The 70,630-nt window shown below is 39.4% G+C and overlaps 4 protein-coding genes across 9 annotated transcripts; 1 reads left to right on the forward strand and 3 right to left on the reverse strand.

Annotated features, from left to right (window-relative positions):
• Positions 1-661: 661 nt before the first annotated feature.
• LOC105355066 (polypeptide N-acetylgalactosaminyltransferase 15-like) lies at positions 662-8,762 on the reverse strand. Its single transcript, XM_011480852.3, has 10 exons — positions 8,113-8,762; positions 7,859-8,025; positions 7,508-7,712; positions 5,878-6,045; positions 5,630-5,747; positions 1,675-1,869; positions 1,463-1,594; positions 1,290-1,391; positions 1,067-1,210; positions 662-990 (listed from the first exon to the last, which is right to left on the reverse strand). Exons 1-10 carry the CDS (start codon positions 8,616-8,618, stop codon positions 802-804), a joined length of 1,926 nt encoding a protein of 641 aa, XP_011479154.2. The 5' UTR covers positions 8,619-8,762; the 3' UTR covers positions 662-801.
• A 2,955-nt stretch (positions 8,763-11,717) lies between these two features.
• Positions 11,718-19,909, forward strand: gpnmb (glycoprotein (transmembrane) nmb). Of its 2 annotated transcripts, none has more exons than XM_011480851.4 (12): positions 11,718-11,959; positions 13,023-13,178; positions 13,258-13,398; positions 13,986-14,159; positions 14,245-14,406; positions 14,489-14,794; positions 15,456-15,515; positions 15,586-15,783; positions 16,933-17,038; positions 18,755-18,975; positions 19,052-19,142; positions 19,300-19,909. In XM_011480851.4, exons 1-12 carry the CDS (start codon positions 11,890-11,892, stop codon positions 19,451-19,453), a joined length of 1,839 nt encoding a protein of 612 aa, XP_011479153.1. In that variant the 5' UTR covers positions 11,718-11,889; the 3' UTR covers positions 19,454-19,909. The 2 variants fall into 2 exon arrangements, with proteins under 2 accessions (XP_011479153.1, XP_004073887.1); XM_004073839.5 differs by having other exon boundaries at positions 11,749-11,959; positions 13,258-13,419.
• A 3,046-nt stretch (positions 19,910-22,955) lies between these two features.
• igf2bp3 (insulin-like growth factor 2 mRNA binding protein 3) lies at positions 22,956-42,861 on the reverse strand. 4 transcript variants are annotated; one of them, XM_020707122.3, is made up of 16 exons: positions 41,977-42,861; positions 41,225-41,285; positions 37,048-37,096; positions 34,556-34,607; positions 33,650-33,713; positions 33,074-33,352; positions 32,840-32,974; positions 30,979-31,101; positions 30,704-30,839; positions 30,059-30,190; positions 29,301-29,369; positions 27,729-27,848; positions 27,528-27,602; positions 27,223-27,354; positions 27,022-27,135; positions 22,956-25,770 (listed from the first exon to the last, which is right to left on the reverse strand). In XM_020707122.3, the coding sequence occupies exons 1-16, from the start codon at positions 42,149-42,151 to the stop codon at positions 25,660-25,662; spliced, it is 1,827 nt and encodes a 608-aa protein (XP_020562781.1). In that variant the 5' UTR covers positions 42,152-42,861; the 3' UTR covers positions 22,956-25,659. The 4 variants fall into 4 exon arrangements, with proteins under 4 accessions (XP_020562781.1, XP_020562780.1, XP_004073885.1 ...); XM_020707121.3 differs by having other exon boundaries at positions 27,729-27,851; XM_004073837.5 differs by lacking the exon at positions 29,301-29,369.
• A 5,377-nt stretch (positions 42,862-48,238) lies between these two features.
• Positions 48,239-67,189, reverse strand: tra2a (transformer 2 alpha homolog). 2 transcript variants are annotated; one of them, XM_078955376.1, is made up of 9 exons: positions 66,876-67,189; positions 64,018-64,514; positions 54,106-54,215; positions 53,859-54,018; positions 50,722-50,910; positions 50,310-50,425; positions 49,011-49,130; positions 48,872-48,936; positions 48,239-48,740 (listed from the first exon to the last, which is right to left on the reverse strand). In XM_078955376.1, exons 2-9 carry the CDS (start codon positions 64,087-64,089, stop codon positions 48,730-48,732), a joined length of 843 nt encoding a protein of 280 aa, XP_078811502.1. In that variant the 5' UTR covers positions 64,090-64,514; positions 66,876-67,189; the 3' UTR covers positions 48,239-48,729. The 2 variants fall into 2 exon arrangements, with proteins under 2 accessions (XP_078811502.1, XP_004073891.1); XM_004073843.4 differs by lacking the exons at positions 64,018-64,514; positions 66,876-67,189 and adding an exon at positions 56,618-57,000.
• Positions 67,190-70,630: the final 3,441 nt, after the last annotated feature.

A 70,630-nucleotide genomic window follows, 5' to 3' on the forward strand; every position in this document is an offset into this window, starting at 1 on the left:
CCAACAAGTGATAAGCATCTCTGAGAAATCCTTCAAGTCTGTTGGAGACCATTTCAGGTGACTACCTCTTGAAGCTCATCAAGAGAATGCAAAGAGTGTGCCACTCGAAGTGAGTTAAAAAGTGTCATAGTCATAAAAATAAAGAAAACTCTTTGAATGAGAAGGTGTGTCCAAATTTTTGGTCAGTACATTATATATTTAACTGAGTAGTAAAGTATAAGGTGAATCTGGCAGCATTTCACTCCACCCATTTCTAAAATTTTTCAAAAACTGGAACAGGGTGGGTCAAAGTAAAGTTTAAAACTCTGTCACCAATAGGCTTCTTTACCTGCCAATCAAAAAGACAATCTCCAAAATCATGCACTCGAAGGAAATAATAATGATTTGGTTGTTTATTGTTTATCCACTCACTCTGCAGTTGACATGAATAGAAACAAAGCTATATTGATTGTAATGGGTACTTATGATCGAACTGTAAATACCTTAATTTTCAGCATGAAATGTGACTTTTTAACATGGAGGATCACTCCGTTTTTCGAAAACCCTCCAGTGGTTTTAGTGGTACTACAACACTGAATACATAATGGTTTGTGTCAAATTTGGAAACACAGGGTGAAGACTTGAGTTTTACCCAAAAACACAAAATCAGATCTTTAACCATTTTTATTGTAAATATAGAGGATCATGGCAAAAATATTTAGTTCAACAAACAGAACAAATCTCAAGTTTTTCCTTTCACGTGATTGACAATGGTTTTTTCTGGTTTATAAAACTGGTTGATAACTTTATTAGTAAACTCTATCAGTTACCTTTGGGGGCAACTAACTGCTCAAAGTGCCACTGTTGTCTGGGGTGACGTGTACACGGTTTCAAGTAGAGTCCACCTGCAGTGGGTTTATGTACTTCTCCTGTTTTGCTCTGCAGCAGGCCTGCTTGTTGAACAGCCTCCACACACATCTGAGACTGCTGGTGAACGAGCTGTCCGCTCAGCTGATGGTGTAAAACATAAATAGTGAGTCATTGAAGCCATAAAATCTTTGCAGCTATAAAGCTTTTCCTGCCTTGCCTTTATGAATTTCCACTTGAGTCCCCTGTTGGTTGGTTGGTGGGCAGAGCATGGAGAGAGGACCACTTTGTTTCCTTTAACATGCATGCACAAGGACCCCATGCTCCCCCATCTAACTTCCCCCTCAGAGTTAAACTCACAGTGCTGCAACACAAGCACACATTACCTTTATATGTGTCAGCGTTGCTTCCTGCATCACAGATAAACGTGTTGTCCTGATTACCTGGCTGCCCGTCCCGCTGCACGGTGCTATGTTCATGCCGGCCCCCTGCTGTTGTTCCTCCCTGGCGTAGTCTGCACAGTTGCCAGTGCCCACATTGTACAACTGTAACAGAAGCACAGAAGAGTAGAACTGCACAAGCTGAAACAAACATGACAAATGTGTGTGTGTCGTACCTCGCCGGACAAAGCCAGTTTGTCCTGGGGAACATAGAGCTGTGGGTAAACTGTTGACAGGAACCAGTGAAAATTCCTACAACCCAGACTTCTCTTTAGCCGCAGCCGTTCTGCAATGTTTGGGCTCTCCGACTGCAAATCCAGTTAAGACCTTTACCTTTTTGTCATTTTCACCACTAATTAAATCAATTCCCACCTTCTGGCCCACACACCTGTTTGATTAAATGAGCAAGTGTGTCCCTCCTGTAGTAGATCTTCTTGTAGGCATCCATCCAAATGTCAGCAACCCGAATTTTGTTTCTCCTGAGCATCTCCTGATCTGGGAAGATGTAGGGTAAGTGATGTCGACTGAGATGGGCCACACGGGAACAGGGCACCACTTCCATGGATCCTCCACAGGACCACACCTGACAATAAAATTCAAGAAGTTGTTCCAAATTCACAGTAAAGACTTGAATAATTACTAAAAAGTGATGAATAAAATACAAATGTGTCTCGTTTACAGGGTTTCTCATTTTCTACAGGTTGATCCTTGCTTTTAAATTGCTGTAATTTGAAAGCATAATAGTTTTTTTTTTTCCCACTGAATACAGCCACAGTTGTCGTGGTAAAAGGACTCCTCTACACCTCTTTTGAATTTGTCAGCACAAGTTCGGATAGGATTGAGGTTTATGGTTTTTTTTGTTGTACTGTTGCGTGTTGCCAGGTTGTCAGTGTTTACGGATCCACTCCGTTGATAACTGTGTTCTTAACATTTTATTCCGGTGTGGGTACCGGATGTTCTCGGGTTGCCGGATGTTCTCGGGGTCCTTCGGGGTCCTTCGACCAATGATGACGTCACACTATTTGATTGGCTGTAAGTTGCCACGACCAATGAGTTAACGTCGCTAAGTTTTTTAAAAAACTTTATTGACAATTGCGGTATCATACATTAACAATGACATTAACGTTAACAACGAACAATAACGATGTAATCAATATTGCCTCGAAGATCAGTCACCATTGCCAAATATAAAATATTGACATAGAAAATAAAGAATAGAGGGGAAAAAAGAAACAATGAACATAACACACAAATAAATAAAAACATAAGTAAAATAAAATAAAGGAACATAGAAAAAATCTAAGTAGTCTAATACTAGTTAAGTTAGGGGTACTCGTGAAGTTTGTATTTCTAAACAAAACTAAGCAATTTCAAGCCATTCTTCTTTTTCATATAATGAAGTGATTGAAAGCAAAAACAGAGCTCTTTATTAAATGTTATAAAAGTGATTTGGTCTTCAAAACTTGACCTCACCAAGATGGCGGTGCTCTCCTCCCATGAGGAACCACGTGATGTCTCCTCTAGTGATACAACTCATTTGAAGGACCCTGAAGGACCCCGAGAACATCCGGCAACCCGAGAACATCCGGTACCTACACCGGCATTTTTCTGATGTTGGAGGACATCAGATGTTGAAGGGGCGGCAGTTTAGCTCAGGCAGTAGAGCAGGTCGTCCAACAACCAAAAGGTTGGCAGATCAATCCCCCCTGAGCGCAGCTAACCGGCAGCTCAGCGCTCCCCCCAGGGGATGGGCCAATGCAGTGAAGAATTTCCCCATTGTGGGATAAATAAAGTATCAATTATTATTTTTTATTATTGTACATAAGGTAAAAGAATCTCAAAACTGCATTTTCTTTGTATTTTGTATTTCGTTAATCAAATCGTTGTGTCAGGAGCAGACAAAAAAAACTGCTTGAAAAACAGCTAATTTGTGATGTAGATATCTGACTTAACCCTTGTGCTATCTTAGATGACCCCACCCTTAGATGACCCCACCCTTACATTGACGTGTTCTCCCTACCATGACAAAGGTGGATAAAGGTGGAAAGATTTCATGTAATCCATGGACACCAGTGAAGATCACAAATCATTGAAGAAAAAAGGTTCAGCGCACTTTCTAGTGGGTCTAGATCAGTGTTTTTCAACCTTTTTTGAGCCACGGCACACTTCAACCTTGACAAAAATCCCGCGGCACACCAGCATTGAAAAAAAAAAAAAAAAAGGAGAAACTCCGTCTGTATTGATCCACAGTCCCTCCATGATCTCACATGCATTTTTGTGATAATTGTGGCAGAAAAAGCTGGAAGCTGCAGCTGTTTTTTTTTAGATGTGATCAAAGTTAAGTTAAAAGAATTAAAAACTGTTTGATTTGTGGTCGTTGTGGTTTCACTACGTTAAGAGGAGAGAGTCGTGCGCCCAGACGCTCACACACGCTTTAACCAAATGCATCATGGGAGATGTAGTTTAATAATCCGCCGAACTCAGAGAGACTAGCGTCTCTGAGCTTCATTGTTTTGTTCACTTGATCCACGGTCTGACACCGGATTCTGTGGAAAGCTACACCGCTACAGACGAGCTTTAGCTGGTATTTTTGTTAGAACTGAGAGACTTTTCCAGTAGAATTCAGAACAAGGAAGTGAAGACTTTAACCATTTCTGATTGGTCAGACCGATGACATGTGATTAAAATCCCAAGACTGATTGGTGGAGACAGTTAAAGGGGCGGAAATTTTCCTAACACAGCGGAAGCTGCGGCTAAATCGCGGTACTGTCATCCTTATAAAATATATTTTATAGAATCAAATAAACACAAAGAAAAAAAGTATTTTACGATCTTTCATCTTTCATTCCCAATTTCTTAGTGTTTTATCAGGGCCTGTAGGGATGAACAGAGAACTGAAATCCTGGAGATGGAAAATGTTGTTAAATCAGTTAATGAGGGCAATTTCCCACGGCACACTTGACCATCTCCCACGGCACACTAGTGTGCCGCGGCACACTGGTTGAAAAACACTGGTCTAGATGACCCAACTCCCAATGTTAAAGTGCCTAGGATAGCACAAGGGTTATAACTATATATAGCTTGATAGCTCCAATATTGCTCACTATTATCGTTGTACCGCTTATGTAAGGATGGGCTTAGAGCCAGAGGGAGAGCATGTGAACAGAGAGCTCAGTTGTGGGTGATGGAAATTGGGGGTCAAGGTTGCTCCATCCCAATGGTCCCGCCTACAACTCAAAAGGTGACTTTCTAATGAACTACTACCGCTCTGCAGAAACTATAACAGCCCTTTTTTATATTTTGACTAAAAAAACAGCGTAATCATAATTAAAAGACCCCTGGGAACGTTTTTATGATAGTTTAAAACATGATTCAAGAGAGACTTTAATCCCATTCTAACACTAACTCAATGACATTCATATAAAGGTCACTGAAAAAAAACCATTGATATTTGGGTTTATTATACCCTCATATTTCTTTCCTGCAGTGCCCATTTAAAATTTAAACATAAAATTAGCATTTTTAGCATTTTGTTATAAAACTAAATCCAAAATAAAGTGTTTCTATGATAAGAATAGTTGCCAGTACAAATAAATTTAAAATAATCTCATATTTGATAGTGATTCCTCTGGTGTGTCAGCATAAGGGAGTAAATACTCCATAATGCAGCAAATTATTTATTTCATGTTCAAAGTTTTTTGATGAAATCTCTGTTCAGAAAAACAGAAGAAATTCTCTTCATAAACTTAAGGTGATACCTTCAGTTTCTTCCGAGGTAAAAAGTCTCAAATTAGCTTTTATTTTTTTACTATTTTAGCAGGGTCAATGGCTTATTTTTAAGTTGTAATGTTGATATACTCGCTGGATTGATTGCTTCATGAAAATCTCACAGAAATTAAAATACTGCAGGTGCATAAAGATTAACCTCAAATCCAAAGAAAAAAATGATTGTAAACAGTATAAAGTCTTTACAAATTTCCTCTTTGTGTGTTTTAACCTTTTGTTTTAAAATATGTTGTTTTGTATGAAATTTGACAGATTTTGTGAACTGCTGTGCAGTTTTACGTGTTTTTTTTTCTAAAAGTCTGTTTTTCTGTCTTTCCAGAAAAAGAACTGAACATTGTTTCATGACAAACATCTCAGTTTGGACCCTATATGGTAATCGTGTTTTGTATAACATTTTATTTTCAGTTTGCATTCATCGCTGAGCCAAAACCACACACAAGGACCACGGCATTTTTGAGGCCATGCAAAAATGCCTCACACTGTCTGCGGATTCCGTTTGTGCATCTCTGTGAGCTGCAGGAGCCCCCGGTGCTGTCATCAGATCAGCTGGTAATTACCCTGATTGACAGCTCGATTTGTTCCGCCCCCCACAGCAGCATCCCAGGGTCATAGGCTCCCACGCTTTGAAAGAAATTTCTGTCAATGGCCAAAACTCCGCCTCCCAAAGCTGGGCTCCTGGACAAAAATCAAACCTTATCAAATCTACAACATGATCTATTGAAAACTTCATCAAGATTTGTTCCTGATAACTTGACTCAGGAAGCTGCTCTGTTATAACCGCAGGATAAGGCAGCTGTAAACTCACTGTAACGGTAAAACAGCCTCTTCTGGAGGAATTTCTTGCAGCGGAGGATTTAATTCCCAGTAGAAGTCAAGTCTCCAGTCAAAAACTCCCCTCACAGGCCACTGGGTAGCATTATACTGAAACGTCTTCCAGTCTATTACGTCCATAACTGGAGACACCACTCTGCTCCTATAAAGACAACACTTTCAGATCGTCGGCATGAAAAACTTTTTAACATCTGTGTGCAGCATGGACTAAAAACTGATCTTTTTTATGTATTAGCAACAGTCTGAGTGTGTGTAAAGGCTTTGAACTCAAACTGTGGTCCACACGTGCCTTTTTGAAGTTTTTCCTCCAACTAATATGGGTTATGATGGGATGCTAACAGAAAACAGGATGAAGAGATTAGAAAAGGAAACAGCGGAGTCTCAGACAGAAGGGAGCTGCAACAGATTCCAAGCCTCAGAGTTCAGCCTAATTACCTGCTCTAATTAGAACCACGCTGCAGGCAGCCCAAGATCCAGGCCACAGACAAATCATGAAAGTAAAGGATTGAAGGCTTCACGTCTCAACTCTCCTGATTTGCTACTCGACAACAGAGGGAGACCTACTGAGATCACCTCACTTCTCGCAGAAGTGGTTGTCTACAGCTTCATTCACACTGCCCTTTGCAATTTGCGAATTCAAGCAATCACTTCCAATAAAAAGTCTATGTAAACGTGTGTATATGTGCTTTTTGGGCTTCCGAGTTCAACACTAAGCATGTTTTACAACCATTTTCAGGCTCCACGTGCAAAATGTGCAGCCATTGCAGTTAAACAAGGATAATTGAGGTTTATGTTTTTTTTGTTGTGCTGTTGCGTGTTGTCAGGTTGTCAGTGTTTAAGGATCCACTCATTTGATAACTGTGTTCTTAACATTTTCTTCCGGCATTTTCAACACTGAGCATGTTTTACAACCATTTTCAGGCTCCACATGCAAAATGTGCAGCCATTGCAGTTAAACAAGTTCAACTTTGACCAAACTGGGACTCCGATTTGGAATGGATGACATCCCCTTTATTTCATGGAAGTGCCAACTATTTGGAAATTGATCATGGAGGAGAAATTGATCATTGTGGTTTGTGCCCAATCAAAATAATAGTAATAATAATGGATTGGATTTATCTGCGCCTTTCCAGACGCTCAAAGCGCTTACAATGTGTCCATTGTTCATTCACTCCTCATTCATACTTGGTGATGGAAACTACTGATGTAGCCAAGCCAAGTCTTTCATATGTCGGAACACATGTTTATGAGATTTGTACTGCTTTGACATTTGCACCAAGTCTCTTGTAACTGTAGGGGGAAGATATGGGCTAGTAAACAGTAGCAAAAGAAAAGAAGAAGAAGCCCCTCCCTGCTCGTCCACTATGGGCTAAACACTCATTCAAGAACCAGCTTTTAGCACATTCTTGAACGTATATAAGATATACTTGATGGACAGTATCTGCAGGTCTGTCTGACCCAATTATCTTGATTTGAAGTATTTTACGTCACATAGCTCTAGATTTCTTATTGTATTTAAATGATCGATTAGTGTAAATAGCTCAAAAATGTTGCATTGGGATAACAAGGATCCTTTACAAGCTGTGTATTAATGAAAAACTCACCTGTCCTGTGAAACTCTTTCCAGCAAAGGCTCCAGCCAACCCTCATGGCACTCACAGTGGGAATCCATGAACACCAGAACCTGCCCTTTGGCCTTTGCGGCCGCCATCGTACGGCAACCGCCTACACCCAGGCGCCTGGTGCTATGAATCAAACGAACCCCATCAAGTCCAGACACATAGCTGCCTAGTCTGGCCTTCAGGTGACCTATGAGGAGGCAGAAAAACGTTTAGTGATGGATGGATGGATGGATGGATGGATGGATGGATGGATGGATGGATGGATGGATGGATGGATGGATGGATGGATGGATGGATGGATGGATGGATGGATGGATGGATGGATGGACATACGATTCTGGCTTAGGTCGTCCACCAGCAGGACTTCCTGCAGATACTGTCTGGGAGAGGTGTCCAGCACGCTGTGGACAGTGCGCATGAGCGTGGACCAGGGCTCCTCGTGGAAACAGATGACAACGCTGGCAGAAGGCAATATTTCGCTGTATTTCTCCCCAAAACATCTGTGCAATTGTAAACCAGTCTAAGTTAAATGCATATATTTGTATGGGAAAAAAACTTTTTGCAGACATGCGCTCTCACGCGCTCACTCAGGATGGCGAGCCTCTGGGGGCCTCCGATGCAGTGAGATTGTCTCGCTGAGCGCTTCGTTGAAGCCGTGCCTCTGAACCGAAGCCTGTTCCATCTCCATCTGTATACTCCCCGTGCGCCCCCGGACTGACCCCAGCGGTCCTGCCGCGGTTGCGTCCTTGAAAGTTCCGCGCTTGAACATCTTGTAACTCCGCTTCCTCTCCTGCTGCGTCCAGGTGCCCTGCGCGGAGGGGAACACGAACAACAGCTGGTCCTCTTGAAGGGATTTTAGCGGAGCCGTGTCGACGCCAAGCTCCATAGCAGGGTCCAGAGAGTCCACGATGACTTCCAGCTCTGGTGGACTGGGGAGCCACTGGAGGGGACGGCGGGAAGGGTCGGCTGCGTGAAGATCCTTGTGATTTAAAAAATCGGACATCCCCAGCATTGCCAGAGAAAGCCCCAGGAGCAAAAGCCAGAGGCAGAGCATCCTCCTGCGGACAGCTGCAACCTTTCTGCGGAGCTTCATGCTGAAAGGTCGCCGTGTTCAATATTTCACTTGAAATTTTTGTTTTGGCCTAATGTGGGAGTCGATTGCATTTCACCAAAGTGAAGACACCCAGCAAGGATGATCCAATACAGAGGAAAAACAAACCCTAGTAGTTGCTGTTACGCATGCGTCCTCTGGACTCCATCATCATCATGGCTCAAAATAACAACTTAGGCGCGCAAAGCAGGTTTTTGAGTATTTGTGGTGCTTGAGGTTTTCCTGACACATAGATCCACCCGCGGTCCTAAAGCCTGCGCTAATTTTCACTTTGGCTGAGAGGAGCTTCTGGTCCATCCACCTAACCTGCCATTCCGTGTGCGGAAGCATCACCAGCACCACAGCATAAACTCTGTTTTATTCCAACTCTTGTTGATGTTTGTGCTGCTTGGATGTGCATGAAAAGACTTTAGACTCCACAAATTGCATGCTTTTAACAAAAGAAATGTCCCAGCGGCAAAAACATGTTTTACATAAGTCAGACGCCAGATTTTTCTTTACAGATTTCCTGCGGTTCGTGTTGACGCAGGCGGGTCAAATACGAAGGCGCTCCTCTTTTTGGCCAGCTGGCGGCGATCCTCGTCTTTTCTTTCTGACACCTTGGTTCCATTCCACTCTGTACAACTCTGTGAAACAGCTTCTGAGTCGTCAAATTCCAGTTTCCAAACTGGTCAGGGACAGACTTTGCTGTTCTAAGCGGTTGTTATGCCCCCCATTGAGCGTTTAGAAGCTCTCCTCCCTTCTCTGGATAACAGGGAGGACCGGTCTTTGATCATTGTGATTATGCTCTGCAGAGTAAAGGGGATCGGGAGGCCTGAAGAGACAATGAGAAGTTAAAGGAGAGGTGGAGGAAAGGTGGAAATGAAAGAGGGGCGCAAGAGATGAGAGAGAAGTTCATGTGTTGCAGTGAAGATTTTTGGGAGATTGTTGCTGCGTGCGCGCTCCTCGCGTGTTTCAGTGCGCAGCCAAAACACAGACATAGCTGTTTCCAGCGCACGTTTGAAAAAAATCATGGACTCACGCGTCCGTGCCAGCGCGCGCACACAAATATTCCGGGAAATCTTTTTTTGCAGAGGTGCAACAAGTTACTCCAAGCCAGAACTTTGAACTAGAAGGCAGGACAGCGCAGCAGACAGCTCAACCGAGGGAAGAATGTGGCTGCGCAAAGATCTTCTCTTCTCCATTCATTTCTTCTGTTTTCCACGATGTCCGGAAACCGCTACATTTCTAAAATAAAATTGAATTAAATTAAATTCATGAACGCCTCATGAGAGGATGTCCAAAGAAGTTGTGGCATTTTTCAATTCCAAGAAAATAACAGAGAACAAAACGGAAACAGAAACTTCGCCAAACATAATTTTAAATGTTTTTCAAAAAGTGTTTGTTTTGGCCTCTGCGTCTTTGGGTGTCTGCTTCTCTGTTGTGATGTTTCTCCATTTGGTAAGTTGTGTTGCTGGCGCCTCTGTTTACACTCCACACTTACACCAACTTGAGAAATCCTTTCATGTGGTTAAATATATCAGCAAACATAATACAAATAGCTTGAGATTATTGAGATGTTTGAAACTGCAAACTTTGGAATTCTTTATGGTGCTGTGTGTGGTTCTATCAAAGCTGCACCCAGCGGAGGAGTGCTTCCCTCTAGTGGATTCATGGGAAATTGCAGCTCCCCGATATGGTCACGCACAACGTGTAGTGTGTTCAATAAACTTCTTCAGTAGACATAAACAGTGTTTGACACAGATGGAACCCCATAGACCTACACAAGGCCTACAGACTGTGAGAGTAGTAAGACACTATGAGATCTTCAAAATAGGATGGGTTCATACCATTCAAGGCGTTGTTGGTTAGCAGGAGGATTTTGAACTTGATTCTAGAATCAACTGGGAGCCAGGGAAGTGAAACTAACAGTGATGTGATCTCTTCTGCTAGTTCCTGCTAACAATCTTTATGCCGGATTCTGGACAAGCTGGAGACTTCTTAAGGAATTTGTTGTTGAAGGGCTCTACCTGACCTCAAACCCAAAAAATTAGAAAGAACAAACAGCTAAAGAATTTACTAATCAAACTTTGACTTAAAATCAAATATGTCTGCTTTACTTACAAAAACTCATAATGTCATATTTTTTAAACTCAGGGTGATTCTTATTCCTAAACAGGTCTATCGACTTTTGTTTCTGTTTATTCTGCAGATATTTACTCTTGGATCTAAACAATATTAACTGCACTGCATTCAATTGCATTGTGTGTGTGTTTATGACTGATTGACAGAAATAAAATCTATCTATCTATCTATCTATCTATCTATCTATCTATCGATCGATCGATCGATCGATCGATCGATCGATCGATTGATCGATCCATCCATCCATCCATCCATCCATCCATCCATCCATCCATCCATCCATCCATCCATCCATCCATCTATCTATCTATCTATCTATCTATCTATCTATCTATCTATCTATCTATCTATCTATCTATCTATCTATCTATCTATCTATCTATCTATCTATCTATCTATCTAAGATGCCGTCCATCACTTTAATGAAATTCTTCCTATTTTTATGTATTTATTTACTTGTAATTTTTTGTCTCTCTCTCAGATGTTTGGGTTCAGTTTGTTTCCAAACGCCCTTGTGACACTAAGAGCCAGCAATCACATGCTGGATGGTGTTGAAAACGATCTGACCCTCGTTGCACACCCTATGCCTTCCTTCTGCTTCTGGCCTGCGCACATTGCGCAACCGGCACCTCTGAGTCCGTGCGCAGATGGTCGTGACCGCTGGTCCACGCGGGGGCAAAAACGCCTAATCATTCAGACGTGTCATCTGCTGTCTGTCACGCTTCGACATCTGAAATGTGGGCATAACAATCGCGAAAAATGTTGCAAAGGTCAAATAATCACAGTTATTGTAATCCTTTTCAAACTTAGGTCATATCTTTTATATGTTAGGGGTTGCCAAAAAAAGAATATTCAGCAACTAGTTATTAAAAATGTTAGAGACTCAATAGTTAATTTGACAGGGACAGAGAGAAAATAGTCAAATGAGCATGCGCGTCAGCTTTGTATCCAGGAGTCTAATAGGTGACCAGACGCTTCTCGTTTGGAGGCATCACATGTTTGTGCGCACAGCGGAGTCTCGATACATTTAAGGCAGAGGGTTGGGGATAGGACAAGCTGTTGAGAGAAGAAGAGGTTCGAGCTCAGTTAGTCTATTTTCCTCAACAATTTTCCTCTTGGAGCTGCGAACATGCGCGTCATTTTAACTGTTTTTGTTCTGGTCTGCGCCTGCATCACTCATCCAACCGATGGACGCAAAAGTAAGTGATGCTTCCACACACTAGAAACTCCATAGTTCAAAATAGGGCATGTGGGATTTTTTAATCCAACTCCGAGATTAAAGGGGACTACCTTTGTTGCTGGATTATTTTAACTCAGGAAATAAAAAAAATAAATAAAATAAAAAGGCTAAAAAAAACATAAATTGTGTTCAAATGAAATCACTATAACCACAAAAAATGAGTATTACTCCAAAAGTAACCAAAAAAGATATCCCAATATGAATGACGCAAAAATTGTGTTGAATCCAAGTGTTTTACTTGAGCAGTAACTTTAGGCGTGTGATATTAACAGTCTATTAATTACTGCAATCTCTCCAGGACAAAAATGTTTTGACGGTTATTGCATTGATAGTTTGCAATAGAAAGTCATAAGCTGCCTCTAGTCAGAGTCCCATGAACCTAATTAAAGGGGTGAGGTGAAGCTGCCATCCACCCTCCAAACAGGACATTCTCCTATTTGGATTGACAGAAAATCATTTTTAATGAAGTTCTAAAAACAGGGAAAATTTTGATTTATTTGTATAAATAAAATAATGTCCGAAATCAGGTTAAACGTGAATTAAGCAAAACAGAATACATTACATTACTATATGCCTTATATACATGAGCTAAACTATTTTTAGATTTCACTTTAATCAAATTAGTTTTTTGGAATTTGTTGTTTTCTTCCTCTGGATTCCACTAAAAGAATGATACAAAGTCATGTGGTTAGACAATAAGATAAGAGTGAACATTTTAAATGTAAGGTTTATGTATTTTTATGCCAGAAAGTATTCCCACTAACAACTCTCAGCTATTTTGTTACAAATGTTAATGCTTTAATTTATGAAACACTTCTTGTTTTTTATATTTATCCAGAGTAGGGTTCAAACAGGATACCTGTTTTTAGCCAAACAGAATAGGAATAGAACAGAATAGAACTTTATTGATCCCACAAAGGGGAAAAAAGGGGAAAATACCAAATTTAATAACAATAATAAAATTGAGGAATTTTTATGATGCATACCTTTTTTAAATAGCTGCCTGTTTTCTCTTCTTACAGCATATGGAGATATGTTTTCCCATAAGCATTCTTTAACAAGGAAGCTTCCGTTTCCAATTCCTCCAATTCCCGGATGGGACCCAGACAGCAACCCATGGGACGATTACCTCTATCCACCACTGGACTCAAAGCTGAGAGAGCTCACACATCACAGAGGTAACCGAGTCCGTTCAAGTCCTTGCTGCACCTGCTGGCCTGTTTTCACTCATTAGTAGTTTGTGCCTCTTTGATGAAGGTAAACCCAAAGTCCGCCTGACCAGTGACAGTCCGGCTCTCAATGGCTCATGCATCACCTTCACAGCCAAGCTGGAGTATCCTCCCTGCCAGAAGGAGGATGATAATGGAGACCTCGTGTGGGATGAGCACTGTGAGGATGGTACGGAGCTGGAGGCTTCAGGTGCTGCCAGGAAGTTAGGCTAGAAAACCCCCCCTGTCATTCTAAATAATAAATACACGCTGGCTCCAAGACACCAAAATCCCATTGACTTCTATTGAGAAATAAACAGCTGTTACTCAGTCATTATATTTGTTAGAACAACCGTTTTTGCTCTGCCACGTTTTTAACATGTTCTTGATAATTCTATTTTTTTTCGTGATATTTTTTCCTTTGTGAAAATTATTTATGTTATAAACAAACCAATCAGATGCCTCGATAAAAGTAGGTGGTGTCACCTCGAAGTATTTGGTCTGGTGTTGAACATTCACAATTCTTGATTGACAGATTTTGTGTAACACGCTTTCAAGTGGAATGGGTATAGCCTTCCAACAAGCTCACTCCTGATTAGGGTGAGAGGTTGCTATAGAAACAATGACTCAGACTGACGCAGACCAATCACTGTTTACTGACGTCGTCTGGCTCCAACATGGCATCCATATCAATCCATATCACATGAATTTACTTCATTTCAAGAATCACCATATCGGCTTTGTTCTTTAGTAACAACACTTTTTTCTTTGGTACAGCTAATGGACAAGTTCGCTCTGGTTACGTCTACAACTGGACATCCTGGTTGGACGACTATGGCTTTGGGAAGTGCATTGACAAAACTAAATGTAATGTATTCCCTGATGGCAAGCCCTTCCCCCAGAGCAACGACTGGAGGCACAAGAGTTACGTCTACGTCTGGCACACAATGGGTTAGTAAAGAGGTGCACAGGCAGGCAAACATAAAGGAAAAGTAAAGCCTACAGATTCATCTGTTTGTCTTCTTTTTGGCTCCAGGACAGTACTATGAAACGTGTGATGGCTCCTCATCCAGTGTGACCATAAACACCACCAACATCCCTCTGGGAGCTGAAGTCATGGAGGTCTTGGTCTACAGGCAGCGGGAGCGCAGGAAATACAGCCCCCTCACTACCGACAACAGTGTCTACTTCGTAACAGGTAACGGCAAACATGTTCACCACCTACGCTTAAAGACAAGAAAGAGAATTGTTAATTTATTCCTTCTCAAACACTGATTCAGATAAGATCCCAGTAGTAGTCGACATCTTCCAGAAGTCTGCGGTTAACCAGTCTGCAAATGTGTTCATCCGTGGCGAGGACGTGGTCTTCACGGTTCACCTTCATGACCCTAGCAACTACCTGAAAACTGCAGCAGCCATTGACTACATCTGGGACTTCAGAGACGGCAACCAGCTGGTAACGCACAGAGACCTGACCACACACACCTACACATCGCTGGGGAAGATGAGTGTAAAGTTGGTGGTGGAGGCAGCGTTCCCTGTTGAGTGTCCCCCAGCGTCTGCCACCTCATCTCCACCTCACACAGGTACTGAGCTTAAAGTTCCACAAAGACAGACACATACAATTCATTCAAAGCTGTTCTGTTTGGAGGTTGTTAGAATCAGACAAAAAAGGAACTTTTTTTCTCAAGTCTTTGCAAAAACAGTCACATGTCAGCGGGACAGATAATACTTCTTCTTCTCTTGCTATCTGTCTTACATTGACACCTAGTGGTCAGAATAAGTGAGTGAAAGAAGTGCAAGTGTATATTCAGAAGGAATAACAATGAAAGAAAAAGATGATTATCTTTTATAGCTCAGGAAACGTCAGACAAAACCTTTTCTCCTTCCAAAAAAAATCTCATTTTGCACAACTTCAACTTAATCTTGTAAGATTCTAATGAACTACTGCCTTTCAGCAGAAACTATGTCTTAGAAAACAACAGTTTTTATTTTGTCTTATTTTTTTAATTTTGGTTAAAAATAGCCACTGGGAACGCTTTTACAAAAGATCTAAAGACGATTTAACTTAACTGTTCTGAATTACATTGTCACCACCAGCACTTTTCTGTCTCTGGTTTTCTGAAACTGTGACTGTGCAAATCCTGAGAAAATCCAACCACTTCTGAACCAAATTTATCGGTTTTACAAAGATTGACTTAAAACTATACTGTCTGAACTGATCTGAAAACTGTCTATTTATTCTAGACACTCCAACCCCGGCTCCTGCCAGTCACGTTGTAACAACTAAGATAAGGACCACAACAGGTGAGCTTTTTAACCGTAATGTAGGCAGTTTGTTAAAATCAAGTTTAAACATAGAGCTTATCCCTTTCAGCTCCACTAAGCACCAGCCAGCCCTTTCTGTCATCCTCCACCACCTCCATGACCACTGGGTTGCCGAGCACAGAGCCCCTACCCCCCACTGAGTCCATCTCCACCACCACCATGCCATGGCTGCGCACCAAGCGACTCAACTCCAATCAGTGTTTACGGTACGCCTATGGGACCTTCACAGGAAACATTACCATTGTTGGTAAGTGGATGTTTCTATTCTATGTCCTGCTGTTTGAAAATAGCATTTGGTTTCAAATCATGCCTCCTGGTGCATGTTGGGCACTTTTAGGTTGGAGAAATTTTTATGGCAGCAAACTTAGTCGGTGTGTGGGGGAGAGCAGTATCTACAAAAGTTTGTGATTTGACATCTTAACCAGTTTCTCATTCTGTTTCTGGTCATTTAGACATTTTAGTAGTTTCATTATTATGAGGAACCTTGTAAGATCTTGATCACAGTTCTGCAGGAAAAACATTAAAAAGTGATGATTACGTTGGAATGCCACAATGACTTATTGCGGCAAATTCTTTTATTTTATAAATATATTCTGTAAATATATCCATATCACTCTATAATCAGAAATCACACTCTTTAAAACAAATATTTCAAACATAAGCTGCAGTTTACTAATGGATTTTGACATTTGACATGGTGTGCCAGGAGGGGTCCTGCTATCACACTATCTTATATTAGAAAAGATCCTCCTTTTTAACATGATAATCAAACAAATAATTTATTTCATTTATTTTATATTTATGTTTTATTTTATTTGTATTTATTTTTGCTTTTATATATTTAAATATATTTTATATTTTGAAATTTCTTTTTATTGGGATTGATTCACTCAGTGCTTCCAAATGGGAATTCTTTGTAACAGGGCTTGCCTGTTTTGTCTAGGGCTGTCGCCGTGGTGCTCACCCTTGCTGGGGCGGCTGGGGTCCAGCATTACAGCCTCTTGGCTGTGGAGTGGACCCTGTTGCTCACTGCTGTGGGTGGGCACTGTGGCCAATGTTCTGAGGCTGTGCTGGCTCCTGGTATAAATGGATTCCCATATACTGTCTCCTCACAGCAAAACCAAGCCATATGTCTCTTTTTGAATTAAAGTCATGTTTAAGCCTGTATGCATTGTGTATGCGGTCACAGGGTGTATGTGGGAATGGACAGGAGGGCGAAGGGATGGGTTGGTTTTCATTTACACTTTTTCTTTTTTTCTTTTGTTGTCTGTTTTTTTATGCTGCATGAAAAGTGCTTTTTTTAATATATATTATGCTTGACTGATTGATAAAGGGACTCAGATAAATTTGGCTTTAGGGCCTTGAGTTGAAAAAAAGACCAATCTGTGGTTCACAGAGCCAAAGCACCCACTGAAGAGCTGGCCAAACAGTCGCATTGTGGACGTGTCTGCTGCAAGAGTGACCAACACTGAGGTCAACTTTGTGGTAAAATGTTTGGGCAGGTGGGTATTATTTTATAAAATTGACATATTTCTCCAGATTTTTGTGCAAAAAAAAAAAAGAATCAGTTAGTTCAAAAGGGGCCCAAGTGCAAGAGGTTTGTTTTTCCAGGAAATGATTTTAATTGCATAGCTTAAAAGGAGGGTACACCAAATGATTAATACTTTACTCAGATTTAGCACCAGTTCATAGCTTACAAATGCTATAATATGAAGCACCTCACTTTGATCATTTCAGAGGACTAGCAAACTAAAGTCTCTGGACTTAGGCCCTTCTTGAAATAAACAGGGGCGCTGCCATATAGGATAACTAGTGCTGCCATCTATGGGATAAAGCAAAACCCATGCAAGAGAGGCCCAAATCCAGGAATTTTGCACTTACGTAATGCATTTTAAAAGTCAAGCATAGTCAATACATTACAACGGACTTGAGACTTTTTTGCACATAATCAGATAGCTTTTCCCTTGAAGACCATAGAACATATAATATCTCTATTTTGAAAAAATGTGGACTTGGGCCCCTTTTGAACTAACCGATTCAATTGTTTTGAGAGTTAATGTCCAGATGCATTGTGTGTAAGAAGAAGAGTAAAAATTTTGTTGTATTTGTGCTCTATTCAGTATTTTATATTTGTACTGAATCTGAATCTTTTTTTACATTCTTGTTTCATAAAACTGAGGCTGGTTGTTGTGTTTTTAAAGATTCACTCTGATGACAATCATGTTTTTGGTGTCAAAGCAATTTTTCTGTTTATCGAGGATATATAAATAGATAGAGAGAGAGAGAGAGAGAGAGAGAGAGAGAGATAGAGATAGATAGATATATTTATATAGAAAAATAAGCTTAAAGTTTCATTTTCTCAATATTTATCTTTTCAAATCATTGTAAATCAGGAGCAGACTAAAAGTGCAGTATGGAAAGCTTGTAGATGTGACATAGGACCTACAAAATAAGTCACAAACTCCCTGTTCCGCTTCATGCTGATGCATCAACTTGTAGACGTAGAGTTTTTCTTTAAGCCACAGTTATACGTTTCTGTTCAGGGCTATGTTGGGGGAACTGGGTGGGTGGAGGGAGGAATATGGTGAGCGAGGGGTGTCAATTTTTGATTCTCTTCAATTATCTTCATATTTTATGACTATTTTGTTTTCTTTTATGTACAGAGTTTTGTGTTGTGTACTGATGTGAAAGGCACCACACAATTAAACAAAGTTTGAGTTTGAGTTTAGACAACTAGATCCATGTACGTCATTGTTTTCCTCCTCTGACCTGGTAGCTTGTTAAAACTGTACGGCTGGATAGCTCCAGTACTGCTCACCATTTTTGTTGCACCGGTAATATTAGGTTGGGAGTGTTTTAGGCTGTAAGCCAGCTAGAAAGAAGGGATGATGGGAAGTGGGGCCATGCTTCCTCCATAGCAATGGTCCCTACAACTCAGAGGCAAACTTCTAATGAACTACTGCAGAAACTATGGTCCAGGAAACCACAATGCTATTATTATGCCATTTATTTTGGCTAAAAATGGCATAATCATAATTAAAAGACCACTGGGATCACTTTGAAAATAGATCCAAAGATGATTGGAGTGGGACTTTTGAAAAGAAAATGAAGGCAAAAATCTTAATTTCTCCTAAGCTTTCATCTAGCAACGCCACTAAAGGGTAGTGAACATTTTGACTTTGTCAGGCAGCCTTCATCTCTCCATTCCTCATCCTCAGCATCCCCACCTCAGCCTGCACCATCGTCTCCGACCCCAGCTGCACCCAGGTGCGTAACATCATGTGTGATGATGTGCCGCCTTCGTCAGATTGCCAGGTGAATTTGAGGCGGCGGTTTCTGGAACCTGGCACCTACTGTGTTAACATCACCCTGGAGAACTCCAGCAGCATGGCGCTCGCTAGCACCATCGTCACCATCAGCAAGGCCCAGGACCCGCCCGGTTAGTGACACAAACCTACCTGCTGAGTGTCTGGCCAGTGGTCTGTTTTCTCACTTTTGACCCGTGCACCTTAAAGCTCACAAGCCTGCGAGTTCTGCTGGGGCGGTTCTTTCATCAGCCGCTGTGTTATTGGCCATCTTTGGATTTGTTGCATATCTAATCTACAAGTGAGTGGTTCTTACGTCTTAAAGCTACAAACAGAAATATCATATCAAGCTTATTAGATCAGAACAGACCAGGCTCATTAAATCAGCCTATTAGATCAGAATGTTGTTGTTTTTAATTTCCTTCTTTCAAACGTTTTTTTCCCCCTTTTCCTGTAAGGCGTCACAAAGTCTACCGGCCCATCCGAAGGACACAGGTGGAGGAGAACTGTGGCCACGCCGGAGCAGCAGGTCACATGGTCCGGCTGAGAGAAGCTCTCTTCCCCTCCAGTGAAGAGAGCCGTCACCTGCTGACAGAGAGACACCCTGCGTAACACTGTTAACAAGGTTGTCTATAAAAAGACAACATTGCAATGCTGAACGTGGCATAGTAAAGGCAACTCCTAAATCAATAGGAATAATTTTTCAGAAATTATACTAATATCCCAATTGTATCTGGAGTTGCGGGTTCAAGTGAAAGTCTTTAACGCTACAGTCATGTGATTTTTCGGATGATTTGTTCGAGACTCTTAAATTTGTGACCATTCTAACTGATTTTATGTAGAGATCTAACATACTTGTCTAATTATAACTTTTTCTTCCCTTTTTTTGTGTTAAGAGTATTTTGCAGTAGGTTGTTCTCCTTGTCTTGCCTTTATAGCAGTAGGACCAATTATGAGTCCACATTAATTATGATATCTGCAATATTTTTTAGATCAGTATCTCAAGACTAATTATAAACAAGCATTTCATAGTTTGATGAGCTGTCTTTAATAAAGATTGAACTAACAGACTTTGTCGTGGTTTGTTTAATGACCCGCTCCAATGAAAGTTGGGTTTTTGGTGTTTTTAACATCCTCTTGTGGCATTTTTCTGATGATGGAAGACACAAAAAAATATGCCTTAAAATTTAATTTTAGAGTATTTTTAGCAGAAGAAAAATTGCAGATGGAAAGCGTCTGTAGCAGCAATCTAGGTGTTACAGTCGGCAGGTCACAAGCTCCCTGCTCCACTCCATTCTGATGCATCTTGTAGATTAAGAGATCCGTGTACGGCTTTGTTTTCCTCGTCTGAGCTGCATCTGGCTCAGAACTGTACGGCTGGACACAGTAGCTCCAATGTTGTATGGTTGGGGTTGTAAAAGAGGTTTAAGCTAGCAGAAGACAGTGTAAACAAAGTGATGATGGGAAATGAGGGACTCTCCCATAGTTTCGCCCAGAACTCAGGTGAATTTCTAATGAACTACTGTTGCTCCCCTCAAACTATGTCCTAGAAAAAAAAAACTTTTTGTGATTTTGGCATGAAATGGTACAATCATAATTAAAACAACCACTGGGAATGCTTTTAAAATAGATGAAACAATGATTGGAGCGGGGCTTTCAGGTTTAAAATTCCTCTGGGAATTCTTCTGAAGCCAAAAATTTTGGGTATTTAAAATATGCTATGTATAATTGTTCTTATGAAAAGGCCTATTGACACTTAAAGTTCAATTCTCTAATAAGACGTGATGTTTTCATCAAAAAGTCTTGTTGCATGAGAAAGCAAAGCCACTGGACAACTATGTTTCTCAGCAGGAGCTTAATTTCCCTGCCCTCATTAGAAAATCTGATCAGGAAGAGCTGAAAGCATTTTTTTCCTTTTTCCTTATTTTGATGGTTTAAAGATAACTTTGCTAATCCAATGGGGTCAGTGGTTGTGTGTTCTTAGAGTTTTTACATGGAAACCTTCATAGTGTGAATACCAGAGTATTTTTGATAACCTGCCTTCCCAGGAATCTAGTGGCAGACATTAACAGCTTCCCCCTCACTGTTGTTTTGACTTTACACTTGAAAACTGTGCTTCCAGCCGTAGCTTCAAATACCTTTTAATGCCTCTGCCGTCTCTTTGTATCGTCTTCCTTCTTCCATCTGGGGAGTAATCTCACAAACACGAGCACTTTCCTAGCCTCATGCAGTGACAGTTCATTTCACTTCCACTTCCAAATGCTTTTCTTAGTCAACTAATTACCTTCATTTGAACGGGTTTATAGTTTTACTTCCTTTGGTTTCTCCCCCCCCTGTTACCTCCACGTCATCCAAAGGTGCAGCTTGAACAAACTGTCCTATAATCATTTTAACACAATCTCATCTAGAAATAAAATCCATTTGACAAATACATTAAATATTATAAACAGTTACTACTCATTACTACTAAACACTACTAAACTCATTGAAAGTTAACCCTCTGCTTTGGCAAAAAAAAATTTTTTATTTATATATATATACACACATACATACATACATACACACACACACACACACACACACACACGCACGCTAGTTATTTAAATTTAGTCATTTAAGTTAATTTATGGCTGGGGTGCTTCTAAAGCAGTAAAATTGCTTTTTTCACCACTGTTGACATTACACTAAACCAAGAACCTTAAATATATTTCAAAAACTCAGCAAAACTTTGGTAAATGGATGAACTTCCATAATCTTTGCTTGTAACTGAAAAATTGAGACCACACATTTTATTCTGCTGGATGTTTTTGAATAGATGCATTTGTACATACCTAATAAATGTTTCTATTGGATCATAAACCAATTAAGCCTTCTTCATATTCAGGTTAACAGCACTATTTAAACAGGAAAACTGACAGCACCCAAAGGTAGACTTAAGGTATAACCAGGAAAGAAAGAAGCTGTTTAACTTTTGTTTTAGAAGTTGTTATTGGATTACATGTCCTGTAGCCGGATGGTCTTTTGCTGATTTAAAAAAGAATTTATGTCCATTTGTCAAGAGTAAAAGGCAATTTTATATTTAGAAAAACATATTTCCTCCACACTTCAGTTTTTATTAGTGACAAAAATGAACAGTTCATAAATATGTGGCATAAAAGTAGCAGCAATGTAGGGAAAAATTAAATTTATGGATTAGTAAGACTTTGTGGTTCCTATAGAGTTTCGGTCGGAGAGAAATTGGCCCAAATGGCATTGTTGATGTTGACGGTTGCAGACCCTAATCTAGATCAGAGATTTTTTTCAAAAATTGAAATTTGAGATCATTAATAGTGTTTATGCAACTTTTTCCTCTGTATTGCATTGCCATTGTGACGAGTCCTTTACAGATTAGTTTCGTCAGTCTCACCAATTAACTGTTGAGTTAAGAGAGGTAATCTTTTATTGATTGATTATTTTTTAATTTGGTTAAAAAAAAATATGGTACATGTGTGCAAGCACACACATTTGAACTACCCTGACATAGAAAAAGCAGTTACCGTTATGTGACTTTTGTGGGGAGAAAGTGGTGAGGGTATAACCATTCCGCAGATTCCAATTTTAATTTTTGTATATGCTTCAAGGACCATCTTGCGCAAAGTGGCAACTTATTAAATAAAAAAAATAAAAACTTGTACTGGGCACATAAGTGTACAGGATTTTAGATTTAACCCCCAGCAATGGATCAGGCAAAGTATACTGCAGGATTAAAAATAACTAGCCAAGAAACTATTTTCCTGTCAACTAGAATGTTCCAACCAAGCAAACACCACATAGTTTAAAAATGAACAATACACATCTGACTTAATTTTAGGAGCTGCCTGAAGGTGGCATCCTCACTATAGACAACATGACTTCAGTTTGCAAAGTATAAAAGAAAACATCTTACTTTTCTTTTCAAATATGATTTAGAAATGAAAGACAATCCAATAAACTAAAACTAAACATTGAAGCATGGGGGTGGAAGGACAATGATTTGGTTTAATTGAAATGATTGTTTAAAAGGGGGGGGTCCTCTTGCTTTGGATGTTCTGTTTACCTTGTAGAATGTGGAGAAAATAAAACCTTCAAAAAAAACTTTAATTTCTCTTTTTATTCAGAGGCATTTGACAAGTGGAGCTGTGTGTGATGGGGGTGGGGCACAAGCATGGTCGGAGGGGGAAATATCATGCTAAACTTTGTTTTTCCTTAAAAAAAAAAAAAAAAAAAAAAAAGATATTCAGTCCCTTAAATCTGACCCAAAAACAAGGATTTTCCACTTTACAAAGCCAAGAAATGCTAAAAGATGAAAAGAAAAAAAGAGCAATCAAATTGACATGTAAAGTAGTATCTGAGGGAAAAAAAACGGAAAAAAAACAAAGACATCTGCAATCATTCTGGGGGTAAAAACAAGAATCAGAAACAAAAAGGCAGGCCGTTTAAATCAAATGTATTTTCTTATGTTTACTATTTGGGGAAAAAAAAAAAAACATCCATGACCATTTACCATAAAAATGAAGCAAAAGCTCTACTACACGGAAGCCACACCAAAAGTAGAAAGCAGAAAGAAGGAACCAATGCTGAGGATACCAAAGCCAAAAAGGAATATATATATTTTTACATAAACATTGAAAAAAATTTTTTTGATCACTTTTCTCTCAATTCTAAACAGTTCATGATTTTTAGTTAATCAGAAACACAGGATACATCATTGTGGGAGGAGGGACTAACCAATAGAAGAATGCCTCCATTTCAAATTCAAAATGTCTAAAGAGGTAGATCAAAACAAACTGGAGGGGGGGGGGGGGGGGGGGGGGTCATGTTAAGTATCACTTGAGCCCCCTCAGTTAAGCGTGGTGTTAGGAAGGCGCGCCCAGGTAGGAAGAGGTGTTCGGGGGAGAAGGGAGGGGGCTGAGGTATTGGTGCGCGCTGGCGCTCAGTGGGGGTGGGGTGGCGTGCCTGGTGCTGCAATAACCCCCTCCACCCCCTAAGCTGAGGTAGACTTACTACTGTGGAAGCATGGATAGAGACATATACCACAACATATTTACATTCGGCATAGAAAACGGAAAAAAAAAAAAGACTTTTACTTTTTTTAATGTTTGATTTTCTTCTCACTCCCCCAAAGTCAAGATTCTTCATCGTTTTGTGCCTTTTGTTGTCTGTTATCCCTATATGAGCAACATTATGAAACATCTGCTTACATTTGAGGGTAACAGAATGCCAAATCACTTTCCTAATGCACAAAAATAAAAAAAATTTAAACTATGCATCACTGTGACTTCCCCCTTCCACACCATGCATGCAGTGACTGACACCATGTGGACTTTATGGACAGACTACAGGAGGCCACCCTGCAACAACAAAGCCTATTTTATGAAAATGAAATGAGAAACCAGCGATGTGATGAGGGTGGCGAGTGACCTGGAGACAGATGAAGGTGGGGCATAAAGAAGGAAAAACAAAAAGCTCTGCTCACAGCTACGGTGAGGACTTATCACAGTCTGTGCTGCAACACAAGACTGCAGCCCTCGCAGGAAGGCGGAAAAGACATTGACGTGTTAAAGTAGCATTATCAATAATCCCAAAACTAAATGGCATTGCTGCAAATATGTACGGTTGGCATTATTTGCATGTCTTAGGTTGTATTCTATTTTTTCCTTCAAGAAGATGGACCCTCAGGGGAAAAAACTGAGGCGATTTTCTCTATATTGTCGTCAGCCGCCAGCTGAGGAGGCGCCAACTCTTGCTCTGGGGCTGCTAATGTACAAATAGACTTTATGTACAAGGTCATCTCGGGTCACACACACATGTACAATGCCGCCTGAAGCACCAGAGTTGAAGGCAAGGTCAGATGGCAGCTGACCCAGTTTTAAATTTTCATAAAAAAATAAAAAATGTTCAAAGACCATCAGCTTTATAAAGTATACAAAATACCACCAAAAAAAAAAAAAAAAAAACTTTAATATATATATATACGCTTTCTCTTTTGAGGTACTAGATCCTGAGGTAGTTAAGTAAAATGCATAATATATTGATTTTTCTGGGCACCTCATAATTCAGCACCCTACTTTTAAGTGTCAGCCGTAGTGCTGCCCTCTCTTAATAGATCTATTTATATAGGTCTATCTATAAAATGCATCCAATTTTTTCTTTAAAATGCCACTATCTTTATACAGGCAGAACGCCTCATACAACCCACCCTTTCAGGGTTCCTTTTGCCTAAACATGGCCCTCCCAACTGGGGCCGACCCTCCCTCCCCCCCACAAAAAAACCTCTGATGGTCGACTAGGACCAAGCAATGCCTTTTCCCTTCCACAGGAAACTCATGAGAAAGCTTTACCACCAATAAACACCAGGACAACTACATCTGAAGTCAACCAAAACATCTTGTCACGTTTAAAGTACCACACCGAGGAGGTGATAGTAAAAGGGGAGGGGAGGGGCACTTCTTCTAGTGTAAAATGAAAATAAAAACAAACGCACCCGTGGGGGGAGGAGAGCGGTCCAAGGATTGTACATGTGAGGGCCGGTGACAGTGGGAGCCCTCAGACATACATTCTCACAGGAGATGCTGAGGTTGAGTGGGTGGAGCTTCCAAAGGCAAAAGGGTCTTATTTGCCACACTCAACAGTTCAAGTCAGCGAGGGGTGCAAGTCCGATTCGGATCAGATAGCCTCCGACCCCTGAGATGAGCGTTAGGACCGTCTGTCGTCATCTTCCTCCCCTTACACTCTTCTGCATCCGGCCGTCTTTTGAGTCTTCTGACAGACCGAGTCGCCATTTCTCTGAAACCAGCAGATCATTTCCTACGAGGCATGGGAGGCTGGCCTCCAGGCTGGGGTTTTAACTGCTGCTGCTGCTGCTGCCTCCTCACCTGGGCCAGGATTTCCTGAATCTTCCTCTGGGCAAGCTGAACCACAAAAAAAAAAAAAAGGTTAGGCACAGTTTTAATCAAACACCTAAAAGCATGTCTTTTTTTAAAGACTGCTCATCGGAATTCGCTTTTGGGTTGTGGGCGGGTCTGTTGGTGAAGAAACTCTGCAGTGATATATCCCAGAATGCTTTTGTTTACACTTAGCTCATCACCACACCAAGGTAACATTAGCATAACAAAAAAGGGTGAAAATTTCAGAGCCATCCAGCCGTACAGTTTTGAGCCAGATAGTAGAAAATGAAGACTTGCATGAATATAATCGTCTTCAAGTGGAAAACTAAAAAAAACATGGCTTTTCATTTGCACCCGCCTGATCATTACGATTTGAATTAAGAAAATCAGAAAGTTTTTTTTTTTAAATATCCTCCGTGAGAAAAATGCAATAGGAAAATATCAACAGAAAAACGCCATTTCCATTTGAGTGGGTCTTGAAATGGATTTTTCCTTTTTCATTTGTTTTTTGGTTTCAATTCAAGCGAAAACATTAAGGATGTTTTAACACTGAGCACTCATTCCACACCAGAATGTGTTAACCCAAATATCTAATTTGTTTTAAATCTCTGCTGACATTACACTGTAGTACTACTTAAGATGAACCTATAGGGGCGTCTTATTTTGAAAGGAAGTAATGTGAACCTCTGTCAAGTTATTGATAAACCACTTCAAATAATAATAAATAAATAAAAAACGACAATTTTCTCCATTTTTAGTGTCTTATTTGTCTATAGGGTGAAGTCAGACTTTGTGGCTCCTACTGGGTTGTGGTCAGTGAGAACTTAACCAGAATGGCTCCTTAAGTATTGAAGGTTGCAGACCCCTGCTGTAAAGCAAAGTGACATTTAAGCTGTTGATTACAGGTGCAGAAATAGAGGCCAACAAATCTGAGGAACCATGAACCACAAAGTTTGGAAAATAGCTGGGTGGTGAGCATGATGTGACGAGTTGCAGGCGATTATCAGTAAATGGCAGCTTAAACTGTTCAGTTTTTTGGAAAGGGCTCAATTTAAGGAATACCAACCGCAAACTAGTAGTCGTTATAACGTTGAGGATTTCAGGGAGTTTAGTTCATTCAAATAAGAGACGATCAATTTCATTTTTTGTGCACATTTAAACAGTCAACTACCTAAATGCGAAAGCATGATGTCTGACAAAATGTGTCCCACTTATTAAACATTTTTTATTCAAAATAAGATGAACCCGTTTGTAAGCTTTGATTTAATGACACACCTGACATGCAAAGAAGTGCCCACTGATCTTTACGATGACCTGGTCGTTCTCGTCAGGCGTCTGGTCCCTGGGCACCACCACTTCTGCACATGTCAAGTTCTGCAGCTCATTGACCTGTAACAAAGAGCAATTTATCCTCTGAAAAAGTCTCAGGATTTGTAGATTTACCAGGGGGGTTTGCAGAATCAGTCCTTTCATTACCGTCTTTCCACCTTTTCCAATGACTCTTCCGGCAGCAAAAGAAGGAACCTTGATGTGGGCCTCCAGCTTTACCTCTTCTTTGGGTCCAAAGAAATTCTCTTCCTTCAATTTTCCAAAGATGCGACACTGGGCCTATAAAGATTTGACCATTGTTGCCTTTTAGACATAGAACACTTCAGTTTTGTGACCATCCCCGTTTCAGGAGAATCCCAATTTTTTTCTTTGCCATTTAAAAAAGAAAGAAAAAAAAAGCTCTAATATGATCAAATTTTTATTTTAAAAAGGTGAACATGAAGCTTCAGAACCTTAAATTGAGCTTCTGGTGGTCCAACGATAATGACCATCCTCTGCTTGGCATCCATTCCTTCTGCAGGAGCAATCTGAAAGCAGGAAAAGCACATCAGTAAAGAGCTGCTCCAACCAAACCTTTTAAGTCCTCCCCCCTAACCAGACAAGAGGCAGGTGGAGTAATCCCATCCCTCCTTCACCATCTGTCAGGTACTCACCTTGATGGAGGCTCCTGCAAAGTGAGACAGCTGTTTAATGTGTTGACCCTGTTTGCCAATGATGGCTCCCACTGCAAGCGCAGGAATGAACAGGTGAACCGTCTCCGACTCCGGCTGTCCCTGCTGGGTACAAAACACTGCATTACTGCCCCAACCAGATGACAGCTGCACAGTGGTAGCAGACCATCTACTCCGCTCCAGCACTGGTGTGTCAACAAAACAGCAAATTGAGTAAAAGCTGCTCGCTTCCTAAAACTTCATTGATTAATTACCCCCTCATGTGAGTATGAAGGAAGTGATCATTTCATTTCTGAAGCAAAGGTTTGTGTTAATGCATTCTAAAAAGAGATGCATTGATTATGTTGCATGCAATTTATAATGGAATTTCAATGACTCAATAAAGACAAAATACAATTGTGCGTCATTACAAAACTGAAGCTTGCCGTTGCAAAGACCCACTCCGGTGCATTTCTGAGTATTAAAATTCTTCTGAATCAAGAGTAGACAAAGAATTAAAAAAAAAAGCCATTTGAAAGTTTGTAGGCGTGACGTAGAACCCCACCCCCCCCCCAAGCTCCCTGCTGTGCTCCATTCTGATGTATCAGCTTGCAGACAAATAGATCCATGGACACCTTTGTTTTCCTTGTCTGAGCTGGAATCTGGATCAAAACTGTACAGCTGGATAGCTGCAATATTGATTACCATTTTTGTTACACTGGTAGTGTTAACAAGGCTGTGAGGGGCTGTAAGCTAGCCGGAGAGAGTGTAGACAAAGGAATGATGAAAAAGGGGGAAAGCTTACTCAGCGGCAACAGTCCCGCCCACAAGTCAGAGGCTAATTTGTAGTGAAATACCACTGCTCTCAGACAACAGGGTTTCAGATTTTTGCTTAAAACCATATAATCATAATTTAAAGACCACTGGTAGCACTTTAAAATAGATTTTTTGAAATGACAGGAGTGGGACTTTACAGGGTTAAAATCTCTAATAAAATGAGCAAATGAAATAAATGCATAAAAATACAACACCCGATAAAAAAAAAATAAGAGCTGCAGAAGCACAGACATCCAGAAATTTACAATTTATCCACTTTTCAGCAAAACAGCCTTGAAGAATAAAATAAAATTAAAAAAGTCCTCAACTCCAAAGATTTTTAACCTAAAATTGTTCAATTTTGCTTTTTTTCCTGGTAAAACATCTGTCTGGCTTTCGTAAAAACTCAGTAAACAACTAAAGAGATTTTCCCCATTTAACTTTGCGTGGTCACCACCAACACCCATGGGTCAAGCAGATCAAATACAGAAAAGCTTTATGAATTATTCCATACTGCAGAAGTAAGGCATGCTGTTAGGCAAAAGGTAATATCAGGGTTTTTCCAATGCCACCAATTACTGCTCTGCAAGAAGCTGTGGGACAAAATAATGTTAGAGTGACCAATTAAAAGACTAAGAGCTCTAAAAAAGCTTTAGGAGCAAAAAAAATAAAGAAAATCCAGAAAAAGGAGGGCTTTTGCAGCAGATCCTGCAGCAGCAGACTTGAGCCGTGCAAAGCACTTTGGGACAGGTGACTTACAGCGAGGGGCTGGCTGCTCGCCGAAAGCATAGAAGCCCAAAATGGCCCCTCAGTCGCATAAAGACTGCACTAGAAGGAAAAGGAAACATGAAACGGAGTCTACTTCACTTTCCATTTCCAAAAGTTTAATTCACATCTTTTTCCTTCAACCGGACGACAACTAACCCACTATCACGGGTTAATGCAAACAAAACGGAACAAAAGCAACACACAAAGATGTGCAGCCTTCGCTTCATCTGTACTTGGAATTACTCTTTCCAAAAATAAAAAACACACAAAAAAGCTTTGAGTTGATCAAATTTTTGCTGTGGGTCTTAGGTGTACAAGTAAATACAAAGTACAAAAAAAAAAAAAAACTTTTTTTTATTAGCTCCAAAGTTTTCTGGGGCACAATAACTTCACTTTGGTCAAAACCTTGCATAGATGTTAATTAATTTCATTTATAGTCGGGCTGAGGTCGAAAAATAATGGATTGACAGTGGAAAAATTAGGTTTTTGGGGATTTGATTATCACATTCTGCCTATCTTGCCAGTTTATTGCTTCACCTCTGCAGGGGAAAGAGAACTAGAAGAAAAAACCCAAAGCAGCTCTTCCAAGAGCTCCCATGCAGAAACAACATTCAAGTTTCACTGGTCCAAATAACCTAATTTCTAAAAAAAAAAAAAACACACACACACACACACAAACTAATAGTTTCTGCTTTAATAGCACCATAAAAGTTTAAAAGTATAAAATTAATACGAAAAACATCACTTACTCCGAATGACGAGCATCCACCGTGGGCTCCTGAAGGCGGGAAATTGGACATGGAGGGGCCCATTCCTGGAGTTCCACTGGGAAACAATCCCAAAGCATTCAGATTTAAGCCAGGAATCAGGTTAGACTGGAGCTGGAGAGACATTGAAAGACTTGATGAAATATGAATACCAACCTCATGACCTTACACAGTATAAAAATGTTTTTATTTTTATTGTTTTTAAAAGCCCACACTTTGAGGATTTTCCAGCCTGACTCAGGGAAAATACAGCCATAAAGTATTTTATTGTGCAAAATGCTTTTCATTTGCAAACTACTAAACCCCGTGTATGTTTAGTGCATTTCCCTGCACCACCGTTCGAATTCATCTACATGTTTAAACCTTACAATGAGTTTTTTTATTCATGAAAACATTCCTGTGTGATAGTTTTCCAAATGTGGTTTCTGTCCATTTTAAAATGAGCTTAACCACACCCCCCACCCCAAAAAATAAGAAAAAAAAACAGTCACCCCTGATAATTAAGGAACTGTAGACAGAAGTTGTCAATTTTTTACATTTTATAATAGTGATTATTCTGCATTGGAAACAAAAAAATAGATTAATACACATTTCCCCTTTTGCCAATTAAGTGATGCATATACTCACATTCATAGCAGCCATGTCACTTTCATACGCCTCCCTGACCTTCTTCATCACCTCCTCCTCCGCCCTAGAGCACGCTTCAATGGAGCCTTTCACTGTGATGGTTCGCTCTGGGTTGTACAGCGTGAGGTCCTGAAGACTGCACAGAACAAGTCAGAGCCATCAGGATGGCCTTCTCCTCTTGGAGTGTCATAATAGGACACAACAGCAAAACATTCAGAATTAAAAATGAACACAGGAACAACCAACGTGGACACGGTGCAAGAAAATCCTCTTACGGTGAGATTGTGATCTTGGTCCCCGTATCCTGCTCAATTTTCTTTAGGTTGCGGCCTTCTTTCCCTATTAATCTTCCTACAAAGTTGTTATGTGCAAGGATTTTCAGTGGGATTTCCTCAGTGCTGCAGAAGAGAGATAAAATGTTAAACCTTTTGCATCAAGTAGAAACATTCTGATTATACCTTTTATGAATAGACAAATGCATAATAAATTTGGGGAAAGTGTTAACTCTTCAAAATAAAGAATAAAAATGCTCCGAGGCCTGAAAGTCTAATAAATATGCAAAGCCAGCAGAAAGAAATCAATTATTCAATCCGAGCCTCACTTGCTCCAACTTTTATTTCCAAAACCTGCACAGGGGGTTTAAGAAACTTCACTTCATACATTTGTGAGTCCTCACTGAACGGGCGATTGTATATATATTTACCAATCAGAAGAGGCAGAGTATTCTGAGCTTTGCTTTGAAACAAACCAGTTTTCAGCAACGGGAAGAAAAAAAAATTACACCAAAGAAAAAGCTTTTGATTACTATCAAACAATCAAGGACTAAAGCCTTCAGCTGTTGAGTTCATCTGAACAAAACTCTCATTTCAACATATAGCTAGTAAGAAAGTAAAACAAGCTTTGCAGCATCAAGGCCACCTCCCAACCTTTAGATGTCAGAAAAAACTAGTCAAAAGTCAATGTCAGCTGTATTGTCAAATATGCTGCATACACAAGACTTACAGAACAGATGAAATTACTTTCCTCTCGCCCGACAGTGTAAGCAACTCAACTAACTAAATTGGTTGACTTTACAGGACTGTGAGATGAAACCACAGTTACTTTTATATTTCAAAATAAATATACATCGTCAGTTTCCCCATCTTTAATTAAGTTGTACTAAATGTAGGAATCTAATTTTCCACGGTTACAGTCAAACGACAGGTCAGTGCAGAAAAAGCTTTTTGGCCTCCTATTGCCTTTGGTAACCTTCATGGTTTTAAAGCCTGAAGAATCTTTTCAGAACGCAGCAGGATTCAGTCATTAAAGACCCATTGTGGTGAAAATTGAGTTTTTGATGGTTTTTTTACATTTTCTTGTAGCATTTTTCTGACAATTGAAGACATGTATAAAGAAAATCAAGTTAAAAATTGCATTTCTGAGTATCTCTTTATTCAATTTGTGAATCTGATGAATAAATGCTGTTTGAAAAGAGCTTATCTTTGGTGTAGAAAATACATTGGGAGGGCCACAACCTCCCTGATCCGCTTCATCCTGAAGCATCCACATGTAGACAAATAGATCCACGTAGGTCTTTGTTTTCCTCATCTGAGCTGGCATGATTTAAAAACTGTACAGCTGGATAGCTCCAAAATTGCTTGCCATCTCTGTGGCATCAGTAATGTTAGGTTGGGGTTGTGAGGGACTGTAAGTTAGTGGGTGGGCATATAAACAAATGATGGGAAATAAGCGTAGCCAACAGTTCAGCCCACAACCTGGAGGGGAATTTCTAATGAACTGCTGGTTGCCCTGTAGAAACTATGTCCAAGGAAATGACAGTTTTATTGTTTTGACTAAAAACGGCTATTGAAAGACCACTCGGAACACTTTTACAACAGATCAAAATATGAATGGGGTGGATCTTTAAAAATGGTTGCTGTCAAAATTATTTTGTGTTGCAGCAGGTTTTTTTATTTTTATTTTTTCAAAAGACTTCTGATTCAAACACTGCGGCTCATTATCAGGTCTGTGGAGAGTTCGGGAGCTCAATTAAGTGTGTTGGATCAAGAAAGCAAAATAAATAAAATTAAGGTCCAAGTAAGTAGAAAGACCGAAAATGATTAAGTTCTGCTTCATGTCTTTTGGTTTTGAACTCACAACTTCGTGTCGAGGGCTTCCTTCTGCATGATCTCCATAATGGTTGTACAAGCTTTGGAGCAGCCTTCAGGAGTTGAGTGAATGGTGATGGGTTTCTCTGCTGCACCGGCATTTTCTTTTCTATGAATATCAATTCTGCAGTTGGAGAGAAAATAAAAAGCCAAATCAGTCCAATGCAACACTGACTTACACACCAAAGACCAAATATATTTAGTTCTCATCTTAAAAACTTACTTTGAATGAGTTTGTTTGGTTATGTTGCGAATAGTGGCGCCCTCCTTCCCGATTATTGCACCAACAAACTGCGTTGGAACAAGCACGCGCAGCGGGATGTCTGACTGCACCTTGGGCCGTGCACCCATACCCGGGGAGCCGGAGCGAGGGGGACCGCGAGCATTAAAGCCTCTCCTGCCTCCAACTCCAGGACCTTCTGGAGCCGCCGTCTCGTCTGGTATATAAGACACCTTTAAGGCATAGTTCTCCATCATATATCCATTCAGCTTCTCCATCACCCTGCAGAGACCACAAATCAGTTTGTGTAGAAAACGAAACAAAAAAATCTTTTTCAAATCATGCATTAAGTCCTCATGTTGGTTTCAAACCTTTATTTAGACAAATCAATAATACTCGTTCTATTTGAGGGCAACATTGTGGTATGATCACCATACACTAGGGGGCACCAGATAGATAATTTAACCCCTTTAAACATAGAGCTTCACATTTCAAAGTTCTAGATATGAAATCAGACCAAATGAAAAAAGAAAAAAAACAAAGTTAAAGACATTATTCTAGAGGCAGGTGTGTACTCACAGTCTGGCCTGGTCTTTGGCTGCATATCGAACATTTACTACTGCAGTCTCTGTGTCAGTGTTTACTGTGGGGAAAAAGAAAACAGTTTCTATACATTTGACCGTCTCAATATGAAATTTTGCTTATTGGAACGTGTTTAATTGATAAAGTAAAAATGACATATGGTTATTGTTACAGATTAAGCAAATGACTAAAAGTAAATTTTGTTGGGATAGACATTGAACACCTTTATGAAACAAAGCTCTTTGGATGAGTCATTATTGACCAACAGTTTAGTTGGAAACTACATGATATATATAATAAAAACCAAATATCTGAAGCGATTAGTATAATCCACAAAACCAAAAGAACAGAGTTAAAAAAAAAACACCTTGCAAATCCAAAATTCAACATTAATTCTTCTATACTTTCAATATTGTAGTAGAATTTTGGGTAATAAATATAATTACAAATCCAAAATATGAATACATTAAAATTTCTGAATATTGTGCATGTAAGAATGTTTTGAACAAGGTTGAACAAATGTAAAATGTTGATGTTCTAATTTTAGGACAAACTTGGGAATTTTCTACGATACGAATCTTTTTATTAGTAACAATGTATTCATCTATACGTCATTATGAATATGCATTTAAGTATTTTGATTTTATGTTTTGTGCCACATTTGATGTCAACTTTTGTTTACATTCTTTTTCTTGTTTTTTCTTTTGGATGGGCTTTGATACCCATGATAATCTTTTGTCCCTTTATATTAATGTTGATTATTGTTTAAAAAGATGCAAGAATGTTACCTTTGAGGAACCAAATCAACTTCAGAACTTGTGAAAAAAATACAAAAAGAAAAAAAACGGCACATTTCTGCAGATGGTACCAGGTAAAGAACGTCAAAACTTTGCATCTTTTTACCTTGTTCACAGCTCTCTACGGTCCCATATTGAGCCAGCATACTGTCCAAAACCTGAAGGGCAAAAACCAACAGTGTAATGATGGACCAGAACCTGTTGATCAACAGAAGGCTCTCTACTTTCTACCGAGATGAAATTAAATTCTGAAATTTTTACTGTAATGTGGAGCTTAAAATGCAGTTTTATTGTTAAAATCTCTAATAAAAAGAAAATTCAAATGTGCACTTTGCCTGATTGCTTCTAAGAAAACCCAAGCAAAATATTGTCTTTTTGAGAAACAAATGATGTCAGGCGTTTACCCAACACCATACAGGCTTTGAAACCAGGTTCAGGGGGGCGAGCGGGCTTCTTAGGTGGACCTCTGACCATCCTCAGCTGAACCTGAAGCCACACCCCCAAGAGCTCAACCCCACTTTCCAGCCAACAAGACAACCTGCACCCACCCCCACTCCACTAAACCACCAACCAAGCAACCTCCCGCCTTCCTGCTCTCCTCGCTCTCCATCATTGGCTGCTCCAAGCCTCCCTGCCCGCTGGTTGGCTTTTCTACCTCGTTAGCTACCACTTCTAACCAATGGGAATCCAGGCCATTCAGGAAAGGGTGGGGTACATTCCAGCAGGAAGCAGCAGCTGGGGGGGAGGGGTACGAGTTCATGCTACACATTCTGTGAATCGGTGCACATGGAGGGGAAGAGAAGGAGTCCAGGCCCACCCACCCACCCACAACTGCCTCTGAACACGCCACCACTCTAGTTCCATTCTTAAGCCTATGAGGCTAACAGCATGGCCAGTCAACTTGTCCGTTACATGAGAGGCCTTTGCACCTAAAGAGCCCATTTTATTTTGTCAATTTTTCTGACCCCACCATCTGAGGAGGAGAAAGCTACAAGTCATCTGTAGCCAAAAATAATGAAAAAATACACACAAACATGGAGAATCTGGCTCATCACATGCTTGGAACATGGCTGGATCTGGAGCTGCAGTTAACGGACATGCACACGCAAAGCAAGCACACCATTACAAAATTCTGAGCTACTCTAGAGCCATGTGACTTGTTTTTGCAATCAATTTCAAATATGATAAATTCACCTGAAGTGTAGAGATAAAAACACTTGGATAATCCACATTCTTGATTTGGAAAAAGCAAAAATGTTGCTCTGCAAGCACGCGTTATGGCAGCTAATGCTCTGAAGGAGGAGGGGTGTTGGAGTCAAAGCTGCATGAAAGTACACTTACAAGCCAACAACAGGGCTGACTTAAAAAAAAAAAAAAAAAAAACTATTTCTCAGTTTTGAATAGACATGTTTCCAGATTTGTTTTCTTTTTTGTTTAAATAAAACATTTTTAAAAAAATCTGCAAGACTTTAAATTTGAAATTTCTGCACCACATTTACTCTTTTTTTACATGTCAACCCTTCAAAGACAAAAGCAGATTGCAGTTTTTACAAACATTTACTTTTGCTTATTTTAAATTCTAGATCCCAGAAGAATGCTTAACAATAAAATATTAAGTATGTTCTGAATGAATGTTTCAAGATCAAGTTAAAAACATTTATGAAGGTTTTTCTTTTTAATTTAAAGATTTGCTTCCACGTCTAATGAAAAACACCAAAACTCACATGGAGCTGAAGTCATTTCAAAATTAGTTCCCTGAAAGCAAAACTATTTAATAACACAAGCAAAACTCCAAATGTTACAGCATTACAAACCCATAACCACTAAAACAGGCTTCACAATCTTTTTGTATTTAGATCTATATTTATACATAAAAGCATTAAAAATATAGAGTCCTACTATATAAAACTGTATCTTCAAGTGTCACTGCTTCAGTCCTTCGGAAAAAAGACGCAGATTTTTTTTTAAATGAATCTGTAAACCATTTTTTCGCTTCAAAAAAAAAAATTGTAATAAAATAAAAACTTTAAAAATGTATTTGACATGGAACAAAAAATATATATCTACTCGCAGAAAAAACAAAAGTAGTCAAATCTAGGATTGTCATTCTTGAACCACTGGGGTCAAACATTCCTCCCCAGATCTAACCAACCCATGTCACATGAATGTTTCACGAGCCTTTACATTTATAAGAAAGAAAAGAAAAGAAAAAAAAAGGGTATTTTTGCAGTAGCATCAAGGAGATAAATTTGAAGCATTTGCAGCAGGCTGAAGAAAAAAAAAAAGAAGCAATGGAAACAGTGGTTGAAAAACTCTTAATTGAATCTTCTGACACTGATGTTACCTATGTACTCCCCATACTCTTACATTAAACCACTTTTCCACAGCAAAACACTGTTGAGATCCGCTAAACAATGGTTCAGACATGTTCCACTTCAGACATAAGCTACAAGGGCCTCAGTCTTCTGAATCAAACGTATGCTCAGATGAAATCTGAACAGACGAAGGGTAACTCCACATGTCACTGAAAAGAGCCTACGGTCAAGTTGCTCCATGACTCCTTGCCCTGGAAGCAGTTAGCAGCCCGTTAACACTCACCTCCCACTGCATGTGAGGCGGGATGTTCCTGATCTGCAGCTTACAGCTCCTGGACGAAGAGGAGAGGACAGACAATTAAACCTTTACAACGAGAGGACAATGACAAAAGAAAATAATGTCCTCATTGCCGTCTACTCAATGAAGCTATATAAAAAAAAAGGGATTTAAAAACCTAGAAAATACAATTGGTTGACTAAACTGTTCAGAATTTGGATCAACTACCACACCCTTCTCCCACATTACCCAGAGCACAAACAATGACATTAGTAGGAAAACAAGAACATGGAAATGAGAGAAACCAGTAGCAAGAATCAAAAAAAGCAAAAATCCCACTTATTAACCACCGTTACACACTTTTGAGTGAAGCCTGTGCCCTGCAGTGCTAAAGTGTGAACTTTAAAACACTGCAAAGCTTGCTTTTTCCAGACTAGACACTTCTGCAGGAACATCCAGCTGTTGTACCAAAATCGGGGGGGGGGGGGGGGGGGGGGGGGGGGCACAGAAAACAACAGGAAGCTCTGCTGGCCGAGGCACGGAGATCCAGCCGAAGTGGAGACTGGCAGCTACAATGGCACTGCTGTGCTCCGTCACCACAAACGGGGACAGCTATCCCCAACTCATTCATTCATTTACCATCAGGGTTCCCCATTGGTTTTGTGTTGTGTTGCAGACAATGGAACCTGTGAATCAATGAGTCAGAGTTTCACAAGTGTTCGTCTGCATGTGGTGGTTGAATAACCATGTGGGAAAAGTGCAGGCCACTCATCAACACCTGGCTAAAAAGAAAAAAGTCCATAAAATCTTCAGACGTAAAACAACTTACAGATATTTTTGCTACCTTATTTACAAATAATGAAAATAAAAAAGGGATCAAAAATATTCCGCAGTGGGACATCCGAAAGGGGCTTATCTGCCAACTTCCGCTGTGTCAGGGAAACCTTGGAACACGCGGCATTTATGAAATTCCCACAAGACAAGGACAAAAGCAGCCAGGCAATAAAAAAAATATTAAAATTCCACACAAAAAGTGCATTTAACTCCATCGCTACACAGGTGACGGGATCTTCTCACCTGAACTACCACAAACCCATTCATTCGTCACTGGTGTATCAGTTGACGAATAGGAAAAAAGACAAGTAAAAATAGTAAAATATATTTAAAATCCAGAGCAACTTTGTGCTAGACAAAACCGTCTCCATGTTCAGCACTGTAGCAGCAACACCCTTAGTCAAATGTGCAAACGCACAAAGTACTTCCAGTTGGATTAACCTATAGCTCGACAGTTACACAGAGAAGAAGCCAGCCAGGGTGTAGAGCGGGGGGGGTTGTGGGTGGTATACATTCCTGGCCCCGGCCTTTGATTTGAAGAGGTGCGTGTGTGTGTACATGTGGGGTGTGAAATGGAGGGTTGGGGTAGCCTTGTTTCAGGCAAGGGTAACAAGGTTCCTCTCTGCCCCTGTGGGGGTGGAGCCCTGTTGCCATGGACACAGACAAGACCACTGACAGGAACATGTAGAGTAGGGTCAAAAGTGGGAGGGAAAAGGATAGAAGGGGAGGCCCAGGAGTGACTGAAGCTGGCCTGTCATTTGACGGCCAGGACAGGAGACGGGTCCCATTATTTACCTTCAAAAACAGTCCAACGTTTCAACACATTTACGACTCCTCTGGCCGCCATGATGGGACCAGCTGAGCGCAGACGGTGCGTGTACAGAGGTAATAGTGTGAGCTAACTGACGAAGATCACAAGAAGATTTAAAAAGCAACAAGAATCACGCAAACCTGTGAATATCCAAACATCTTAAAAAAGGCTGAAATACATAATAATCCTAAATCTTGGTTAGGCTTAATGCCTATCTACAACCACTGACAGTGTAGTGAATATTTTCTGAATGCAACTGTTCCCTCATGTGATCCCTGAGCACCAGGTTTTTATTTTTAGTTGTTGGGTTACAGTTTTACAGCAACAAAAACCCAAAATGATACATGGGGGGTTAATACAACCACTGACACATGCATGGAACAAATTTTTTATTTATGGTACTACTAATCCCAAAACCAACATATTTATATTCTCATTAAGACCAGATAATGTCAAATTCATGCAACACCTGAGGATTTTCATGCAAAACTAATTTTCATAGTTTATACTAAACTAATTAAAAAACGAATTTGTCACTATGGCACAAAAAAAAAGAAAAGAAAAGTCTTACAGTTCTGAACAAAGTTTGAATGGCTTCCTTCTCGCTCACACATGGGGCCACCCCTCTGAACATGACCCCCCCACACACACACACAGTTTACGTCTCATATACATGTGAGAAAAAGTAAGCTAACAATTTTCACTGTTCTGACTTTATTCAAGCTATAATATTCTAAATTGGAAGCCAACTTGAACAAGTGCTGAAGCTTACTAGGTAGCTACTAGACACTATGGTTCCACCACACACACACACTCACACACACACACACACACACACAAATAAAATAAAACTTCCATTGTACCAGCTGGACATTAATAAAAAGGCTTAAATTAATTAAAGAAAAACTTGCTGAGAAAAATATATGCTTTCTTCCACACAGTGCACACAGATTGTTTTTCACAACTTATTTGGGTTTCTATACATAACAGCCTCAAGCATAATTTTCTAAACTTATTTAAAAAAAACACTCAACGTTTATTTCCATTTACACTAATTTTATCTGAATTTCATTAAAAAAAATGAAAAAATTTGAAAACAATAAATTGCCTAATTGTATACAGTGCATTCTGGGGGGTATTATCTGGAGGGGCTGGTTTATCACATTTACACAACTGAAGAGAATCAACCACTATTAGGAGCCAGTGAAACATCGCCATGCTGCTCATTCCTCCAAGTTTTTTTTATTTTCTTTTTTTTTTTTTTCTAAATGTCCCCACCCTATTTTGATTCCTGACTGCTGCAGCACTTCCTCTTCCTGTGGAGTTCAAAGGTTAAGCAATGCTGATTGGCCAACCCTCCTGTTGAAATATACAGGCTGTAATGCAAAAAGAGTGCCCCCCAAGCTTACAAGGGTGTGGGTTCCCTCTTTTTTCATTGAGTATGATTATGTTCCATGTTCTACAGAGAGAGGGGGAGCTCAATTTACTCCAGCCCCAGTGTGGCTGAAACCCCCCCCCCACTATAAAACAACCTGAATATACAAAACATTAAATTCAAGAATCAAATCCTTCCCCTCTCTATTTTCTTATTAAAAGCTGTGTCAAACAATGTGTGTGGTTTTGTCTTTGTGATCTTTTTAAAAGCTATTCCATAAAAACCTCTTGGTATACAATTTAACCAATAGTTTGTCTTTATTTAACCTTTAAAGGGAAATTCTATAAAAACAGACTCATTGATATTTTTTTAGTTTAAAAAAAGGGATATATTTTAGGTGTAAACACGCAAACATGCTTCGTGATTCAACTTAGTACAAATAAAATATGTTAAATTTGGATCTAATAGTTTTAACCCCAATTCGACATCAATGCAAGCAGAATTACGCCAACACCAGGAATACGCACCACACGTCCAGATTTGGTGGAGCACTAAAGATTTTTTGTTTGTTTGTTTTTTGAAAGCCTGAAAACGCTCCACCTCTCACACAGACATTTCGCGAGTTGGGCCCTAAGCCTCCCATTCCACCCGCGATTTGAGGAGTCCATCTCATGCAAACAGCAGCACAACATGCTGAAGAGGGCGAAAGCGCAGGGCAGACAGGGAGAATGACGGGCAGATCCTTCTCAAATGGACGACTCCACAAGGCCTGCACGCCACAAATCCAGCCTGCGTTCACGTTTGCTCCTTTCGCCGTGCGCTCTGAGAGGGTTACAAGCCGCCATGAGCTTGGAGCTCATATATTGGGCACTACATGCGAAAACAAGGGTGGATGTGTAAACAGGAGAGCCAAAAGAGAGCATGTGAAAGCCAAAAGCACAACGGTTTAGGAGCAAAGCGGAGAGAAGGGAGTACAGTAATCCTCCACACGCCCCTTGTGTTTGACCCCTGAGCTTTCAGGGAGAGGAAATACTATTTTACGCAAAATAAAAAATTGAACAATGCACTGAATTTACTATGCTGGGAACCAAATAAAAACTGAAACTGCCATTTTGGATTTTTTTTATTTAAAAAAAAAAAGGCAAAATATGATTTAAACCTACCTTTGACGCTTAGGGACAGAATGCTCCACTTCCAGAAGTTTCCCGTGGAGTTCAACTTTACCTAAAACACAAAAAAGCAACTTCAGAAACATCCTGACCTTCCGGTAGAAAATTCACTCTTTATGGGAAGTTTCTCTCTCAAAAAAAAACATGAGCGTATTTTCTCCATTAAGCTAAACGCATAAAGACGACAGCAATTCCCATCTACAATCTATTTGAGGTCACCTGAACCTGTGCGTTAAAGGCATATTTTACGAGAAAACAAGTGAAAGAAGAACCAAACGTGTTTGTTGGCTTCATTCAGTTGGCCTACATTTGACCAACACAATTAAACCACCTGGTGTGTCAGCAACATGGCTTCACCACGCAGACGGAGGGCCCGTGTTTTGAAACCCGGGGAAACTGAAACTTCGTGGGTGGAAAGGTAGAAACACACCGCTGTCAGTGAACCTCCAACAAGGTCCACTTCTCAAGGCGTCTGCGCCCCAGCTGCCCTGAACGCCACACGAAGCCATTGTATTCATGTCGTTTTGTTTACTTCTGCTTTTTAAAATCAAGGAAAGCCAAAAGACTTTCCACCTAAACCCATATGTTTAAACCCCTGGAGTCTAAAGGCCACGTAAAGGTTGTGTGATAGAAGAAAAAAGGCACCCCCGCCCTTCGTGCATGCATGCATGCATTTCTGGGGGCAATGAACGAAGTAAGACGATCCTAAATGGAGGCTCTTTGTGAATTTGTTGAAAATGTCTCACCTGAAAGAACATCGATGGCCTTCATCGCTGCCTTCTCGTCCGGGCAATCCACAAACGCATAGCCACTTTTGACCAGAAACGGACCACTGTGCGGAATCTTCCACTGCTCAAAGATACTTTCGAAGTCCTCCTCGCTCGCCTCTGCGCTCACGTTGCCAATGTAAAGCTTATTCATGTTCCACGCCGAGAGGGGACAATCTTTACGCGGAGGGAGAGTCAGTTACCTACTCCCGTGGATGTGCAAGTGCGGTGTGCGTGGAGTAGCCCGCGTCGCCGTTACTACTACGGACTGAGCGGCTGTGGCGTGCTTCCCGGTCGTTCAAGCCTCAGAATTTAAACTGGCAGCCTAGGTGTGCGTTCGCTCTCTGTCGCGCAATAAATAAACGCTCAATTATTAATCTCCAAACGTTGGCGGGCCGGGAGAAAAGGAGGAGAAACTACTTTGTGTCTTCTTCCAAACCCCTTGGCAAAGAGACAGAGAATGTCACACACGGTGAGGCTGGCGCCCGCCTCTAAGTCTACAGCCCAGAATAAGAAGAAAGGAGGAGGAAAAAAAAAAACTCTGCTATTCCGGCTTTTTTGAATGAGCCACGTGTTCAAACTACAAATCAGCCCACACGTGAGGATTCCCAATTGCTCAATTAAGTATTTGGGGGAAATTGCACGGGAATCTGGGGTGGGGACAGCAATGGGGAGTGAAGAAAAAAGGAGGGGAAGAGTGGATTGGTGTTGGGAAAATCTTGTGCGTAAAGGGATTCCATGAGAAAGTAGTGCATCTTAACTGGATTCACAATCGTTGCCTTTCTCTGCAAAACTTTGATTGTCATTGGTCAACAGGGGAACATTAAATCGACTGCGCGTTCACGCGCACTCCATAGCAGGGAGACAGAAAATTGCTGGTGCTCGTCCGCGCGGGTGCGCCGTGCCCTAAACTGATGACACAGTTGAGGGAGAAGGGGGTGTGGCCATTCATAAATAATGTTACACTGTATTGTTAAATTGCATATCGGATGTATTTAATTGCAGGTATGTGTGGAGCGTTGGCAGAACCCCGCGCGCACTCTTCGGACCCTCGCACTCAAGTGGAAATGACAACCTGATGACGGCGTCCATCTTCTCTAGCAGGCGTAGAGCCATGCTTCTCTGAGTCTGATCCACGGCTCAAAGTCCAACAGGGGGCCATTTTTTTCTCGTGTTTACATAAATTGAACATTTAAGATCGTATACTTTAATGTGAAATCTGATTTTTCTGCTTTTTACTTTCATATGTTTAGGCATCTGTGCACAACCCCCAGCCATGTGGCGCAAACGCACATGGCGAATCTTGTCTGGCATGGATTTACTAAAGAGGGAGGGGTCTCCTCTACTACTGGTAGTATGTCCCGAGCGACCTATGTAACGCATAGCCCAGCTCAATCACGTGTGCAATACATGACTGCAACATTACACAACTGTCAATAGGATCTTAAGTAAATTATAAGCAGGGGTTAAACTTTTACGTCCACGTCAGACAGAATCCAAACCTGTTGGTAGTGAAAAAAGTCATCTTTTAATCTAGTTCCAACCAAATTTTCTACTTGTTATAAACAAAACAAAAAAAGTTATTGGAAACCTCTTAACATAAAGTAGCTCAGTTGAAGTTTATTTCATTGTGTGCTTGAGCATAAGTATAGGCTACTATACTTGCTACCATCATGTAGTGTAGCGTAGAGTATACTAACTGCATACTTATTCAGACTAAATTGGAACATTTTAAGTGTACGATCTATTCAAGTATGCTACAACAGCTAAAGAAATTAGTTTTTGCAATAGTGGCCAACTAAAAGGTACAAATAAACTAATTAAGTCGATTCCTGAGGTACATTTAAAATTGTTTTTGATTGCTGGAGGTATGAGGAGTTTTGTTTTACCATAAACTTCTGTAAAACCTAAAGAACTTGCTCCAAACACACAACAATTAAGAAGTTTGCATACTTTGTGTCAGCTACTTTACTTTTGTTTTGTTCTTTTTAAAGCAACATTTGATACGCACAACATTATTTGGCTACAAAGAACTTCAACAATGTGCTTTGTTAAAGAGTTTAAATGCTTCATACTATTTAAAAAAAATGTAAATGATAAATAAAACGTGTTTAAAAACAAATTTGACCTTTAACATAGTTTGTGTTTTTTAGTAATTAATTAGCTCAATTGAAAAGTGTGGCTGTGTGTAAAGCAGGTTCCAGAGGCACCGTTGGCTCAGTGGGCCCTTCATTCACCGCTCCAGACTGGGGCCATGGTTGTCTGTCTGTGTGGGTTTACTCCTCTGCTGTTGAGCAAACACACCGAGCTGTCTGATTGGTCAGATCTCTGGGCCAATCAGAGAGGCGCACACCCTCTCTGAACTACAGGCTTTGGCTCGGCCTCAGCGCGCTCATTCATTGGCTCCCCGGCTTGACAAATTCCATATGAATCAGCGCGCCAATTACGCAGTTCTGCCCTACCATTTCTGTTTCCTCTGCTGGGCTTTGTCATAAAGCATAAAGATGTAACCAAACACCCGTCGATTGGCAAATCCGACACACTTGTTCTAACGGTTCTCAGCTTTTTCAGGAAGTTTGCGCTCGACGTAAACGTATGTGCCACCCGAGAGAGTAGATCAAATGAAAAGAGAAGAAACTATAGAGCTTAGAACAACTTTTAGAATAAATGCAAACTCAATTTCGATTGTCTTAAAAATGTCCCCGAAATCCTGAAAAGTTTAAAGGAACTTTTATTTTTTAATATCAATGGCAAATTCAAAATAATCCATTCAGGGTGGATATAGCGCGTGGGCGAGTTCTTTTGGCCAATTGAGATCATACAATTATTATTTTTCTTACAGCACATTGCTTTAAGACTTCTATGATTTCCACAAGAAGTTCTGAACGAAACGCGCACATGTGCAGGTTGTAAATATCCCGCTGCGTGTTTGAACGCGAGCGTCAAAAGTTTGGATGTGGACATATAGAGGCAGCAACCATGTGTGTCCTTATGCTGCTCTGTCGGTTTAAATGAACTGATGCATGGCTGCAGCCTTGCCGTGTGTGAGACTCCTTTGAATGTGTGTGTGTGTGTGTGTGTGTGTGTGTGTGTTTGTGCGCGCGCAGGCTCTGCGGGAGGAGAAGTGAATGTATCGCTGAGGAATGTACAGAAAGTCTCCCCGCCCCCAGCTGCGGGACTTCTTGTTATGGACAAATTCCATAGGGGGGCAAACTGACATAAAGTTTCAGTCTAGACTTCATCCTATGTGGGAAGATATACGCGCGTAATTAATGTAATTAGAAGGGGGGAATTGATCAAATTGATCAGGTTACATTTACTTTGGAAGTTCCTAACATTGTTTAAGTTAAACGCAGCTTATAGCCCAACTTTGCTGGCCTCACTCCAAGAGACAATCTACAGCGCCTCTTTCACAAACCCTGTTAGGAAAATACTGAACCCAGGGACTCAGATTTCTGGTGAGATCGCTTTTTTTTTCATTTGTCGTTCTGTGATTCCGAAACACATTCCGATTTTTGCTTAGAAACTACAGTTTTAGTCATTATATCCAGTGACTGACCGCTCCGGACAGACAGGAGGAACACTGTGAACGCCATGTTGAGGAGAGCCTCACACCAACAATATCCACGTTTCTGGCTCTGTTATTGTTCCAAACACCTGTTTTTCTGTTTGAAACACTTTTTTTTAAATAAAAAATTCAAGAAAAAAACATCCTGGTTATAGATGAGGAAGAGGAGGAGGTAATCGTCTCAGAATGTGGTGTGGGGTGACACTTCATCTCATCAGAAAATGGCGGTTTTTGTCTTCAAAACACATCCAAGAGATTTCTTTTCTTTATTGTGGCCTTACAAATAAATATCAATTTGTTGTTGTTGCTTGGAAAAAATAATCTAAATAAGGGCATTCCAGATTAAATTTTTGGAAAGCAAGTTGATTGAATAAATGTGTACATTTTCTTCCCTTTTCCTGTTTTTCTGTTTCTTCTTCAACTCATTTTTCCTCCAAAAACATTGCAAAAATAGTTGAAATTATTGTAAAAGTTAAAATACAGAAACAGATTCTAACTTGAAATTCTACAGGTATGTTAAATTTAGTCAAAATTTCACATTTCTTTTATTTTTTTAACTTAAATGGCCACAAGATCAACAAATGTTTTTCTTTTTCCGTTTGAGTATTTTTTAATAGTTTGGAATTCAATGATATCCTAATTATATTCTTTTTCTTATAAGGTGTGCCTTTAATATGTTTAAAAATGCTTTGATATATTTTTATTAACATGAAACTACTTGTCCATCTTTGTGTATTTATTTTATTTTTTAGCTTTTTCACTTTTGTTACTATGTGTTCGTGTTGCACAGAAGTTTCATAAAACTAGGTTTTCACACTCATTGTCATTTGTTGCAGCTCAACTGTTGGGCCATGAACTACCCTGCAGCTTTGTTCTTCTGCTGCTGGAAACTTCTGCTTGAAAGCCTGTTGTTTACTGTAATCTTCTCTCATCTGTTAGGAACATTTCTTCCTCATTCATTTATAGGTAAATCAGATAGTAGTTAGTTATGTTTTTAAACCTAATATAAAAATAAAGTATCCTTTGTTGGATTTGAAATAGGCCACAATCTATATTCTCTTTTCAAAGTAGACATTTTCAGTAAAGGCCAATACTTTTTTGTAGTACAAGTTTTTCCAATTGATTAATTTACCTATGGTTCTATTCAATAAAAAAAGTAGATATTTATTTATTAGTTTCCAATTAACTGAGTTACTGCTTTTAACTAAAAATATCAGATTATTTACATATTTCCAAAACAAATAAAAGTTCTAAAAAGCTCTTAAATGTGTAACAAGTAATTTAGTTTAGCACAGTTTACATTTTAGTTTAAAATGTTATTAGAGCTTAAACCCAAATAAAGATTTTGTGTGTGTAAAGCACAAAGAAAAGTTTAAAAAAAAAAACATCTTGATAAAAAACTGGTTTTGTGCTTCTTGATAAGCAACATTTTACACTCAAGTGCTTAGAAAAAGCAGACAGAGGCTCAGTTTTGCCATTTGGTTAAGAGGAAAAGTATTCAAGGCTCTCTCCTCCAACCCCCTTTGGTGTGTCCAAACCACAATTTATGAACATGTAGCTCCAGGTCAACCTGTCGGTTCCACATTCTCCCTTCCAGTTGGACTTCTTAGGACTTGTAGATAAGAAAGCTCCATGTTTACCTCATGAGCATGGGCGAGGGGGTCAAACTATTCGTGGGAGATTGTTCAAATATGATGATTTACAGATTTGATTCATTTTAAAAATTAAGCTTGAACCTGAAATCAGTGCAATGTTTCTTTTCTTTGTGAATGTTTGGAACAAAAGCAGAGACTTAGAAACTAGTCTGTCTGCATGCTTGGAGACTTTTGTGAATCATTTCAGTTCCCATGTAAAGATAATGTCTGTTGTTTTTTTAATAACCCTTTTTGAAACAATAAACAACACTGTTTAACTAGATTTCCCATTGGTTCAGGTACAGCAAAGACTTGTTTCATGAAATGTCAGCAGTATAACCGAAAAAAGCATGTATGAACAAGTATGTAGTAAAGTGAAAAGACATAAAGACGAGCTAACAGCGCTAAATCTTTAAGTGGACCTTTGTGTCTTTCCAGCTAGTCTTTACCATGTAACCTTTGGAATCACCTCGGGATGAAGAAACACATAACCCGGAGAGGCCCCATGACATGTCAGCAGTGATTATTGAGCTCGTTTGAATGCAGAACCTTATTATCTGGACCAAGGTTTACAGATAAAGAGCCCTTCATTCGTTCAGGCTCGCTTTGTGATTAGCTGTTCATTTTCAGAGATAGTGCTCCTTTTCTAGTCAATAGATCCAAAACTTTGGTGATGTACTCAAGATTCTTTTTTTTTTAAGATTAAGCCTTAGTTCTTTCACAGTTTTGGAACATTAGTTATTCTACTAGTAAGAAACTATTGTTAACCAGTCATTTTGTTTGTACACTTTATGTTTGATAGAGAAAATAATAAAGAAAAAGAAAACAATTTTTTTGTTGGCTTATTGAGAGGAAAGTAAAGAAAAGTAACTGTGGCTTCACACCTTTAAACATTTATCATGCAGAATATGGGTTTTATTGGTTTGTTAAACTTCATTTTTTTTCCATTTTAAACAACCTTTTGGTCATTTTACAATCTACTAATACCAATGAACACCAATTTGAATATGCATGGATGAAAAGTCAGAACAGCCAAGAGTTTTGATAGAACTGTATTATACAAACACAAAGAAAAGTCACATATTACCTGGGAGATGAAACTACAACTTCCTCAACAAAGAAAAAAAAATGTAATGTGAGCAAGAACGTAGATCAGTTCAATTGACAAAGATACATTTGTGGGGTTTTTCTAGGCAAAGGTTGAAAACCAAGGATCACAATCTTATGCATTACCAGCAACCACGATACCAATTTTGATTAATAATAACAGATCAGGCAATCTATGTTGCACGAAAAACAAAAAGAGAAGGAAGGCTGCAGACGGAAGAATGAAGAGACGAGATCTTAGCTACTCCCTCTTGTCATGCTTGCATCAAAATGTCAAAAATAGAAGATATCTAGTACTTGTACACGAGAACCACCTCAAAATGATGAGTTTGCTAGTAAAGGTCTGCCAATTTAAAATGTTCCTCGATGAAGAATCACACACCAGCTACGCCTGAAGGGAAGTTGATGTTAAAAGGAGGCAATTTAGAATCTCCCTGCAAAAAAGAAAACATTTGCATTTAGTAGGAAAACACAAACAGCGGGAAATTTACCAGAAGGAACACAAAGTTAATCATGTCAGAGAAAACCGTTTTTTAATTTATTGCATTGTTCTTGTCTCACTTACTCGGGCTGTAGGAACGAGAACGGGACCTGTATCGACTGTAGTAGGGCGACGGCGAGCGCCTGCGACTGAAATAGAGCCAAGAATGTGACAAACTCTCTCTGGTACAACAGTCAAACTTTGAAGTTCAGTCTGTACTCACCTATACCTGTAGTCATACTCATCACATCTTTCATATCTGTCGTATCTGTCATAACTGCGATCATAGTAGGAGTCCCTTCGCTTTCTGGTACCGCCGCCCCCGCCGCCGCCGCCTCCATTGCTGCAAAATGACAAAGAACTCTCAACACCCAGCGACAAGTCATAGATCAGGACTCTACAACCTGAGGCTTTGAAGTCCCGTGCAGGTCTTTTGTCCTTCCATTGAGGATCTCTGGCTTTGAAGAAGAATGTTAACATTTTGAATAAATAATAGGTTTGGTAGTTACCTTGTGTTATATATTTTTACATCTTTAAACTGAGGTGATCTTTTTAAACCACTGCTGACATTACACTAAATCAACTATGTAATCTGATCCGCCAAACGGAAATAAATGATATTGATAATCCTTATTGTTTCATTTTTCCTGTAATTCTGCTGTGTCTCCCCATAGATGGTGCACCAAAAAATAAATGGACCTTTGTTTAGGTGCAGAACGTTCTTATACATTCATGTGGCGTTGGAAGATTTCTTGTTTTTTTTAAACGTTCATGTGTTTTCCCAGTCGGACGGCCATTTTTCCAATCATTTCAACACAACATGAACGCAGCATTTCCATTTAGTGCAACTGGCACTAAACTGACAACTAAAGTCACAGTTTTGAAATGCAAACTTCAAAATGCTCTGTTTTACATATATTTATTAATTTTGAATGAAAATGAAAGCATTTTTTTGTCCAGATTTCTCTTATGAGGTGGATTACTAAATCATTCCATGTGTCGGCTCCTGGTCCAGCCCAAATGTTAGAACACTAGTGGTCAAAAACCCTGATCTACTGTCAGAATGGTTTATTCTTATTATTAGAACAAGCTTAAACTCTTATTTTTTATCTAATGTCTAGTTGCTGCTCAGAAGCAAAGTTCTTAAAATAGAATTGCAAGTAAATGTATTGCAGCAGGATCTAACTTGACACATTTTACTTTTGAAAGGAACTCGTCTGTACTGCTGTCAAAAGTACCGGTAATATAATTGAAACATAACACTGTTATAATTCAATTACTGGAAATATTATAAGCTTCATTTTATATAACAATGGCTTAATGGCCACACAAAAAAATCAATTTTTCTAAACAGTGTGGTGGCTCTCAGTCAGTAATAAAACTGGACCAAATGGCTCTTTTAGCATTAAAGCGTGCAGACCCTTGTCATAGACCCTTCAGGCTCAAATTTCATATTTAGCTGAAATCAAATATGTCAATGAGGAAATGTAAAGGTAGTATTTGGTTGTGTTGTTGATCTTACTAAGTTGGCCTTCCCATGTAGATTCCCGGTGTGGGGGTGTGGGGGCGTTTGGTAATTGAATAATCCACTCGGATCTGCCTTCCATCCATGTTCATGCCGTTGGTGTGCTCTATTGCCTGAAGGAAGTGAACGAGTAAAGAAGAGGAGCTCGTTACCAGACGCTTGAGATAAAGTCATAAAAAAAAAACCATCCATGACTCAATACAATGACTTGATTTGAGACAATAGGCATGTTTTAGGAATCTGAGGCAAGTCTGACCTCTAGTGGTGAATCTATGTAATCACAGCACTGTGCTTTCAATTTTAAAAAATGATGTAAAAAAACAAAACATAACAAAAACACACATTTACAGACAGCACTTTAGACATGAAAACATAGAAAATGTTCTTCTAGAAGACTTATTTTCCATACCTCCCTCGCATCACAGAGCCTCTCAAAGTAAATAAAAGCAAAGCCGCGGGAGCGACCAGTGCGCTGGTCATGCACCATATTGATCCCAGTCAGACGTCCATAGCGTGAAAACACCTCCCTCAGGTCACGCTCAGTAGTGGACAAGTTCAAGCCAAAGACCCCTAGACAAGTGCTGGGATCAGGGTTCTCCTGTAAAAGTCAACCATAGGAAGAAGTTAGAGATACTTGCACAACAAATTCATATCCAGCAAATGATAAATAATTATTCACAGAATTAGTACGCAAAAATTACTTCCTTTATTCATTTAGGGTTTTTTGTTAAAACTTTGTTTTTTTGTTTTCCACTTAAATAAGGGTTTTTTAATGCAGGTTTTTTTCACATTAAATTAAATTATTATTTAAAAAGGTGCTTTTGGTTAGATCCTAATTCCCTCACAACTCACTACTTAGTGCATCTTAAAGGGTGGCGTTCGCCATTTTTCAGGGTGTCCAAATCTACAACTTTTAAAATCCAATGTCCGGGAATTTCCCAGAAGCCTTTGCAAAAAATTATCAATGCCCACTAGATTGGGGACAGTCGACCATAATGCTTTGCTTTTGCACAATTTTTCATAAAAAAAAGATGCATGTAAACACATTTTTTGGAATCACCCAAGTTTTCATCATGAGAACACAGTGGATTCCTAAATGGTCTTCGTAAAATGTTCACGTCTACTAGCTATGGAAACAGTAAACTTTTGAGGACACAATTGTCACCAAGCTATCAGTTCCGGTAACAAAAAATGAACAAGTACAAAGAAAATTCCTTAGGTTTATCTTTATATTTTGAAATATCAAAAAGATCATGTGATTGTAAAGCTTCAGTCATTAGCGTTTTTCACAGATGAAAGATATTAAATACTGCCTATTTAATATCAGATTTTGTGAGACAATATTAGTTTATTTTAGTACTAGACAACAGAAAGATGAAAAATCAGATTAATCACAATAAAAACAGCGGAACACAAACACCTCAAACCTTCAGACAGAAGCGAACTAAAAACGAACACTGAAGCGCTGAACAACCTTTCTGAAGTGAGCAAAGCCTACTCTGAACAAAGGAGATGGCTTCAGGTTTCACCTCTGGAACATTTACAACGCAGCTTCGACTCTCCTCCCTCTGCATTCACACACAGACTCCTGGGATCAGAAGATGCCGTATGCTGCCACGGCAAACAACTCCCCACTTCAGAACAATAGTAGCAATGGGAAGAGAGACTGACCCAGGAAAGTCACTGAACTGCACCTCAGACCAAACATGGCGAATGTTAGTCCAACTGGACAACCCAAACTGGTAATTTGGGTTTGTTGACATTCATTTGATAGTTGACAATTGACAAACACAAATCCACATCACAATGGAGAAAGAATGATAAGAACATGTGTTTTGGGAGGACGCAACGTAAAGTCCAGACTTCAAATCAGTGAAACTCATAGTAAGACATCAAATTCCTGCATTACTGTGTTCTGAAAACAGCCAATTATTTGTGTATTGATGGTTCTCCTTGCAGTGTGGCACTACACTGCACTCTTGTGGTTCATTTATACAGCAACAATGAGAGACCTTTACTTTTCAGGATACGTTATTCTCTTCATGCCCACAAATAAAGACATTTTCACTTAGAGTAAATCCTACATGTAAAGTACGAATCACTTATATCTGTAAAAAGAGTCATTTTGTTTTATAACTTCATAGATGTTTAGTTTCCTTTGGACATGCTTAGCCACCAAAAACAGCTTTTTGAAAACAGAATGATTTACAAATAATGAGGAATTGTTTTTATTTTCTATTATTTTAAAAATGTACAGGATGAAATTATTATATTTATCTAATATAATAAGCTATATTGATATTTTCAGAAAAAGACTGTTGCTTTGCAACTTTAAACCGGTTTCCTTTACGGTAAATCCTCGTCCTTGCTCACACCAACACCATCCTCTTCCTCTACGTCTATGAACCTCCCCTTTGGTCTTCCTCTCTCTGGCATCTCCAAAATCCACCCCGTCCCTCCTTTCAACATCTCCATCTGTTTTCCTGCATGAGTTGTTCCTCTAATGGATTCATTCCCGGTCTTCGTCGTCTTCGTCCCTCCCAAAGAGAATCTTAACATCTTCATCTCTGCTACCTCCAGCCTCCTGTCTCTTTCTCGGTCTCCAAACCAACAACATGGCTGCTTTCACCACAATGTTCTACGCCTTTCTTTTCATGTTTGCTGACACACTTGTCACACATCACACCTGAAACCTTCCTCCACTCATTCCAACCTGCTTGCACACCCCTCTTCACCTCTGACCCCTGTACCCCCTCCCATTCCTCTTGAGTTCCTATCATTTACACTAATACTTTGCTTTGCTACAGCTGACCTTTATTCATTTCCTTTTCAGAGCAAACCTCCACCTCTCTAGATGTTTCTGTCAGTCTGTTCCTCAAAGCTGATCCTTGGTGCAGCCTCACCTCCACCTCCTCCGTCACACCTCCAGCACATCTCTCCATTGTCTTCCAGCTTTTAAACGCGTCTGGCATGACTAACAATTTTTCTGCCACTTCACACTTCTTCTGCTTTTCTTTTTGTATTCTGTCAAATAGATCTACAACATCAGAATGTAGCTCCTCCTGACCTTCTCTGTTCTTCTCCAGTAGCATCTTCATAGCCGTTCTTTTTTGACACAATAGGGAATTCAGGAATTTATTTAGGTTACATCTACACTGTTATCTACATACAAGTGTCCAATGATTTAGAAACTATACAGTTGTCTATTGCATAATTGTTTTCCATCAGAGACTGTGATGCTCTATTTAGTGCTTCTGGAGATAAAACAACTTGAAGATCCACTCCAATGAAAACTGTGTTTTTGTTGGTTTTCACATGTTCTTTCAGTCTTTTTTTCATGATGGAGAAAATATAGAGAGAAAATTAAGATGAAAACTGCATTTCTGAGTCTTTTATTCAAATTGTGATAATTCAGTAGCAGACAAAAAATGTTTTTGTAGAAAAAGAACTTGTAGTCGTCTCAATGAGCTTCACACCAATAATTGTAAAAAATACCTTTTTTATGAAAGCAAAATGAGATACCTTGAAAAAAGACTTTACACTTACTCTGGTACCAGTATGGCGGCGGCGGCTGGACATTGGGGATGCGTTTTGGCTCCTCCTACGGCGATGGTCAGGGCTGTAGGACGGAGTGCGGGACCTCCTCTGAGGAGAGCAGGATCGAGAATTCGAGCGGTGCGGGTTCGATTGCCTCCGAGAGCGAGACCTGAAAAAACAAGAGCTGCTGCATTAACTCATACAGACATAACAAAACATGAACAAAAAGGCACACCTAGGTAAAATAGCAACTTACCTGACTTTTGAATGGGAGTGGGATCTAGATTCAGAGCGAATACACGCCTGAGATGGGCTTTGGGAGCCAGACTTGCTCTGCGACTTGGTCCGGGCTGGACTCCCATGGCCCTGTAAATGGAAGTAAAATGACCCGTTACCACATTAACATGTTAAAACAGAAAATGCTTTCTTTACTTATATATCTTTGTAGACTTTTGTGAAGCACTTTTGATCAAAGGATAAAAGACACAGTAAGTACACAGACATGTGAAGTTCACAAAGTTCCCCTCATCTGTCATGTTCTGTAAATATTTCTAATGAACCATCTCTTAAAAATTTCCCTTCTGTTGATAACACAAGCCAACAAATGCACTTTTTTTTTTTAAATAAATCCAACAGCACAAGTTGTACACTTTTCAGACAATATATTTACTTTATTTTCAAAGGGAAACTTTGCAAAGTTTCAAGACAGAAAACATCACAGTTACAAAGCATTTGTTCAGAATTTTGAAAAGTGGATGAAGTTTTGCTGCTTTTGGATTTGTTTGTGTACAATAATCTCCCTTGTGTTCAGCTTCTGCTTCCACAAATATGCTTTTCCCTAAAAGCAGCCAAACACCTATATTCTCACATGATCTGCCTTTTTCCACCTGGAGTTTATGAATGTTAGGGTCTGCGGACCACCAGCATTAAAGGACCTAAAACAAATAATCTGGCATCCTAGTATAGCTACTAACTGTACTGTTTAAAATGACCCAGTTTACTTTAGTTAGCAGCATAAAGACAATTTTGTTCCACAAAATAACTGCTGTGGTTGGGGTTGCCACCTGGTCATTGTTTTAATCAATAATTGATGGAATCTGTTTTATTTTGTTGCATTAACATGATGCCTTTTTTGGACATTAACAGGAACTATCTAACAAGAAGAGGAAAATGTTACATCAATACAGTCATAAGAAGTATTTAAAGGAAAAAAAAATGGCCCTCTGCCTGCCACAGTGGCTTTAAAACATATTCTAGGAATAAAATGATGTACGCTTCTTAGTTTAGTTGCACAAACCTGGATGTTAGTCAGTTTCCCCCAGCAGCTAAACTCTTTAAAATCCCACTCACATCATCTTTTGATGTATTGAAAAGGTGTTCCCAGTGCTCTTTTAATTATGATTATGTCGTTTTTAGCCAAGATTATAGTCTCTGCACAGCACCAGTAGTTCCTAAGTAATTTACCTCTTAATTGTGAGCCGGACTCTTGGCGCAGTGTAAGCCTGCCAACACCTCCTGTCATCCCTTTGTTTACATGCTCTTCTGCTATCTTACAGCCCAAACCAAACAAAATTTTAAGCTTAATTTTCTTTATATATGTAATCCATAATGAGAAAAAAATGATACAAGAACATTTTAAAAAAACATTACAAAAACAAATTTTCTCTTTTTTTGCAAAGGGTCTTTAAAAGAAAGTTCCGAGGGTCAACTTCACAAAAGAAAGGTTTAAGCTACAGTTTGTTTTTCATAGGCACAATTATGATTATTCTTCTTCTGGACTATTTGTGCTAAATTGATATATACAAGAAATTGGTATGTGTAAAACATTTTTTTAGCATCCTTAATATGTTTTAAGAAAACATAAATTAAAATGATATATTTTGTTAAATATATAGAGTTTACTATTGCAGTATTTCAATTAAGATCACTAGTGTAAAAAGGCCACATATGACGGTTAAAAGTTGATCATTTTGGCTCATGGTGACAACCTGTGAAACCAGGACAGGCTCTTTGATAGATTTACATCATCATAAACCTTCATTTTAGTCAATTTAAATATATAGATGCCATAAAGAAATCATGTAAAGATCAAACTTCTTCAGTGGAAACAAATGATTTTCACCTTGGACATAGACAAATACATCATCATGTATGGCCAAAATTTAATATAATCATTACATTTCACCATATATTAATCTATATTTAGTGTGAAAATAAATGTCTTAAATGCACTGGCAGAAACTTAAGTATCAGCATATGATTGGGCATTTCTCGCCCAATGCATCTTTCAATCAGCTAGTTTAAGTGTTGTAGCAACAGCTAATTAGGCTAAATCATCGAGAGCAAACAGACAGAGTGGCCTGGGACAACATCTGATAAATGCTAAAGCATGCTAAGGACTGGCAGTGGCTTCAGCGACAACCATGCGGGCCCGAGGCTCTTATGCGAACATTACAGACGTTCCGAAAAATCTTAAAACGCTAAAAACGTGTGAAGGGAAAAAAAACAAACCGTCGACTCGAACATTCTGTTGCTTTTTTTCCTTAGCAAGGAAGAGCTAGCTTAAAGGCTATATTCTGAGGAGCGTCAAAGACAATGCGCTGTATCGACGTCTTACTTAGTAGAAGCAAATCTATTATCCGTCGATTATGTAAATCAACGTAGTTATATTTGAACATTCCAACAATTGAATAGCAGTAGCATTTATTAGAGGCAACACAAAAAGAAAGAAAAACTGTGCTAATGCATAAATAGCCCAAACAACATACCCCTCTGTTGTAGTTTCCGTCCTCGCTGCCACTCATTGTTTAGTAGAGTTACAATCTTCTTCACAGCGATAAATTGAATGCTTTTGTTTTATGTTATTACAGATAAATTCCGCTTAACGTTAAGTGGTTGCCTCGAACAGACTACCTTGTAATTTACGAGTGTAAATAAAGTTATGACAAACCAAAATCCGCGACTATCGGTTTCTGCCACCGTAGGGGGCGCTGTGTGGATCCACGAGTCTGCGCAGTACCTGCTTCTTCTTCAGAGGCAGATTTGGTTTTTTATTTTCATTTTTTAAGAATAACTACGCCTCCTCAGGTCATTGGGTTATACAGGTATATAGCTCATTGATTAAACCCCACCATACTACATTTTTATATGCAACAACCGTAGATATATTTATAAACATTACAATGAACAGCGCCCCCCTGTGGTCACTAAACATAACAGCTAAACCTGACGAAACTCGTTCTTGTGTTCATTTAAACCTGTTTTGCAACATTTGACACAGAAAAGAAAGAACATTTATATCCTCATTGCAAAGAAATTTCGGTTAGTAATTTGGGCTAACTAGTGAAGTTAAATCTATGCTTTATGTAGTTTTTTTTTTCTAGTTGAAGTCTTATATGAAAGGTCCACCTTAAGCCACATGCTGACTTCTGCACACAGAGAAATATTTAGAATATCAGTGGATCTTTTTCTTGCCCTGTTATTTCAAGTACTTCATGAACATGACATAATCATAGTTAATATGACAATTGAATACACTTATGATTTTAACTTTGAGTATCTTCAATACCAAGTCACTGTACAATCTTAAATGGCAGTTTAGAACAATAAAAGTGGGAGAAAAGACACCAGTATCATCCATCCACCATCATCCAATGCCTGAGATGGTAATAGGAAGAAATGGCGAAGACATTGACAATTTATGAAACAAACTACCGGTAACTAATTACCAGAAGACGAAAAATACAATCAAACATGAATGTGCAGATGTCTGATTGCCCAAGCTTGAAAAACCCTTAGGGTCAAATTTGGCTGAACCTTTTATTATTTGTTAAATTTTGCTTTTTTCCTTCAATTAAAAAAAAGATTTTTTGGGGGTTGCTTTTGAATACATTTGAATGCTGCTACCCAAAATGAAAAAAAAAAAAAAAAAAACAGACAAAAGTTCAAATTACCTTTAAAAGCCCAGTAAAAAAATATATATTCTAAGGTTCTCCAGAGTTTACCACCTGCAGAAATTTTAAAGATGACTTCCCGTTTTGTTAAAAAAAAAGATGGGGTTTTCTCTAAGACATGCAAGATTTAAAAAATACTTTTTAGCATTTTTTTATTTTTAGCAATAGAAGTGGACTTGGATATTTTTTTAGAGGTAAATCCACAATTTGCTCTAGAATTCACTTTTTCCTAAAAACTAGAAAAAAAATTGTGCACAAACAAAAGACAATTCGAACCTTAAAATGTAGGATTAACGTCTTGTTTGTGGCCTTTTTGGGGCTACTACTGGTACTTTTACAGCATTAAAGAGACAAACAAAGAGGCAGGAACACAGACACACACACACTTTGTGACGTCAATCAGCTAAAAAAACTTCCATCATCAAACAGATGGCAAGAATACACGGTGGAACCTGAAAAGCTTCTCACCTGTCACAGCAATATTCTTCCAATAAAAAAATGTGTCTTGCTACATTGGAATATGAAAGGACTTTTGCATGTAAACAACAGATAAACTCATATAACAGTTTACATAAGAGACCGGCTGATTGAAAATCTGTCTGTGGAAAAATCAGGTTATTTGACAAGCAAGCTTTAAAATCTGCAGTTATTTACTCAATGACAGCATAAACTGTAGCTGTTTATAGCTAGATAGCTGAAGCTCCATTTCTACGTAATTTTTTATTAAATGTATGAATTAACAACAAAGGACACTTTTTGTTCATATGCTTTAAAAAAATAGTTTAACCTGTCAAGAATAAACAAGTCAAACAGGGCGGCAGTGGAGCAGAGGTAGAGCGGTCAACCCTTGAATGGAATGTTCAGTTCCCGCCCTTCCCACCCGTGTGTCGAAGTGTCTTTGGGCAAGGCACTGAACACCACATTGCTCCTGGTGGTTATTGGTTGGTGCCAGTATTCGGCAGCGGAGCCGCCATCAGTGTGTTAATGTATCTGTGTGTAAATGGAACTGTACTTTTGAAAGTAGTAAGGCGATATACATGCCTTTTTACTTTTTCCACAGTTCAGCACCAACTGCTGCTCTATTATGAAGATATATGTACGGAGACATATGTATATGTACACTCAGCATAAAATACAAATTAAAAAAAAAAAATTACAGCATAAACACCAACACAGGACAAACAATTTGAGTACAACTTCCATAAACGTTGAATGTTAATTTGATGTCCCTCATGCCTACTGATGCATATATAGATCAAACCACTTTGGCTCCAAATTGGTTTTCATTTAGCATCAACATGAATGCAAGAACAGGCTGCACGGTGGCAGTGGTTAGCACTCTTGCTTCATACCAAGAAGGGGACCTAAAACACAACATCAATAGGGGACCTTTCTGTGTGGGACTTGCATGTTCTCCCTGTGCATGCGTGGGTTTTCCAGGGACTCTGGCTACCTCCGACCGTCCAAAAAAACAAGCTTCAAAGGTTAATTGGTTAGCCTAAATTGTCCATATGTGTGAGTGTGCACGGGTGCGTGACTTGTGGCCCTGCAACAGACATACAACCTGTCCAAAGTGTCCCCAGCCCTCGCTGGCTTAGAAGCTTAATGAATGAATGCAGAGTGCTGGAAATAAATCAGGTGTCTAGGGGGTTAAGGTCTAAAAAATGAGGTGAAAAACCCCTTTATTTTGTGGCATATTCAAGGTCAGGTTGTCTGAAATAAGTTCTTTCTCAAAAGGGAAAACTAAGCGTATATGCACCATGTAAATAGGTCATGGTGCCAACACTTTAGCATGTTTTGTTAATCTTGTTCCACCTTAAAATGTTGGTACTTTTGATTGGAACAGTGTAAATGATAACTTTTGATTTGAAAATATGAAACTGGTTTATTTTAGGGTTGCACTTCCTCCAGAATCTTTTTTCAGGTTGAAGTTTCTTCAGACTTAATGATCTTTACCCTCACTTGTCTTTAGAAAAAAAAAAAAAAAAAAGCTCATTATTTGATTTAAAATTAATACTATTGTTAAAATGACTGGTCTAGGGTGTATTCCACCTTTGTTGAACAGCTGGGTGGGCTCCAGCACCCTTGTGACCCTGTAAGGTATTCAGCAGCTTCTGAAGATAGATCAATGAATGGATGGATGGTTGAAATCAAAATGGAAATTGTTTCAGTGAAGAAAAATTTATTAGTAAGGCTATTTTAAAGCCAGTTATAATACATCACTTGAACATAGCAAAGGAAGTACATTCACAGTTGAGACTCTTTCATACCAATGACGGCCGTCGTTCAGAGGACCCGAGACACAGTGAAGTTTCTGACCCACGTCGTAAGGCAAAGTTTCAAAGCTTGTCCAGCCAGGACTGGGTTTGTAGCAGTTTGTGTGTTTGATCACTGCCCATCTTTGGAATAGGAGAAAGTCCACTGTGCTTCACAACATCGTAACAAAATGATGCTGCTTTCTCTAGAGGGGATATGTGGAGGTGTTATAGCAAACTAGGCATTATGCAAACAAACATAATGACCATGCACAAAATGATTCCCAAAAAAACACCACCACAAGTATGTGAGCATGTCTGTGCTCCTCAAAAAAAGTAGGCATGTGGGGTTAAATCAGGATCAGCTTGAAGTCGATGTAAATTAGAAAAATAAAATCTGAACAGTTAGAAAACTTCATCTGAGCTGTTGGGATAAAGCAACCCCCACCTTAAACTGAAAAGTACACATTGTAAACGGCATTGAACAATTATACAGTTTAATTTGAAATATATGAATTTTTAACTTAAAAGAAATATCAACATTTGGAAAATAAATTGAAATTTTAAACTTGAATTGAAAAAAACTCAAAAAAGTATAACTGTTACCAAATGAAAAAGTTTATTTGTAAAAGCTGCCATTTCTCTGACTCTTTGGTCCTAAATGTACAATTTCAATGTAGACTTTCCATTTTCTCGAGTTGATCTTGATTTTATGTGGGGGTGGAGCTTTGAGCCCATAGGCTACTGGGACATGATTGACAGCGAGTGACTTTCTTTTATATTTTCAATATTTCTTTCAAGTCTTAAATATATTTTTTCAAATTGAGTTTTATTTTTGAAATTTTCAATATTTCCTTCAAGTTTACAATGTGTACTTTTGAGTTTTACACTGTTTTCAATTGTTTTTTCCATTTATGATCAGATTCTTCATTTACATTTAGCTGATCCCAATTTAACACCAAACAGGGAGAAATGGCACAAAACCCCCCACCAGATATGAACCTCTACCCGTATCGAGCTTGCGGCTCTAAACGGGTGACGTGTCCTTCCTTTCAGCTCTACAGCAATAGCAAGGACATTTATATTGCCTTTAATGAAGTGCAAACATGTTCCTCGGGTTACATCTGTTGAATGATTTGAACAGCTAAAGTGAACCCGGCTAATTCTTCATCTATGTGCCAATTCTAACCAGCAAGACTTAATTTAGCTTTAGAATTGTAGCAAATTTATCAAATGATGAAAACTAATATAACGTTTTGCTGTAGGCCTTTTATTTGTTTGACTTCCAGTCTCTAGTAAAATTAAAAAAAAAGATAATAAAAGCAAAGGAAATTAAGCAGTCAAATGTAAAAAAAAAAAAATAAGAGTTCAGAGTGACGATTAGCAGTAAAACAAAAGGAGTTCCTCTTTCATTTTTAACTTTTTTTTTCAATTTAACGGATTATTTCTTAGATGAGTCCCAGATTTGAAGAGTCTGGATTTCAATAAATATCTATATTGCTTATTTTATATATTTGCCTTCATATAAAACCTTAATGCGGTCGAGGCCTGTTGCGGATCGGCTGGTTAAGGTGCAACGTCTCAGGCGCTTCCGGCTTCGCCGCTTTCTGCAAGGCCTCAGGAGCAGGGGCAAGGACGCCTCCAGCTGCGTGGGAGGAGTTTGTGGAGGAGGCATTAACCACCAGTTCAAGTTTGCCCTCCAGCCTGACCAAACGTGTCAGAATGTCATCCAACAATACAGCTATAGTCCTCTTCAGATCGGCTGTTGGGAGATTGCAAGGGCAAAGATGGAAGAAAAAATAAGGGAGATGAGTTAAACATTTCTATAACTGGAAAAAAAAATTCATTTGTACTTTTTAAAGTCCCACTCCGATCATCTTGTGATCTATTTTCAAAGTGTTTCCAACAATCTTTTAATTATGACAATTTTAGCCAAAATAAAAAAAAAAAAAAAAAACAGTGTCATTTTCTTGGAAAGGTTTTGCAGAGCAGCAGAAGTTCAATAGAAATTCCCAGCTGAGTTGTGGGCAGGATCGCTGGTATGGAGCAACCCCGCCGACTGTTTAAGTGGAGCAGGGAGCTTAGTGTATTTTTAAAGCAACAAATACGGTCTTCTTCAAACAGCATTTATATATTTATTTATATATATATATATATATATATATATATATACACACACACACACACACACACACACACACACACACACACACACACACACACACACACACACACACACACACACACACACACACACACACACATATACATAAATACATATGTATACACACACACTATATATATACACACACGCACAAGTGTCCATCAAAGGTGGGTGATGCTCTGTCCCCACTGCTGTTCTGCATAGGTCTGAACCCCCTCAGCCAAATAATCACCAAGACTGGCTATGGATACCGACTCAGAAATGGGGCCAACATCAGTCACCTCCTCTACATGGATGACATCAAGCTATATGCTAAGAGCGAGCGTGACATTGACTCCCTGATCCACACCACCAGGATCTACAGTACTGACATTGGGATGTCATTCGGGCTCGAGAAATGCAGCCGGATGGTGACAAAGAGAGGCAAGGTAGTCCACACAGGAGGGGTCTCACTCCCAGAAGGAACAATAACAGACATCGAGGACAGTTACAAGTACCTTGGAATGCCGCAGGCAAATGGGAACCTGGAGCAGGCAACAAGGAAAGCTGCAACATCTAAATACCTCCAACGAGTAAGGCAAGTCCTGAGAAGCCCGCTCAATGGCAAAAATAAGACCCGGGCAATAAACAGCTACGCACTGCCCGTCATCAGATACCCTGCAGGAATAATAAGATGGCCAAAGGAAGAGATGCAGACCACGGATGTTAAAACACGAAAGCTCCTCACCATGCATGGAGGGTTCCATCCCAAATCCAGCACCCTGAGACTGTATCCTAGCTGCAAGGAAGGAGGCAGAGGACTAGTGAGCGTGGAAGCCACTATCCAGGATGAAACATCCAAGATGCATGAGTACATCAAGCTCAAGGCCCCAACTGACAGTGTGCTCAGTGAATGTCTCAGGCAATGGAGAGCAGAGAGGATACAGAGCTGGAGGACAGATCCTCATGGGAGGACAAACCCCTGCATGGGATGTACCACCGGACCATAACTGAAGTGGCTGATATCAAGAAGTCCTACCAATGGCTAGAAAGGGCTGGCCTACAGGACAGCACTGAAGCGCTCATCCTGGCAGCTCAGGAACAAGCCCTGAGCACCAGAGCAATAGAGGCTCAGATCTACCACACCAGACAAGACCCAAGGTGTAGGCTGTGCAAAGAGGCCCCTGAAACAATCCAGCACATAACTGCAAGGTGTAAGATGCTGGCCGGGAAAAGCATACATGGAGCGCCACAATCAAGTGGCTGGAATAATGTACAGGATCATGTGTGCAGAATATGGACTGGAAACCCCAAGGTCAAAATGGGAAACACCCCCCAAAGGTCATAGAGAATGAAAGTGCAAAGATCTGATAGGGATGGTAATGGTGAACCAACCAGACATTGTAGTGGTGGATAAAGAACAGAGGAAAGCCGTTGTGGTGGATGTGGCAGTGCCAAGCGATGGGAACATCAGGAAGAAGGAACATGAGAAACTGGAGAAATACCAGGGACTCAGAGAAGAACTGGAGAAAGCCTGGAAAGTGAAGGTGACAGTGGTGCCTGTGGTAATTGGAGCACTCGGGGCAGTAACCCCCAAGCTGGAGGATTGGCTACAACAGATACCTGGAAAGACCTCAGACCTCTCAGTCCAGAAAAGGGTGAGAGGGGCGTTTATTTATTTATTTTTATATATATATATATATATATATAAAAACACACACACACACACAGACACATCAGAAGAAATGCTGCAAGAACATGTTAAAAACACCATTTTCATTGGAGTGGGTCTATAAATGTTTGGGGAACATGCTTACCATAACCAGACATGGAGTTTCCCTGCGGTCCGCCAGGAGCATTCTGGTTTTCCTCAGTAAGCACTCGGACATATCGCTGGCTGAGCTCCAGTATTTGCTCGCGTAACTCTGCACTGCTTTGGCGGCGAGGCTGCTGCACCGTGTAGCGCAGCAGCATGAGTCCCCAGACCAAACCGAACACCAGCAGGAGCGCACCTAACTTCTGGGACATGTTTCTTTTCAGCATAAGAGCACCAAGCATGGTACTGGGACAGGGAAGGAAAAAGGCACCTGGTTGTAGGCTGAAGGCTTGATACAAGACCTGATACTTTTTTTTTTTTCTAATTAGCCCTTTACTGGATGAAAAGCTCTCCTACATGGCAGTCCTAAGACTTTATGCTCTTAAAACGAAACGACCATTAAGGATTTTTGGAAATTTTCTTTAGCAGCAAGAAGTTTAGAGCAGTGTAATCCACACGGGCAGGACACTCGGGCAGCAGGTCCACAGGCATTGTTCACTAGAAAGCAAAGAAAATAGAGTAAGGTTAACCCAAACAGAACTAGTCATTCTGTATTCCACATGTGTCAAACTCAAAGGCCCGCGGGCCAAATGTGGCCCTCCATGTCATTTTATGTGGCCCGCGAGAGCATACAAGTTTTTAATTTCTTAAAATAAAAATAAAAAATTGGTGTGTATTTATTCATATCTAGGGGGAATCGGACTTGAAATATCAGATTGGGAAACTACACAATAGGACTTGAACACTGTCCATATAACCTAACCTGACAGAATCAATGAGTTATTTAACATTAAGGAGTAAGTACATATTTTCTCTATTACATTTACTTACATGTATAAGTTATACCTGGCCCTTTGAGGACAACCACTATGCTGATGTGGCCCTCAGTGAAAATGAGTTTGACACCCCTGATGTATTCTAATCAAACCCTGTGTACATCATCCAAGTGGTCTTTACAGCAAGTACGTTTTCAGCAGAACATTTTTTTAAGTGGGCAAACTTAAAAAAACCTGGGATCAGCAATGGATCAAATACTTATTTCCTCCACTGTACATCAAAGTGGCATCCTGAAAGTTTTAGCTGTTATTTGTGAGATTTCTCTAATGCACAATGATTTCCTCCAATCTGTCTCAGCCCCCTTTTTGACCAAAAACCAAATTAACAGTTTAGATTTCATGGGACCCAATTTTACAGCTCTAAATAAGAGAGCAAGAAACAGACAATTATGGAGGGCATTCATTGTGAAACCCCATCCTTATCATAGCTGATAGTCTGATAAACAGAACAGAGAGGGCACTGTGGTGACAGAGAGAAAATTAGCTGTCAATTTCTCAGTTTTCACACATTTGTCTCCGTGTTCCTTCTCCGCAGGCTCTCTTGGGTGAAGTCCCACTTCTGATTGAGGCCAAAAACAGGGGCAGTTACTGAGTGAATAAATTATGAAAAGAAAGGTAACTCAATATTTCCTCTCCCACGCACAAACACGTCCTTTCTCTGCCCTGGGCATAAACAAGTATCAGAAAATGAATAGCTGGGAGGCTTGAACTCACAATTGTAACAGTTAAAAATGGCTCGGACGTTTAAAGTTAGAATACAAGTGAGCCCATTTGGAAAAATGTAATTATTTGCAGGCTTTGCCTCAACTTCTTTTTGGGAAGGTTTTTATTTAACCTTTATTTTACCAGGAGGAAGATTTGAGAACAAAGTCTGATTTGCATTACAAAACAAAAACAGACAGAAAGAAGAATGCATATTAATCCATGACAAACACGTAAAATCAGACAATAATGACAGTGGCATTACAACGGCTTATACACACAACTAGCCAGGAGGAAGGGATCAACAAGTTCAGCAATTGACTAGGGACTGTTGCAGTTTTGCTTAACAGTTGAATGGCAAGTTTAAGGGAGTTTTGAGAGAGTTCCAGTCATTTGCTGCAGCAAAATAAAAGGAATGATGGGTATTTGTTATGAGACTGGTGCAGGAGGCTGGAGAGGTATTGCAGTGTCTTCCCCAGTAGAGTTTTTGAGCGTTAAAATGTGATTTATCATGACAAAAAAAAAGACATTTTATCTCAAATTCTCTTAAAGTTTGATTAAACCAACTGGCAAAAACACCAAACTAAGTTAAACTCGTAAGTAAAGCATGTGTCTTGACCTTAGACGTAAATGCAAATACATTGTTAGTGTCACAAGTTCCACTCCGATCATCTTTTGAGCTATTGTAAAAGTGTTCCCAGTGGTCTTTTAATTATGGTTATGCCATTTTAGCCTAAATAGAAAAATAAAACAAAAAACAACTGTGTTGTTTTGTAGGACATAGTTTCTAAAGAGCAGCAGTAGTTCCTTAGAAATTTGCCTCTGAGTCTGAAATTACAAGGCATGCTTAGCTACACTAATCAAAATCATCAAACAAAGCTTAAAACTAGAAACAGCCAGGGAACATGTGATTGTCACAGCTAACAGGATAAGTAAGATACTGATTTGGTTAACTGTGGATCCTACAATAACGTCAATAATAGTGGAAAAAGTGGGGTTAAACTGAGCTTACTGACATGATAATTGAGGTCAAGTGTCCATGAAACTGCCTGTTGAAACAAGCTTTTTTCCAGCTAAAGCCTTGGGCAGATATTATATAACCCTAATACGCAATAAGTACGTTTTAAATAAGCTGTAGAACAATTTTCCAGACTTTATTGACTTGCTGAATATATTTCGAAGGTCTAGCCTAAGCTAAAGCTGTTTTAGCTCGATAAGCTAGCTCCCTGCAGAGAAGACACCACAGCAAACAACCTGATCGGAAACTCACTTAGAAACCAAACAAAACCACGATCGTAGAAAAAACAAAAAACTTCTTTACCGGAAATCCAGCAGCTGCAGATTGACGACCTCCAGGCAGCGGATCCTTCAGGCTGTCACTGCTGCCTGTGATTCGCAGCAGCTGCGCCGCCGCAAGACAGTCGCCTGGATCCGCGCGCAGCTTCCGTTACACAACAGAGAAAAGGGTTGAGGCGTTGAAGCTTCCGGTTAGGTTTTCGTTTCGACGTCTTACTCTGTACAGTTCAGCTCGTCAACGCTACCAATGTCGTTGGACTTTAGGTTCAGCAGCTACGCTGCTGAGAGCTGGTAACTATGCTGCTGTCATGGTTCCCATGAATGCTTTCGGTTTGCGTCAACAGCGCTGAATTCTGGGATATGTAGTTTAGATGACACAACCATGCCGTTTCAAACTTAAATTGTTTACAACGAAGTTGGAAGCAATGTTTAGACGTAGCCCAATGGAAAAAATAAAATATATGTAAAAGATAAAAGTTATTGGATTTCTTAATGAATGTGAGGATTTAAGGAATTCTACTTATTTACTACAATCAGATTGTTTTAAAAGTTCATATAGCACACAGACTGTAATTTTGGTTTTTACTTGTTTTTTTTTATGTCTCTTGTTCCCAGCAGTTTTATACGCTCTCTATGTTATGGTACCTTTTTATAAAGGCTGGTTCTTTCTGTTTGTTTTTATGACCTTTCATTTGGACCTTGAGCCCGTAATAAAGTAATCATTCGTTCATTTATTCATTCATATGATATTTTTCTCTTTTGTTTAAAAGAAAACAAGGAAAGTTAAGCATCATAAGTCCCTTTTTTATTATTGATACACTTTCCTGTTACCATATGGAGTTTACTTTAAAGTTTTAGTGTCAGAATTTGGGTCCAATCTGCATCTTGTACCGTGCCTTGCGAAAGTATTCGGCCCCCTTGAACTTTTCAAGCTTTTGCCACAATTCAGACTTCAAACATAAAGATATAAAACAATTTTTTTTTGAAGAAACAAATAGTACACAATCATGAAGTGGAACAAAATTTATTGGATATTTCAAACTTTTTTGACAAATAAAAAACTGAGGCATTGGGTGTGCAAAATTATTTGGCCCCTTTACTTTCAGTGCAGCAAACTGTCTCCAGATGTTCAGGGAGGATCTTTGAATAATCTAATGTTGACCTAAATGACTAATGATAATAAATAGAATCCGCCTGTATGTAATCAAGTCTCCATGTAAATGCACCTGCTCTGTGATGGTCTTAGAGGTCCATTTAAAGTGCAGAGAGCATCATGAAGAACAAGGTACACACCATGCAGGTCCGAGATACTGTTGTAAAGAAGTAAAATTGGAACAAAAAGATCTCCCAAGCTTTAAACATCCCAAGGAGCGCTGTGCATTAACAGTGAAATGGAAGGAGTATAAGACCACTGCAAATCTACAAAGACCCGGCCGTCCATCTAAACTTTCAGCTCAAACAAGGAGAAACCTGTTCAGAGATGCAGCCAAGAGGCCCATGATCACTCTGGATGAACTGCAGAGATCTACAGCTGAGGTGGGAGAGTCTGTCCATAGGACAACAATCAGTGGTATACTGCACAGATCTGGCCTATATGGAAGAGTGGCAAGAAGAAAGCCATTTCTTAAATATATCCATTGAAAAGTGTTGTTTAGAGTTTGCCACAAGCCACCTGGGAGACACACCAAACATGTGGAAGAAGGTGCTCTGGTCGGATGAAACCAAAATCGAGCTTTTTGGCAACAATGCAAAATGTTATGTTTGGCGTTAAAGCAACACAGCTCATCACCCTGAACACAGCATCTTCACTGTGAAATATGGTGGTAGCAGCATCATGGTTTGGACCTGCTTCTCTTTAGCAGGGACAGGGAGGATGCTTAGAAATTGATGGGAAGATGGATGGAGGCAAATACAGATTGCGTTCTGGAGGAAAACCTGATGGAGTCTGCAAAAGACCTGAGACTGGGACAGAGATTTGTCTTCCAATAAGACAATAATCCAAAACATAAATCAAAATCTACAATGGAATTGTTCACAAATAAACATATCCAGGTGTTGGTACATACAAGTCAAAGTCCAGACCTGAATCCAATCGAAGATTTGTGGAAAGAACTGAAAACTGCTGTTCACAAATGCTCTCCATCCAACCTTGCTTAGCTTGAGCTGTTTTGCAAGGAGGAATGGGCAAAAATTTCAGTTTCTCCATGTGCAAAAATGATAGACATACCCCAAGAGACTTACAGCTGTAATCACAGCAAAAGGTGGCGCTACAAAGTATTAACTTAAAGGGACTGAATACTTTGGCACGCCCAATATTTCCTTTTTTTATTTTAAAAAAATGTTTGAAATGTCCAATAAAATTAGTTCCACTTTATGATTGTGTCCAACTTGTTGTTGATTCTTCACAAAACATTACAGTTTTATATATTTGTTTGCAGCCTGAAATGTGGCAAAAGGTTGAAAAGTTCAAGGGGGCTTTTTGCAAGGCACTGTATAATCCAGTGGGGCTTTAAGATGTCTAAACCTACAGATGAATTTGTTTTATTAGTTTATACAGTATTCATTTAAAACTACCACACGAAGGTCCTGTTTTCTTACTGCAAAATTCCAGTTTCTGACCTTCAATAAAAAAAAAATCCTCGTCTTCATTGTGTTAATTTAGGGTATCATGATTTGTTTTTTCTTCAATATATATTTATTATATATGCTGTATTCCTGCAAGGCACCAGTGTGTGTAACCATAAAAAAATCTTGAGTATTCAAATACTTTTTTGAAAAGTTGTAGGAGATGATGATGATGATGGTGAAAGGCTCAGAACCACAGAACCCAGACCATTTTTGCAAGAGGTATAATTAAAAATTGACATTAATCGAATTATTCTTTCAAATATATCTAAAATACTAGCAGAATTTCAGTGTTTGCAGTCTCCTGCTTATAACACATAAGGTAAAGCCAGCTCTGGATTCCAGAGTCCATACCTCTGGCCTACCCTCCTCTGCACAGAAGACCCTAATAGGCAGTGTTAGACGTTCAATTGAAAAAAGACTTAGTCGAAAAAAACAAAAACAAATAAAAAAACCTAGAAGTATGTGTATTTTGGAAACAATATTTTATGTTGAGTCAAGTAATTGTAATGCTGAGCAGAATATACCTTAGGCTGGTGGCTTGGAAGAACTTAAAACATATTTGTCATGTGGGACAACTTTTACACATTCAATTTTTGCATTTTGTTAAAGTAATGTTGCTGGAAACAGATTTTTTTTTCTGGATATATTCTTGATTTTACCTGTTTAAACCCAAAGGGAATGCTTCCTCTTATAAGAGAGAAATGTTCCACTGTAGGACATGAGAGGGCAGCAAAGAACAGAAAAGTGTGGAATGATAAGTGCCTGCATTTGGGAAAAATTCACCAAATGTGTCAGGTATTTTTTAATAAAGATGCATGAACACAAAATAAACATTTTTGGAACCCTGAGAAGTGGCATTTTTCCTAAACAGGTGATGGAATCTTGTGAAATGTCTTAGTTTAAAGTTTTTAACCTAACAATAATGTCTCCTTTAAATTCAGAGTGATGTGAAAAAAATGGTAACAAATGGCCGCATGATGCATATTAATTACTAAATATCTCTAAATGAGTTCTGTGTTTGCTTCCTGATAATTCCAGAATTTAGCTTTGGCTTTATTCACAAACATAAATTAACCTCTTTGATTCAGCACATCATCCCTTGTTACCTGTCACATTTAATTTCCGTGAGCGCTGCACTATCTTCTTTAGATG

Source organism: Oryzias latipes, chromosome 11, assembly GCF_053564925.1.
Source record: "Oryzias latipes strain Hd-rR chromosome 11, Olatipes_Hd-rR_3.1".
NCBI classification, from domain to species: domain Eukaryota; kingdom Metazoa; phylum Chordata; class Actinopteri; order Beloniformes; family Adrianichthyidae; genus Oryzias; species Oryzias latipes.

What these genes read in the sequence shown, in the direction of transcription:
- gpnmb (XM_004073839.5), top strand. Translation starts at nt 11,890, where the DNA reads ATGCGCGTCATTTTAACTGTTTTTGTTCTGGTCTGCGCCTGCATCACT. An exon ending in TACGGAGCTGGAGGCTTCAG is followed by an intron (nt 13,420 to 13,985) that starts GTGCTGCCAGGA and finishes TCTTTGGTACAG; the next exon opens with CTAATGGACAAGTTCGCTCT. An exon ending in CAGTGTCTACTTCGTAACAG is followed by an intron (nt 14,407 to 14,488) that starts GTAACGGCAAAC and finishes ACACTGATTCAG; the next exon opens with ATAAGATCCCAGTAGTAGTC.
- tra2a (XM_078955376.1), bottom strand. Translation starts at nt 64,089, where the DNA reads ATGTCCGAGTGCTTACTGAGGAAAACCAGAATGCTCCTGGCGGACCGC. An exon ending in CACTCCCATTCAAAAGTCAG is followed by an intron (nt 54,019 to 54,105) that starts GTAAGTTGCTAT and finishes TTGTTTTTTCAG; the next exon opens with GTCTCGCTCTCGGAGGCAAT. An exon ending in TACATGGGAAGGCCAACTTA is followed by an intron (nt 49,131 to 50,309) that starts GTAAGATCAACA and finishes GTCATTTTGCAG; the next exon opens with CAATGGAGGCGGCGGCGGCG.
- LOC105355066 (XM_011480852.3), bottom strand. Translation starts at nt 8,618, where the DNA reads ATGAAGCTCCGCAGAAAGGTTGCAGCTGTCCGCAGGAGGATGCTCTGC. An exon ending in GAGGCTGTTTTACCGTTACA is followed by an intron (nt 5,748 to 5,877) that starts GTGAGTTTACAG and finishes ATTTTTGTCCAG; the next exon opens with GAGCCCAGCTTTGGGAGGCG. An exon ending in GCAGCGGGACGGGCAGCCAG is followed by an intron (nt 1,211 to 1,289) that starts GTAATCAGGACA and finishes CTTGTGTTGCAG; the next exon opens with CACTGTGAGTTTAACTCTGA.
- igf2bp3 (XM_020707121.3), bottom strand. Translation starts at nt 42,151, where the DNA reads ATGAATAAGCTTTACATTGGCAACGTGAGCGCAGAGGCGAGCGAGGAG. An exon ending in GAAGCCCTCGACACGAAGTT is followed by an intron (nt 31,102 to 32,839) that starts GTGAGTTCAAAA and finishes TCTCTTCTGCAG; the next exon opens with CACTGAGGAAATCCCACTGA. An exon ending in CGAGCAGCCAGCCCCTCGCT is followed by an intron (nt 27,852 to 29,300) that starts GTAAGTCACCTG and finishes TTTTGTACCCAG; the next exon opens with CAGGGACAGCCGGAGTCGGA.